This window comes from Tiliqua scincoides, chromosome 1, assembly GCF_035046505.1.
Source record: "Tiliqua scincoides isolate rTilSci1 chromosome 1, rTilSci1.hap2, whole genome shotgun sequence".
Classification (NCBI taxonomy): Eukaryota; Metazoa; Chordata; class Lepidosauria; order Squamata; family Scincidae; genus Tiliqua; species Tiliqua scincoides.
Window position 1 is genome coordinate 209,170,871 of NC_089821.1, and position 72,089 is coordinate 209,242,959.

Genomic DNA, 72,089 nt, shown 5'->3' on the forward strand with positions numbered 1-72,089 from the left:
TACATCCTGCTTCAGAAGCCAATACAGGACAGGCTACTATGGAACATTTAATGAATATAATATGCAGCAGGGAAAGAAGAACTTTCCATAACAGACTCTTTGTATGTGACTATATGGATAGCTATAATCACATGGAGAGGAAGTGGGACTGTGCTGTCTGGTCTTGCCCCTAAGAAATGTTTGCATATAGTTTCTATCCATTGCGTGTGCATTTTATTTATTTTTCAGATTTTTGTACTGCACTTTCTCCAAAGAGCTCAGGGAAGTTGTACATGGCTCCTTTTCTCCTTACCACAGGCCTGTGAGGTGACACTGATAGTGACTAGCTCAAGATCAGCCAGGAAGCTTCATGGCTGAACAGAGATTTGAATCTGGATCTTTCAGTCCTAGTCCAACACCAGAACCATTATGCCATTCTGGCTGGTTGGTCCCCAATCTGTCTTGGTTTCTGGACAAATAGAAAACTGAACCAAATAGGGCCAATTCAGTCCAATTGCCACATGCCCCAGAATGAACTCAGAAGGTAACGAATGGGAGTCTTATTCAGGATTCCAGTTTGTGCTGATTTGTTCCCGTCAGGATTAGTGGAGGGAAAGGGCTTACCTTCTTCAACAGTAACAGGTATTTATTTATTGCATTTTTTATTCTGTCCTTCCTCCAAGGAGCTCAGGACTATATGCACTGTGTAACTCCCTCTATCCTTGCATTTGATTACTTCTTTCCCCTTCTGGTTGTGAGAGAACCTGATTTGAGTGGCTACCATGACAGCTGCCATTTCATTTTTTTCCAGAATGGCCCAGAACATGATGTTATTGTGGGTATTCCAGGAAAAAGTGGTATAGTTACTATTTTTTCTTCCAGAATGCCCCAGAACGTCCAGGGATATTCTGAGAAAAACCAAAATGATGGCTGTCAGGGCTGATGTTGAAATCAACTTTCCCTTTCTCCCACCACTAGAAACAAATACCCTCTCCCTCCCATCCCCAAACCACCCGCTGCCTGGTCCACTCACTGCCCCCAACTGCTCATGATCCCTCAAACTGCCCCCACTGCCAACCTACCTGCATCTGAGGGCCGCTGTTGTACACATGGCACCAAAGCACGCGGTGACACAGTTTTCACACCACCGATCCAGGGTTTAAATAGTGGTGGATTGCAAGACAGATCACCTTCGATGCTGCTAGCAAGCATGAACTTTTGACACAACTCTCACACAGAAATAGTTCCAAGACCTGCCCTGAGGGTCCACATTTGGCTCTCAAACAAGGCTCAAGACATTTTGTTGTAGAAAACCAAAGAGTAATCTTTACTGGCTGATAAGAGTGATTTCATGGCCGTCAAAGTATAAATGCCACATGAAGTTCAGTTGCCACAGCCTGCCTAAAGTTGGAGCTTGCTCTGTTCCAATGAAGACTCTGCCTTTTTAAAAAAATTTACTGTACTTATTTACATTTACTTTTACTTTACATTTACTTGTAAGAAAATGTTAGAATAGCATTCTCTACAGAGTCTTATTTTTTCTCCTAAAGAATACAAGCGTGCCCCTGTTTCCAAGGGGAGTTCCATTCTGGAACCCCCTGAGGTTAAGTGAAACTGAAGATATGGTGGAATGTCTCCCCCCACCCTCCAGAGAGCTCCCCTTGCCTCTGGAGAGTCAAGCTCCTCTTGGCTCCAGAGGGTGGGGGAGGCATTCACTGATATCCACGGTTTCACTTAATGGAACCCCCTGAATGGAACCCCCATGGATACGGGGTATACCTGCATTCTTGAGGAGAAAAAGTAAGATTCTATGTAGAGTCTTGTAGTCTTGCGATCTGCCACTATTTAAGCCCTGAATTGATGGTGTGAAGGCTGTGACACCATCATGTGCTTTGGGGCCATGTGTCCCACTCACTGCCCCCAACTGCTCATGATCCCTCAAAAATACCCCCACTGCCAACCTACCTGCATCTGAGAGCCACTGTTGGATGCAGGTAGGTTGGCAGTGGGGGTATTTTCGAGGGATCATGAGCAGTTGGGGGCAGTGAGTGGGACAGACAGGGTATAGTTTGAGGGTGGGAGAAGGAGGGGCCAGACCCAATCCACAGATAAGTGAATTTGCGGTTACGGGATCCGTGGATACAGGGGGTGTACTCATTTTTGTTTAGAGATTTCAGCATAGCAACTCATTTCAAATATTTGCTGATTTTCTAAAATTATTCACACATGCTTGTAATTCTGAGGAAATGAAAACTAGAAACCTGGTCATTTCCCTAGAAGTTCAGTTTGCTATTTACTTGTGAAATCTCTGGATATATTTATTATGGGGGGGGGGGAACAGTGGCAAAAAGTTCACACTAGAGTAAGAATTGGGCAACTGACATGCCTCGGTATGTATTTCATCATCACCTATACCAGCTACAGCTTTTGCAATGCCAGCTTGAAGTGAATGGGCTTGGAATGCTTTCCTTCTGAGCAAGGTAAAAGGAAACCAAATGTCAAACCTTGAACATGTCTGGTAGCAAATAATGTTTTTAAGATTCGCTGAAGGGAAATAGATTGCAATTCTTTTAAGCCCACTTAAGTACGCTGGTTGCTGTAACACTACTGGAGTTCATAGAAGGACACTGTCATCTAAATAATGTAAGTGGGATCCAAAGAACCACAAATCTAGTCGCCTAAAAGGACTTTGGTTTTGTGTTTCTTGAATGGAAGTCCTTCATGCTGAATGGCCATCCATTACAATATTTTGATAGGGAAGAGATTTTCAAAAGTAATTTTTGTAATATGGGGGTGGAAATCTATTCTTCAAAGAAAAAAAGAGTTCAACATCTGAGAACAACATACATCAAAGCCACTGAGCAGCTAAGGTAACTCTCTAGATTCCATATTCTTTGGATCATAGAATCTCTTGTAACAAAAATCTGGCATCTTGATTTTAATGACTGTTATATTTAATGATAGCATTTGTGTTGCCAACTTCTGTAGGGTGCTATAAGTAGAGGTGTTTGTTTCTGGTAAGTAAGATAGGATTACAGCCTAAGGGCCCAATCCTATTCAACTTTCCAGCTCCAGTGTAGCCACAATACAGTCCCGTGGTAAGGGAACACATGTTCCTATACCTTGAGGAGGCCCAAGTGACTGCCCCTCCACTGCTGGATGCAGTGCACACCTCACTGGCACAACTGCACCAGCACTGGAAAATTGGATAGGATTGGGCCCTCTGTCCTCCTGAATCCAATGGGCTTACTTCTAAGTAAAATAAATAACACCATTTTGAACATCTCTAGCTATATGTATGGTAGTCCCATTTTATCCTCACAGCAACCCTGTGAGGTAGGTTAGGATGAGAGACAGTGGCTTGTCAGAGGCCATCCATGCTCTGATGGCAGAACACAGATTTCAACTCAGGTCTCCACAGCCCAAATCCTACACTGTAGCCAGGACAACACACTCTAATGTACCATAATGGGGGTCTCCATGTGCAGAATGGCATATGGACAATACTCGCCTCACACCTTATTTAAAATTGCCATATCTCTGGGACGAACTCATTAATCAACAGTAGGCATAATATGTAGCAGCCCCTATATATGCAGTGCACTCAGTGTGCATAGTTAAGATACCCTTGTTTTGCCAGGTAGAAATAGGGGTGAGAATTTGGAGTAAAGAAGCACCTACCTGTTATTGAGCCAAAGCATACTGTGGCCATCAAATACAGGGAATACATTTGGGATTTGCTGGTGATGTGTGATTGTACTGCTGGTACCTCAGACTACATTGTGCTAAGTCTAGCTAAGTATGCCTGGACAAGACAAGCCACTTAAAGGCAATTCCTTCCTTCAAGAGAGCAAGTTGCTCTGACAAGGATCACAGGTAGAATAGGCCTTTAAATATGCCATCACAGGCTATCCCTCCTGGATTCCACTGCCCTACTTGGAGAATGGAATTCTTAGAATTCACTTCTTGGTGATATGCTGCCTTATCCGTTCCTTGAGCACAAAGTTCCCGGCATGAGATGGGATTGTTCTTCAGGAGGTTCAGGGGCTCAGGCTCTGAGGGTGCTACATAAGAGCTCCTGTTCTGGGGTTCTTTCATTTTCTGGCTCAGTGTTAGGCTTGGTTCAGCTCTGGTTCGGCTTCCTCAAGGTCAGGCTCAGAGACTCTGTTCGGACCAGTTGTTGCCACAGAGTCCACGTTCGAGAAAATTAGTTTGATTTTAAAAATTGATGATTAAAGATTAAATTAAAAAATGAATGATGATGTATCATAGTTACGGAATGTGTCATAACTTCATGACGCCAAAGCATCTGAATGAATGGATGGAAACATTACGTATGTGCAATGTAGAAATTCAAAACCCAATTAAATTGAAATGATGGTGCTGGAAATACCAAAACTATGCTAAACGCCCCTTTGAGACAAAAATGAAATCATTATTCTTCAGATCCTTTCTTTAAAAAAAATACAAAAACTATGTGGGCTGTGTGGGGGTTGGACTGGGAGATTCAAAATGCTATCATATGAATACAGGTCCCTCTAGTCTGGAGCATTAGAAAACTGGGTCATCATATCTAAAGTCTAATTCTTGTACTAGTATTACACTATTACACTTAAATTACTATATGACATTTTCTAAAGTTTTTTACACAGGCAGCCCAACAATGTGACGTGAAAGATAACATTTAGGACAGGTTAACCAGCTGCCATTTGGGGGATTCTGTTGATCTCCTTGATCCTACCACTGAATCAGTTGTTCCATTACTAGTAAAGTATTTACCCTAACATTTCCTTTTGGTTCTAAGTCACATGATGCTGTAGCTGGATAATGAGATTATCCAATAATCTCAGGTGACTTTTCCCACTGCCCGTGACTTGGACGTTTTGGAGAAAAGTCATGCTCTAAACACTCCATAGCACCGTCAGCATTGGGTGCTACCACTGCCACCATTATTGGGAATTCAGGAGTCAGCCTGGCCAGGTGGTCCCTCTGATGGGCATGAGCCTCAACCAGTGCCCACCCTAGCCAACCTCTGATGCCACTTTTATTTTTATGGATAAAAATCAGGATAAAAAGCAAAAGACCTAAATACTAGATCCTACTTTGGGGATCTGAATTCATTATTTAGCAGGAAAAATGGGTTCCAGGGCATGGTCTCAGGGCACATGATACAGCCCTTTGTGCAAAGTTAGGACAATCTAGGTGTGGTAGTGCCTGAATAGGTGACCAATTGGGAGCCGTCACCCCCCTATTGAATTCCATGATGGACGAAAAGCAGGCTATAAATACAATTAATAAACCTTTTAAGGGGTTTTTTTCATTTGTTTAGAGGAACAAATTTCTTGCACGTCAGCCACATGCAATTTATAACCATTCCTTTTTGTGTATTTCCTGTGTAAGTAACTTGTAGCTGTCAAGGATTACTCAATCTCCTTCCTTAAGGAAGAAGAATCACATAGTTGTTTTTTGTGGTAATACATTCAGCGACAACAATCTCGGGCAATGAATTCATGTCAGTCCTTTCACATATCTTGATTACTGTACTCGAATGGAAAAGAACTGAATATCACAAATACTAGGATGGAGGTACAGTGGTTGCTACACCAGTAGTAATGTCACCAAGCTGTGGTGTTATGCACCTATGCAAACTGATTGAAGGAGTCATGCTGGCACATACAGTGCCACTGCCACACTAGCAATTATGTGTTCTGTTGTATACTTTTGAACAGCTTTTCTGTAACGCTGAGGCAAAATTGGAGATAGTTCCTCCATGGAACATCCAAAGGCACTTCAGCCATCACTTTGGGTGTTGGATGTCTTTTGCTCAATCCTATATACACAACACTTGGTGCCATGTACCACTTTTATAATGCCATTGCAACTGGCAGGCAACAGAGCTGCTTGCCAAAGGATGCTATACCAGCATAAGGCAATGCGTTTCTATAAACAAGATGTAAAGCTGAAGAATAATATAATATAGGACAGTAATAATAATAAGTAAAGGACAAAGAAGGTGTTTGGTGGTGAGCAGGGGTTGGGGGGAAAGATGGAGGAGTGAGGAGGACTGCATTGTTGAGGACTGTCAAGATTGTTGATGGGCTTGATGTGGCCCACTGGCCATAGTTTGGGGATCTCGGACTTAGGAGTACCATGTCAAATCTCAGTAGGAGGAAGGGAAGCAACATTTAACATTTAATCATCTGGATTACATTTCACAAACCAACGTTTAAAAAAATATTCCTAGTGAGTCTTTTTCATTTCTCATAATAAATATTCAGGGCAGAGGTAAGAGGTCAGAACTTGAGATTTTTGCCAAAGGTACAGGTACATCCAAGGGCCCATGGCTGATCCCTGAGTTGACCAGACCACGGAACCAGGCGCAACCCTCCGCAGCCCTGCGCCCGGGGTAAAGCTCCATGATGGCGCCCCTGGTGGACTATCGCCACCACCCCTGCACAGAAATCCGCCCCGCCCCCACTCACCAGAGGCTCACAGAGCCTTGCGCAACCTCCTCCCACACCGGGGAAACCTCTGTGGGGTTCCCCAGCACTATAAACTGTGCTTCTGGCAAACCGGAAGCACAGTTTCCGCCCCCGTTGGGAGCCTCAGAGAGGCTTCCGTGGGGTCCTAGCGGCCGGCGCCTTGGCATTTGCCCCAGGGAAGTCTATGGCAGGCACGCAACTGCACAGACCACTCTGTCGTTGTCTTCTTTCACCATACCCATCCACAAATGCCCTCTCCAACCTGAGGTACTGTAAACATGTCTATGGTGTACAAGATTACACAAAACAGGACAAAAATTAAGGGGCGTAGCAAAATGTACAGCAACTGGTGACATAATTGCACTATAGGATAAGGTCCAAGAAAGGTGTCCCGAAACACATATGGTTAAAGAAAGATTAAACGGGGGGGGGGGATGGTTGACTTTTCTTCATTAGCAAATGGAGACTTGCTGGAACAAAGACCCCTGATTTTCACCAACATTTCCCAGGAATTCAAGAAATCAATTTATAATTGGTTTTTCTCATAAGCCATCCACTAAAAATTGTACTTTTGTGCAATTCCAATTTGCATAAGAACATCTTGAGCTAATTTCAAAGGAGTCGTCTCCCCTCCACACCCCAAGTTGCTAGTGCCTTCCATTTAAGGAAACACTGAGTCACTTCTTCTGGTCTTTGTTTCTGAATTTTGGCATTCCCCTTTGTGTGTGTGTGTGTGTGTGTGTGTGTGTGTAACAAAAAAATATATTAGAAGACAGCACAGATAGGCAGGTCAACTGGTTGGTAATACATGTCAATATTTCCTTGGGAAGAAATTACTTTTGCAGGTGGAGAGTGGTTAAATTTCCAGGCCACTGGATGAATGCTTAAGATGGCCTTTTCTGTATGTGTTCTATTCCACCAAGAAGCTCCAAACACACAAAGTTCTTCCCCTCCCCCACTTTACCCTCAGAACAATCCTGCAAGCTAGTTGGTAGATAGTTAATGAGCCAGGCTCACCCACTGAACTTCATGGCTAAGTGGAACTTTGAACTGCACACGCACAATTGCACACAAAAGTAGGGGTGGCCACTTCTTTGGATATTTGTCTGGCGGCCTGACAATTTGGTTGCAACATGCATGAGTTAAGATCCTTTACAGAGATCGCATGTTCCATGGATCACCACAACATTAAACGCAAATCTTTTGTTTTGTCATCCCAGTGAAGCACACTTCCATTGCGTGCATTTGTGACGAAAGGCTACAACATCTCTTCACTTTAAATTATCAGCCCTCAAACAGACACACAAGCACATTATGCAGATAACTAATTCCTTATGTGACAACTGTCATGTGGTTAAGAGAAAGGAAAACAGCCCAACTGGTTCTTAGCACTATTTGATCCACATTCAAGTTGACATACTCAAACATCTAAAGGAAAAGATCTGGCACATTTGGGGAAAAATATGCAAACCTCTTATAATCATTCAAGGGCCCAATCTATCCAACTTTCCAGTGCCAAAGCAGCTGTAATGCAGCCTGGAGGTTAAGGGAACAATTGTTCCCTTACATTGAAGAAGCTTTAGTGACCGTCCGTCATCATCCCCCACTGCAGGATGCAGTGCATATCCCATTGGCACCACTGCATCAGTACTGGAAATTTGAATGGGATAAGATAACTGGATGGGGTTGGTTTGGGCACATTCTCAACTCCTCTCTATGGAAAAGAATTAAAATATTTAAAAAATCTTGTATCACTTAAGCAAATAAAGAAATAAGAGGACTCAACTACTTTGGAATTTCATCATTAGCAAACTTTTTACACACACAGGTATATGTGCACATGGGAATGTATGTGTGTATACACTGACAAGTATCCCATTCCATAGTAACTAGCAACAACCCTTGAAATAAGCCACTAAGTAATTCCAGCATGGTTCACCTTGTTTGATATGCAGAAGGTTCCAGATTCCATCCCTGGCACATCTGGTTCAAAGGATCTCAGGTAGCAAGGCTGTATATTACCTGTGCCCAACATTCTGATACTGTTGCTTGTCAGACCAGACAGTATAAGACAGCTCTTCATTTGTCTCACAGACTAATAGTGTGGTGGGGAGGAAGGATAGTAAAAGCACATCTATAAACACTGTCACAGACCAGCCCCTCCCTGCCAACCTTGTGTACAGTTTTTGTCTGAAGCAACAAATGGACTGTACCCAGCGAGAGATCCTCCCCATGATACACTGGGCACCCTTCACATTGGATGCCCAGTGTACCAAGTCATGAAGAGGCTTTTAGCCCTTGTGCATCATTTGTTACTGCAGTAGTGAATAGGACTATAGACTCTCATGATAAGGTGAAAACCAGAGATGTCTAATAGCAAGATATTCTGCAGGGATACGGGGGCCTGAGCAAAGTTGGAGGAAGCATTCAATTTACAAGCTTTCTGTCTGGCAAAAACTTGAATTGAATGCAGGGAAGGCAGTGCAGCATTATGTTTACTGGCCCTGTTCCCGACTGTGGGTTTAGTAGGAGGTCTGGAAGCACTTCTGAACACACACAGCTGTACACCTTGAACAGGTCAACTGGCTGAGATCCCATGTTATCGTGAGAACCCACAACCCAGAACCCAGAACCCTTGATTGTCTCCAAGTCCAAAAATCTAGACTTTCTGACTTTTTATTTTTGAATTCTTGTGATAAGCGATTCTTGAATTCACATATACTTGCATACAGAGTAACAAAAACATGGTGCCAAAATGCAATTCTGGGTTATTTTGATTTGTCTCTGAGGAAGGGAGGGTGGAAGAAGCACCTACTCAGGTACTTCCTTCTCCCTCCTTCAGCCCAGAGGCCAATACAGTCCCAAGTAATGGAACTTATGTTGCTTGGGAACATCCAGATCGTCTTGGAAAAGAGCACTTCCTCCTCACTTCCAGGAGGCCTCTGTGGCCAAAGTGGCAGCCAGTGGACCTTGCAGGAAAGTTGGGAGGGGAATGCCTGCCCACGGGATTACTGTTGCTACTACCACCACTGCTGCTGCCTATTCCTGGGCCAGGTAAGGGGGGTTCCAGCAGAACAAAAGTGGGGTGTGGCAAGGGGCAGCAAAATCCATTGGGCAGACATCCTCCTCTCAACCTTCCCACCAACTCATAAGATTGTAGTTAGCATGATCATATCCCCCCCCCTTTCACTCTGCCCAGCAGAATTGTGGGGAAGTAGGAAAAGCAGGGGGCAGCAAGTGGGTTCCAGCGTTAAGGGAGACGTTTAAAGGGTTCACTTTCCTCTTTGTATCTTCCATAGAACCACATAGAAACCTGGAGTTTGAAGGTGCCCCAGGACCCAATAGATGATTTCCTAGACTACAATAATCCCTGAAAAGTCAGAGGGAAGAAGATTGAAAAAAAATTCCCTGCTCAACCAGTTGTTTTTCCCAACTGCTTGCAATGAGGAAGATTTCCTGATTTCCACCCATGACCTGCCAAGTCCCAACTCAAACTCACTCATTACAGAAGTCAAACACCAAAACATTTCCAAAGGGAGACTTTCCAATTTGAATTCAAAAAAGGAGTGATAAAAGCACAACTTTGTGACTTTTTCCCATCCTCTGGATAGGAAGTATGTTTTTGCACCTGCATACCACAGGCGGCAACAGTACCAGGAACCTACAAAGAAAATTGCTATTTTTTCGAGACCAGCTTAGATTATACATGATTATTCATTCTGACTTGTTTGTTACTTGAATCACAGAATCCTAAATCACCACACAGAAGGAGTCTTCCTCATGTAGGTGGAAGCTTAAAAAAATTGCTTTAAACCAAGGAACAAAAAGTGGAACAAGAAAATACTAGCTCTGTTCAGACATAATTCTCTTCTGAGCTCTGCAAACACATGAAAGGGGAACAGGACCTTACAGCCCTGATGCCAGTGTGCTTGATGGCCATCATCAGCCCTGGTTCATGGTTCATTCATCCTTTGTATGGAAGGGGCAGAGTTGAATATCCTCAGTGTCCTCAGAGATGAATGTGGTTACTTTAAACACTGATCAGGCATCTGTTCAGATTCTCACCATGGTTAGCAGGGTGGTTTGAACAGGGTTACTATAATGGAATATCCCAGAGTCCTTTCCTTCTCTAAATACCACTTGAGGATGGGGGCTCAATTGGACTGAAATCACAGCACTAGAGGACCTGAGACTTCAGCCTTTCTATTCCATGCATTTTGCCTGATTTAAATCCTCCTCCCACAAAATTCCTATTAGTCCAAGGGGGGTACAGCTAGTATTTGCTTCAAAATACACAATTAACAGAGAAATGGTTTCTCCTCCAGTCATTTTTCTGCGCAAAATCATTACCAAGCTTTTTTTTTAAAAAAAAAAAACTCCTATGGAGACAAAAGCAGCTGGGAATGATTTTGAGTGAGAAAAGCAAGGGCTGAATGGAAAGGTTACACAGACCCCTGCCCCATTTAAACTGGGTCTGAAGATCACTTTTAGTTTATCAAAAAGTTGAGGAAAAGATAAAGACAACTGCCTGTAACATCTGTATTGGTCCCTAGCAGACTCAGCAATCATGTTGATTATGAGATTCTGTCCATTACAGAGCAATATTTCTAGCAGACAAACTATTTTAAATATACAGGAGGCTTAAATGTCTGCTGACAGAACTCCTCCTTTCCAACTATGTTGCTCAGTTTCATAATAAATATTCTCCCCAGTAAGGGAGGAGCAGAGGCAAGCCCAGAATGCTGATAAAAAGTGCAACAATGTGAGGCAAATAAAAGGTAGTTCGCTGAGAGCAAAATTTCACAAATGGGGACAGTGTGCAACTGGTAAGTTGTAAGAGTACTTGGGACTACAAAACTGAAGTGGGCCGAGGAAGTAACAGCAAGAAACAGGGACCCACAAAGCAGGATAAGGGGAAGAAAGATGGCCTAAAATTAGGAATCTGGTGGAATTACAGAAACATTGACTTGGCATATATCTCATAGATCATAAAGTTGAGTCCTCCTGCTGAATACAGGAAACATGCCTAAGTAATTTACGTCAAGGTACTAAGGCAGTGGTTCAAAACTGTGGTTCCCACATGGCAAACTCACAATAAAACAAAGACCTCTCCAAAATGTATTTCTTTGTCTCTAGGCACTGGAATGCTACCTTTCCATCCAGGCTGGAGCAAGGGAAGGGAAAGGCAAAATTCCTGGTGCCTGGGCATCTAGGGGCCTGGTCCATGACAAAACAAACTATACAGTACAAAACAAATTTATTACAACATTTTGGTAGAGGGGCCCAATCAGGCATCTTCCCCCAGACCCAATGCCAGCCCTTAGTGGCCCTGTTTCCACCTCCTAAGAGGTGGTTCACATTCGGCTTCCAATAAAGTACACAATACCTTCCTCTTCTCCTCCCTCTCCCACAAAAGCAGTTGGTGGTTTCCTGTGTCAAGGGAGGGGTAATGGTCAACGTTTGATGGCATAAACATATTTGTGAATGTATTGCTATACAGAAAGCAATTTTTGGAAGGTACCACCCTCAGCTATCAGTGATTCATTAATTGATCCCTGTTCACAGCAATCACTGCTAGCAAGATTCAAAGCAAGATGTCTTTGTATGGCAAGCCTAGAATTCTGAACGAATGAGTCAATAAATTAACTTGATTTAGTTCAGAGTCTAAATTACAGAAATGCTTCGCTCCTTGAACTTCCAAAAGTAATATGATTGTATTAAGCATATCCTGTACATGAGAAATAACCATACAAATAATTTATCCAAGGAAAGTTACAGGAAATTGGGACTTGGGCATTTGGGAAACTGCTGACATTCTGGAATTAGCACAAACAAAACTTTCCCAAGAAAATGCCTGCAAAATGAGTACATGGATGGAAACTAGCTATCTTTTGCACAGCGGATTTTTCCCTCTGCTAATAATCACAACCATTTTATTTGCTGATGGGAAGCAAACAACATTAGGAAAATCCAGAACTTTTGTTTTACACATATGTATACTGAGTGTTATCAGGTACAAACAAGATGGGAATTTGATCCTCACAAACTAATTTTATACTGGCTCTGCTTTTGGTTTCTGTAGAACTGCTCTTGATCTACTGTACAAGTAAACACAAGGGAAAAAATTATCCTATAAACCTAAAATAGAGAGTATATTGACACCTTTTATGTGATGTTCCCTGTCGTACCGTTGGTCTCACACTCCCAGGATTTTGGGGTGCTCAGAGTTGTTGGTTCTGAACACTAGAGCCCTCAAAGATCCCTGTTCGGTAGTACTGCCACCACCCTGTAAGAGCCAGTGCCTCAGTCCAGGGAACCCAAGACCCTCTAGGCTTAACTATATCCCTTGTAGGCACTGAGCACTTTCTTTACTTAAAGTCTCAGTCCTCAAGTTACTAGTCCACAGTGAAGATGTTTGGTAGCTTGCTGAACGGCTAGGCAGGATTCTGAACCTTTGTCCCCAACAGACAATGAACCAACATGATAAAAAGATTTTCTACTTTATTAAATACATAGGGTTACAAAAAGGTTACAAAAGGCAGCAAATGCTAGAGGCATAAAAAACTTCTAGGAAACATATCAGCATAAAACCACAAAGCTAACTGGCTAACTCCATTAATCTCTGACTCTCACCTGGGTCAGCTTCTTTTCTAGATCCTCAGTTACCTAAGAGGCCACATAGTCCTGGTGGGGCAGGATGTGCACCCACCACCTCTCTCACTCAGAGACAAGGAACAAAGACCCTGTCGTCCAGAAGTGGGGCTGGAAGCTCGCCCTCTCAGCTCTTCCCTCCCCCCTGGAGATCTGCAGCTGCAGTCCATCCTTGATGGGCGTCTTTCTGGCTGCCTAGGTGCTACATAATCACCTTCCATTGAGTTGTAAATCCTAGCAGCTAGGAAATGCAAGCCACTTCTGAGTTACTGTTTTAGCTTGGTTCAGGCCTTGCAATGCTACTAGGCCTGAACTGTACATATCCATGACATTCCCAAAGGGGAGCCATAGCGCTAGGTTTTGCAGGGTTCCTCAACATGTCCTGTAAGCTGTCCCTCACCCTTGCCATCGGAGCCATTTCAGGCAGTGAGAGCAATGTGGAGGAATCGCTTCTGCATTGCTGTTGCCGCCCAGAATGGCTCAGATGGGCGGGGCAGCAATGCCACTGGCAAAACCCCTGTTCTTTCCTTCCATATGTTGACTGGACTACTTCTGGCCATGCACACAAAGCCTAAACCAAGTAGATGTGTAGAAAACCTGAATTCTCACCTTCTGTGACTGAGTGGAGGTTGGGAGCAGGGTCAGTAGATGTGTGGAGGCCAGGAGCAGGGTAGGGACAATGGCCCTTCCCAATTATACATTCAGTAGCAATGGCATCATTCAGGGGGTGCAGGCCGCACCAGGTGACGCGCAAGGGGGGTGATGTGCTAAAATCGCGGGTTTAGGCGCAACCCCATCATGCCATACACCGTTGGATGTGGAATGTCCAGCAGAATGCAATGCAAGAAACCAGACAGAAATAGCTCCTTTCCTTCAAAAGTTATGGCCAAAACTCCGGAAGAAAAAATCCATGGAGCCCTATAGAAAGTGAAACTGAGCCATATCGCACATTTACTCATGAGTAGGCGAACTTGCCATAGTCCGTCAAAAAGGGCAGGCTGACCCGTGATTCTGGGAAGAAATAGCGTGCTTTCCAAGAGCTTTCCAGGAGTCCAGAAAAACAAGCTACTCAGCCACCTCAGGCCCTGCCCCCCTCCAAGATCCAAGGATCAGTGGTCGGGAGAGGCCTTGATCCTACAGATGGTGTATGGTTTCAGAGAAGAAGGGCCCAGCCAGGGACTGTTTTTTCTCCAAGGGAACCCAGCCATCAATGTCGGAGATGGTGAGGATTCAATGTTGAAATTAAGCCAAAGGCTCCAAGCAGGGAAGGAAGTTGAAAGAAGCAAGTGAGTGTTGTTCCACTGCATATGTCTGGCATTAACTGACTGCCTGATTAAGCTTTTGCCTGAGAGAAGGAGATGGAGGGGCAGGCTTTCCCTCTCCTGGCAGAAGAGGAAGGAGGGGGAGGCGTTCTCTGCTTATTTGTGTGTTGATGTGAGAAGAAGCTTTGGAGGAGATCTGCCAAGCTTGTTATAGAAATATGAGTGCATAACTCTAACTTTATAAATCTAAAATTTGTTGAATTACAAATTAACCGTCTTGGAATACAATTATTGTTGTGGAGTGTTCAGTTTCGTTTTCCTGTGGAGAGCTTATGGAGTGCCTGTGGAGAGCGGCAGGAGACCTGCTTTTTTTTTGTTTTGCAAAAATTGTTGATTGTTTACATTCCTTTGATTATCATCTTGAAAAGAATGCGGTTGACATAGAAACAAATATAAATAACAGAAATAAGATATAAACAACAGAAATAAGTACAACAGGGACATCTAGTGGACTAAGAAAGATACTACAAGGACAAGAACAGGACTTGACAAGGGAAGTAAAAGAAATAATAAGAAGGAAGAAAAAGGATGACAGGAAAAGGAATGAAAGTTAGGAGCTTTTCTGCCCTAGAGTCCAGCTTGGGAAAACTAGCACAATAGGAACTAAAAGGGAAAGAATGGAAGCAGATAATACAAGACAATATAGAGAAATTAGTGGCGATAAGACAGCAACAAACAAATCAATCTCTGCGGGTTCAAGCTAGTTTGGATGTGTTAACTACACAACTAAATGATCTTAGTGTACAACTTAAAGATGTCATATCTGCATCACATGAGAAAAAACAAAGGATTATGGAAAATGTACTGGGAATGGGAAAGCAACAAGCAAATCGATATTTACAAATCCAAATTAGCCTGGAAATCTTAATTCAACAGACAGATGAGTCTAATATGCAACAAACAGGAGAGGATCAACAAAAGAGCAAATAAATGGAATATAAATCCAAAACACTGGAGACAGGACAAAACAAACAATTGGAAGAGACAAGGTTAATGGAGATAGCTTGGAAGATAAAAACTCAAAATTCACCAGACCAGAAAGGAGAAGAAATACTTCGACTAATTGATGCAGATTGGATTGATCAAGTGAAGGAAGGAAGGAAGAAGAAATACTTCAACCAACTGAGATAGATTGGAATGATCAAGTGAAGGAAATGACTCATCAAGATGTTGATTTAGCAAGAACAGCAAGTACATTAAACTGTGATCTGTTAAGAGGAATTCATGTGAAATTTATTAGAAAAAAAAGATGGAAAGTTAAAGTCTAGAGAAGAGATTTGGCAGACCTATGGATATTTAGGTTGGAGACAAGGGAACTGATAAAAAGAAAGACAGTAATGTGTTAATTTTGTATGTTAGAAATTAAAGTGTATTAGATGTCAATGAGAATTTATATAAGCTTTATAGGTAATATGTAATATGTCTAAAACTTTTAGTTAGCTTGATATTAATAGATGTTAGAATTTTAGAGGATAATTTTAATGAATTAGAATTAATTTTAGGTGATATTGTTTTGGATGTTTATGTATGTGTTTATGTATTTAGTCATGAGGATATATTAATTTTGGATGTTATAGACAGAGAAATGATATATGTAATTATTAGGATATTAAAAGTTGTTAGAATTTAGTATGTTAGATATTGGATTATGATATTAATTTTTGTGAGGATTTTATAGGCTAGATATTGGAAAGACGAAGATCCCAATGAAGGATAGAGAAAAAAATAAATGTGGTGGAAATTGACAGATTTTTAGAGAGCTTGGATCAACAGTGAAACCGATATAGATTGAGTAATGAAAATTATTTTATGTTTGGTTGAAAATAAAGTTGTAGAAGTATAAGATAGGGTATTTAGATGACTGTATTATATATATGATATATTATATATGATATGCTAGATAAATGACAAATGATATTAAGAGGCTAACATAGAAGAGGAACTGGATTAGGAAATATGTAATGATTTATTAGTTATAGTGATGTATGATATCTTGTACCCTCTAATATTGTGTTTATGTATTGTATGTATTGTATTGTGTGTAATGTGTTAGTTATTTTGTTTTTGGAAAAATTTAAAAAAAATAATTTTAAAAAAAAGGAAAGGGCAGGCTGAGAGGAATCCAACGACACCAGAATGGTCCCTATCCAATGAATGCAGCCCCAAAAAAAACCCAAGAAGGAGGTCCCTCCCTCCCAGCTGTGAGTGTATTGAGCCCTATGGAAAGCGAAAAGCCTCACGGTTGTGTTTACTCACAAGTAGGTAGACGTGCCTTGGCTTGTGATGAGGCCAGGCAAAGGGGAATGTGAGGACACCAGGATGGTCCCGATCCAATGGAACTGGAGTGCAACAAATGCTCCAAAAAGCAGCCTCCCCCCCCCCACACACACACTAAAAAGGACCAAAAAAAGAGGTTTGAACTGGGAAAGGGAATGTTTTCTATTTTGCACTTGTAAAGCAAGGTGGGTCTTTATCTTGATATGCTTGAAATAGAAGAACTTTAAGCTGGGCACTGGGGAGGGCTGAAAATCTCACTGATTCTTTTTTGGGGGGTGTTATTGCAGGCAGACTACAGAGAAAATTCACTTGGTGGAACAGGATTGGCTCCCCCTTATTTAATTATTTATTTTATTTTAATTTAATTATTTATAATTATTTGTTTTAATTTGCTGGATGATGTCACTTCTGGCAATTACATCACTTCTAATGGGTCCTGGACAGATTGTCATTCTAAAAAGTGGGTCCTGGCGCTAAAAGTTTCAGAACTGCTGCAATAAGGTGTTAGTAAGTTGACACAGGGTGTGTGTGTGAGAGACTCTACAAGTTTTCAAAATCACTAAAATCAGAGTTTGTAGGAATAATACCATCATGTTATATATCAATGTGTAATTTCATGCAGAATGCAATTAAACAAACCACATTGAAATATCTGTGTTCTATCAAAAGGCACAGTCAAAAAACCAGTGGGGGCAGGGCAATGGTACATCACCACGCCCACCACCTGGGGTGTTGCCCTGCCCACTGCATGGGGTGACGGCAGGCCTTCCACACCGGGTGACGCGAATCCTAGTGATGCTACTGTTCAGTAGATGCATGATACGAAAAAGGTGTGAGAGCAAGGCTATAGTGTAAGTAAGACATAAGGATATGACAGGAGTTTGCCAGAGAACACACAATACACACACACACACACACACACACACAAAATAGCTTGGTAAAGCAGTGCATAGTTTTCATTTTCCCAGCTTCTTCCCTTTATCAAAATGCTTAATTACAAGGCATTAGCATGGAATGTTGTTTTTCATGTTTTCTGCCTGATGACATTAAAGATGCAGCCAAAGGATTGTACCATATGGCTGTAGGTATCCCTTGCTTCCTTTGAGGTCATAAAATATGACACAGAGCAGTGTGTCTTGATGCCTTCTCTTCTTAATTGATCTGCTATGTTGATCTCAGAAAAAGATTAAATGCTGCCAGCAGAGTCATTTGGCTTTTTGTGGCCTTTTGTTTAATGCAGGGGTGTCCAAACTTTTTAGCAGGAGGGACACATCATCTCTCTGACAATGTGTTGGGGGCCTGGGGGGGGGGGAAGAATTAATTTACATTTAAAATTTGAATAAATTTACATAAATGAATATATTAGACATTGAACTTGAATGAAAGAAGGTCTTGCAATAGCACAAGGGCTATAAAAGGCCTTGTACAAAGCAAGGCCGGCCTCTCCTTTGCTGCCACTGCTGCATCACAGTCGTAAAACAGCAAGCAGTGGTGGGAGCCCTCGTCCCACAGCTCGGGTGAGAGGTCAAACAGTCGTCCTCATGCTGAGAGCAGTGGTGTTGGGCCAGCGCAGGCTCCAGCAAGTCTCTGGAGGGCCAAAGCCTCATTGGAGACTCATTATCTATTGATGGCAATAGATAAGTAGCCAAAATGGGACTGCCCACAGCCAACAGCAAGGTACCTCACTATAGATAATTTGAGGTTGGCAGAGTTTGAAAACTTCCTTTAAAAAAAGAAAACACCTCTAAGGGGCAACTTTTGTGTGCCCCTTCTTGTTCACTGTTACTGCACAGGTCTGAGGAGAGAACCTTTCTCATCATAACTTGGACTTCACTGCGATTCCTTCCTCCTCAAAGTCAAGCAAAATTCTTCCTTCCTCAAAGGTCAAGTGAAATTCCTCCCTCCTCAAAGGTCAAGCAAAACAAATTTTACTGCAGCAGAAAGCTTTTCCAAGCCTGTAAATGGCTCCATGTACCAGCTTGATCCAAGTGACGATTTGACTACTAGTCTCACTCACAAAATTTCACAGAATTAGATTCCCTAGTTTTTTCAAAGAAAATAAAGACAGGAGGTATACCTGTTAAGTGATCAGGGAGCTGAAACTATATTTAAAAACTCCAGCCCTCTTGGTGAGGCAGGTTGCATAGTAATAATGATCTCTGGTAGTGATGTCTGACAAACTTATGCAACACTGCAAAGCCTTGTGAAAACTCATGAGACATGAACACAAGGTTCTGATCTATGAAATATTCCATGGAACTTTTTACTGCTGTTGGTTTATTATAGTTTCTTGCTCAAATTCCAGTATTATTTCTGCTTACACCGGTTTTTCCTGCCATTTCAGCAGAATTGGGTGTTTTTTTTCATTTGTCATTCTCACTTGTTGTCACAACTATTGGCCAAAATTGTGAAAATCTTGGTATTTTTGAATAATACCATCATATCATTTAATGTGCAATTTAATTCACATTGCATTGAATGCATTTAAATATCTATATTCTATCAACGTTATAGCCAAATAACCAGAAAAGGAAAACTCAATTGCTTTATGTAACAAAAAGTAGATTTGCTTAACTCAAAACTGACCAAGGAGATTGATTGTTCCAAGACCCAAAGAGGTGTTATTATGACACAGCAGAGAACCAATAAAATGTTAGTATGAGTCAGCTCTCATCTCCATGTATCAGAGCTATTACTAGAACTCTTAGGGACCAGTCCTATCCAGTTTTCCAGTGCTGGTACAGTTGTGCCAATGGGGTGTGCTCTGCATCCTGTGGTGGACAGCAATCACTGGGGCCTTTTCAAAGTATGGGAACATGTGTTCCCTTACCATGGGTCTGCATTGTGGCTACGCCAGAGCTGGAAAGTTGGATAGAATTGGGCTCTTCTTCGGTTGTGTGAGTGCTAGCAAGTTGGCCACTGGTTTTTTTCATTGGTTACTGATTTGTTGGGTGACCTGTACTGTTATAAATAAATAAATAAATAAATAAATAAATAAATAAATAAATAAATAAATAAAGTTAATGTGGGCTACACCAACCCTAGTGATGCTACTGCATTTAGGTTGTGTGTATGATATTGTAATTTATGAGGGAGGAGGTTTACCATGGAGGTGACACAATGAGCTCTTGCACTGGGTGACACATCTACCAACATGAGTGCTTCAGCAGCAGTCAATAGGATTCTGTTTGAGTGGCTATTGAGATTGCTATGCTGGATTTTGTTTCTACTGCTGATATTCTATGCATGTCTACTGAGAAATAAGCCCCATTATAGCCAATGGGGCTTACCCTCCAGCAAGTGTGGTTAGGATTGAAGCCTCTCAGCCCAATCCTAAGCAGGTCTACTCCAATATATGTCCCATTCTGTTCAATGGGACTTGTTCCCAGGAAAGTGTGCATAGGATTGTGAGTGATTTTACTTTGCTGCCTGAGGGAACATAGGATCTCTATTACCACTACCATTAGTCCTACCATGAGTGCTGCCAGTTTAGTGGACCTGTAGCATTTGCCTGAGAACCAACCAAAGTAAAATCCCATACTAAGCACATGTCCTCAAGCCCCTCTTCTACTATCAATGCATTATTCCTTGGTGGTTCTGGTTACAAGAGATTTCATTCCATCCCACAATCTGTAGATAAACAACTCTGACAGGCTGCCTTCTCCCACTTCTACATACACTAAAAATTAAAGAGTCAGATAGATGTTTCAGCCTAGCCCTTTCAAGAGTGACAGAATAACCATCTGAGTAGGCAGACAAAATATGTGGTTTGTCTTTTCAGTTGCAGTTTCAGCACAGTTATATTGTGGGCTCTACAGGTTTTTTTCACATTTGTTAGCCCATGCATACCTCCCTATTAAGGGCATTTAAATGGTATGACATTTGCACACAGGATTTACACACAAGAAGTTCTGAGTGTGCTTCCAATCAGTCTCTTCCCATAGCCATGATAAAATTAAATAGGAAGCAGGGAAGGAACAGGGCCGACCCAAGATCTCATGACTCCTGAGGCATGCCTAATGCTTCCTCCCCCTTAATTGATATTGTGCCAGCCAATGTTCCCTGTAAAGGATCTGCACCCTGTCCAGACCCCTTCTGCTGCTGCTGCTGAGAGGAATCAGCACTGTGTCATAACTGCATCTCCAGATACTCAACAATAATTTCACACATCATCGCCGAACCTCCAGGTTGGCGAGCTCCAAGCTGCCAGCCTCTGCTCCTCCCACTCTTAACTCAGCTTGCCCTCCCTCCACATTTCCTCTTCCTCTCTATCCCCCCTCTTCCTTTTCCTAACTAGGAAGTGGAAAGAAACAGACTAGCTGTGGAGGCAAGGTGGACAGAGATGGGAACCTCCACCAATCGAAACTGAAGCAACTGCTTCAGTTGTCATCATGGATGGCCTGGACCTGGGGAGGAAGTACCCCTTACAAGAAGTGCCAGCTGCCACATGAGATTGACACTACTGCTGCTGCTATTTTTGTACCACTGGCACCTATCCTGCTTGTCTATTTGGGCCAGCAGCAATCTGCACAGGATTGACACAGCATCTCTGTGCATTGCAGGAGTCAGATATGTTAATTTTGTGTTTAAGCAACTTGTAAAAACTGACTTGGAAGTATCCACATTCCAATTAAGTTTGATTGACTGCTGCTTGATACAACAGATCCAGCATTAAGAGTCTCATGGAACACTCATGCAGGCTCTAGTTCTATCCATGCTTTCCTGGGAACAAGCCTGATTGTACACAATTGGACTCACTTCTGACTAGACATGCCTAAGACTATGCTGTCAATCATGCAGTTTTGTTCTTGTCTTTCCCCTTTCAATTCCCTTCTACGCATGAGTTCATCACTGAATACTGGACATTGTTCACAATGGTTAGGTAATCTGAAATGTAGTTTCTTTTCCAAGGAGTTGTTCATATCCACTGCTGATTCTTTTTCTCTAGAATGTAAACTTAAGATGTATATCCATGTCTCTTCCTGTGCATAATCCATATGCAATTCCTTGTTAAGTTTTTGCTTACTGTGATTCAGTAACCACAGAGGCATTTCTAGGTCAGAAAGTCTGCACATGATCTTGGCCTCATAGGGCAATGGAACAAATACATTTCAACACTGACACAAAAGCCTGCTGATATCATACAGGAGGTGTACGTGACCTCTCTAAAAAAAAAAACTCTGTCTTTTGATTGGATGCATTGGGAAACATAAGTGTTTCATGGCCAGAGATTCTAGGATTAGTTTTAGACTATTCACAAATTTAAGTAACATAGTTGAGGCTGCCACCGAAACAACATGAATATTACTCTTCTGAACTATTCCTAATAACTGACCTAGCATGGAATATGGCAGAAACCATGTACAGGGCCCCCTCATTATCCTTGTGGTTTCCATTCCCAGAACCCCCACAGATACTGAAATCCGCAGATGTTCAAATCAGATTTGGGCACCCTGAACCCTACTGGCTTCCCTGGGCCTCCAGTTGGAGAAACTGGAAGCGATGTTTTTATGCCTTTATAAGGCATTCTAAGGGCATAAAAACATTGCTTCCAGTTTCCCCAAGAAACTGGAAGTAACTTTTCTTTTTCTTTTTGCTCAAAACAAGCATTCTTAGGATCGAGGAAGCCATGTGCAGCCTTCCCAGTCCTCAGATCACTTTCTGGACCCAACCAGAGAGCAGTTCTGATCAGGTTCGGAGGATCCAGGTGGGCCTGAATCCATGGGTTCTGAACCAGTTGATGATCAAATCCGCTGTTTTGAATCAGCGGCTTCGAGGGCCCATTGTAGTATCTGTAACCCACCACTCTCCTTTCCTTCACTTCCTCTTTTCCAGTCCAAAATGATGGCAGAGCAGACACTCATACATAACCAGGTAAGCCATGGTCTGTATTTGGCACACTGTCTCAGGCACAGGAGGTATTTTGTCTGTCCTGGATGCAGAACATACATTGCATTCAGGGCCTCTTTTCTGAGAGGCCCCCACTGTACCTGGTTATCATTATGCTGAAGGGACACAAGCGGCTATAGAAACTGGAGCCAAAAAAATGTATGCATTTCTTCCAAGAGAAAGAAAATAAAGGCATGACCTGGAGAACAATTAGGGACTGGATTAAGTGGAAGATAAGCCTGCGATGGTTGGGTCCATTCTTTTAGTTATTCAATGTTTACTACCTAATTTATATTGTATGTGAGTCCCCCAGTTCCCCTCACTTAAAATTCCCATGGCTACATATGGTTGTCACTTATTCAGTTTTAGGAAAATACGTGCAGCAAAACATCCAACAACAACAACAACTAGGTATTTATATACCGCCTTTCTGGTCATCAGATTACTCCTCTGACTTTATTCAAGGCGGTTTACATAGGCAGGCATTTCTAAATCCCTCAAGGGGATTTTTACAATCATAAAGGTTCTCTCTTTCAAGAACCAACCACATTTCAGAATGGATCTTCCTGGTTTGGCCTCACTTCTGGCCTCCAGTTCTCCCACACAGGCTGACAAGCAGCTCCATCTCTCACATGGAGGGCAACCAAGACGCTTCTTGCTCACACCAAGAGTAGGTTTAAATATCCACAAAACAGTTTAAATATTATTAAATGGTATCACAAATTGCAAAGTCATTCTTCCAATGAAAAAGGACATACCCATTTGCAAGGGGAGGAACAATTTTACTTCTACAATTCCCTGTTCCAGAGGATTTCCCAACCCTCAAAAGCAAATTTTCAAAGACTGAAGGGAAAGTTAGTGAAAATTCTCCCCATTGCACAAACAAATGTTCTCTCTATTCATGGAAGAACAACTTAGGATAGCACCTACTTTGTAAATAATATTCCAAATGTCATCCACATTAATGTCATCCAGTTCTCTGTTTGAGTTATAATTTCCTATTTAAGCAAGCATTCAGAGACTATTGATGTGTTAGCTGTATGTGGGCCCAGTTATATCCAGCTTTCAGCATTGATGTAGCCACCATGCAGCCCCAAGGTAAGGGAACAAATGTTCCCTTACTTTGAGGAGGCCTCTGTGACTGCCTTCCTAACACAGGATGCAGTGCACACCCCATTGGTACAATTGCACCAGCACTGGACAATTGGATAGGATTGGGCCCTGTGTCATTAATCTGCTCACATGAAGGAGTTGTCGTCTCACTCCCTTTTATACAAGTTCTTGCAAATTCTGATCACTGCCACCACATATGTGGACACTTAGGGCCAAGCAAGAATTTTACCAACTTCTTGGCCTCACAGTTTTAGCTAGTTCCCAGTAAATAAAAAACTCAAAACTATTCAGAATTACTTGCCGTCATTGTCAATTGATGGACTTTTTGAATTCTGTCCAATAACACAGGCCTACAAAATTGAAAGTCAGAAAAGTTTTTCCCGAAGTTTATGATGGTTTGATGTGAATTTGGGGTGCCGATTCCAAAAATGGCATCCATTTTGCCCTATCACGTCTAGTTTTGGAGATATAGTATAGCCTCTTTAGTGAATGGTTCAAGCAGCTTCCTCATGAAGAAGCCATGGTGTAGGCTTCCTAATGAGGATGGTGCTTGAACCATTCACTAAAGAGGCTATGCCGTGTCTCCAAAACTAGACGTGATAGGGCAAAACGGATGCCATTTTTTGAATCAGCACCCCAAATATACCCAGGCATTGGTGTGTTTAAGGAAGAAAATGTGTGTTGGCCTGTATATTCAGTGATGAATTCATGCATAGAAAGGGGAAAGACAAAGAACAAGACTGCATGATTGACAGCATAATCTTAGGTATGTCTAGTCAGAAGTAAGTCCATTGGAAGTCAGGGACAGCAAGACTTTCAGTCCTAGGCCTTCACAGAGTCAACTTCTTGTATAAAACCAGAATATCTGTTACTAGGGGTATATAGCAAAACAGAGTATTTAAGTGCACAAAGAACAAATTATAGTAGAGTTTCTATGATTTGTGTAAACAACTATATCTAAATTTCTCCTCCAAGGAAGAATTTTGAAATGTGTCAGTTGATGTGAACATTTTTATCTGGAATTGCTACAAATAAACATTTTTTCCAGCACTAGAGGTTTTCCCTTATTTAGACTACAACTTGCAAAGGCTTGTATCCGAAGCATAGGCACCGTATCACAGAGTTCCTTCCATTCTTGAAAGCATGTTCTGCAAAACCTTATGATACAAGTCAGGGACCGCGAGACTTAGGGTTTTGGAAAAGCTAACCCATAATGCATGTTCTGAGATGAGCTTTCCTTTCTCCATCCTGATGAAGGTTGATTTGAACAAAGCACGCCGAGAGATTCAACCATTTGTTAGTTCTCTTCCCACCACCACCCCTATATAGTTTGACAAGTCTCCTTCAGGATACTTATAGATATTTAAGGATAAGTGGATAATGGGCGAGAAGAGAGGAGAGCTAGTTTTTGTTGTCTGGACAACATATAAATGAATACACATGTATAAGGATGTGCAGTGGATGGGGAGGCAGGTGAGGCACAGCCTCCCCACCGGAATCCTTTGAAAAGCGCAGCCACATGTGAGGTGTGCAAGCACTCACAATGCACATACTGAGGAATCTCACAGGGTCAGGCAGGAAAACCATCAACATTGCCAAGAACTGCCTGGAAGATGAGACCACTGAATAGAGTTGTAAACTTGAGTTACTGCATTGCAGGCTGAAGGGATTTCCTATCTTGCTTCTCATCTTTCCTTAGAGATGAGTAATGGTTTCCCCTCTTCCGAGGGCAATTCCGTAGCTAAGTGTCTTCCAAATACTTTGGCTGATGGCAAAATAATTACGAACAGGATTTGCAAGCTTTAACCGAAAGATCAATCAACGACATCTTTCATTGTCTATTTGAGCTTGTTCTGGCTCTAGTGTGTTATTGTAAAAAGGCATGAAAAGGAAAATCTTAAAAGGTGGTCTTCCCTTTTACCAATGAGTAGTAACTGTTGTCAATTACATTTCATGTCACCTTACACTTCCTTCACTATCTCACAGTACAATCATATGCAACTCCCATTGAGTTAAATGAATTTACTACCAGGTAAATGTGTCTAGGTCTGCAGCTTGCAAATCGCATTTGTACTGAGATTTTGATGGTTTAAGAAGCATTTAATAGCCTGATCCTATGATTCCTCCCCCCCCCCCCACTGATTCAGCTTCATGCTGCATCCTGCAGGGGGGGGCAGTCTTTGAGGTCTTCTCTGTGTAAGGGAACAAACGCTTCCTTGCTCGAGGGTAAGCCTCTGTGGCATGGATGGATCTACTCAGACCTGCACCAGTGGAATCACAAGTGCAAATCCACATGGACCTGTGCCATGGGATCAGTCTGGGAAGGGGGTTAGAATTCAGTGGCCCAGAACCGGTTTGCACCCTCTCTGCCCCCATTGCTGCCATACTACCCCCACCCCATCCCACCTCCCCCATTGACTTACCTAGGTCAGTGGGTCTTCCCATTGGCATTCTAGCAGCACACAAGTTCACACACTGCCAGAAGAGTTTGTGCAATTGTTGTAAGTCTATGCTGGCAGAACATTCGTTTCACCAGCAAATTTCATCAAACCCAGTTGGATTGATTTAAGTCTCAGTTATTCCTAAATACAAACTTACTTAACTACAGCTAATATTATATTGCTATAACTGTCTTACAGCCCAATCCTATGCCAGACTGGGCTGCCGGCCGGAGTACTTTGCAACAGTGGCACAGAGTTCCACTATTGCAAAATGGCTGCCAATGGAGTGCAGATCACTCGTTCTGTGGCCAGTTTGAGAACACTGCTGCAAGGGGTAACCGCGCTCCCCACCCCTCGCCACCATGGATGCAGGAGCAAGTAAGGCAGGAGCAGGAAGGTTACAAAATGGTGTGGGGAGGTGGAGGGTGAGGAGGTTGCAGGAGGGGGTGGATTGGTGGCAAGGGCACATACTGAATCCTATCCTCTTATTTTGTAGCCTCCCCGCCCCCTTTCTCTCCTTGGACATGCGCCAGCTAAACAGATGGCACAGGTCTGAGAAAACCCAAGTGGAGCAGAAGGCTTATGGAAGAATAAGAGGATGTAAATCTCCTTTCCCCCTCTGAAGCTTCTCTATCATCCCCTCCACACCTGCAGAATACAGTGGGCTCCCAGCACAGCTGCACCAGTGGTAGGTGGGGGAGAAGGATAGGATTGAACCCAAAGTAGCTTCTATTCCATGAAAGCTTTCTCTCCTCTGACTTGTGCTAGCAAAATCGCTAACACAGGTCCAAGGATAGCCATTGCAGAGCAAGAGTTTTACACAGGAGTAAGGAGATTTAAATCCCTTTTCCCTGCTGAAGCCCCCCGATATGGCCCTCCCACTGGATACAGCGGCCTGTTTTTGGTGTGGCTGCACCAGCAAAAGGGGGATGAGGGCAGAAAACTGTCATAAGACAAAGGAACTGTCATAAATATGTACTGTAAAAACAAGCAACTAAGACAGTGTTTCTCAAACTGTGGGTTGGGGACCCACTAGGTGGGTGGGAAGCCAATTTCAGGTGGGTCCCCATTCATTTCAATATTTTATTTTTAATGTATTAGACTTGATGCCACCATGGTATGTGACTGCATTTGGGGAAATATTACAGACCTGTACTCTGAACAGACTACTATGTATATGCTTTTAACAATGACAGTCAATGGGACTTACTCCTGGGTAAATGTGGGTAGGATTGCAGCCTAGGATTGTTAAAAAAATTTCCTGTTTGATGATGTCACTTCTGGTCATGACATCACTTCCAATGGATCCTGATAGATTCTCAATTTAAAAAGTCGGTCTCAGTGCTTAAAGCTTAAGAACCACTGAAATAAGATATTGTGGGAACAGAAATATGATCAAAAATTTTAAGGCACAACTAATCGACTTCAACGAGGAATGCCAATCAATGGTTGTGGAATGCCACTTCTCTAATATCAAACCATTAGATGTGAGCATTTTTTCCCAAGTAATCCTGAATAAGCACAGCAGGAATTCGCTTTATCATGCTTTTCCTTCAAGAGCACCTGGGAAGCATGCATAGTTCTCCCCACCACCACCTTTCAAAATCTTTGCATTGGCTCCGTAAAATGGAATAGAATGGAATGTTCCTAGAAGGCCCTGTGATCAGTGTTTGTCACTGGAAACAAACTTGCATCACGGAGGAGGGTGTGCGTATACATCATTATGATGTCACTAGAAAGGATGCAGCTCAGCAGACACTCTCATGTGGAACACATGTTGGAAAACATCTGAAGAGGTCCATAATCTTAAGTCCAATGCTCTATTCAGTGCACCATACTTGCTCTCCTTAAGGGTAAAAAGCCTTCTACCTCCATGTCACCTGGGTCTGGCCCCAGCTACAGAGGTCTACGTGGAACCAGGGGTCTCCTCGGGAGTAGGGTAGCCGAGAGAGTACTTCCTGGACACAGCCCCCAGGCATGAGGTCTCCCTGGGAGTAGGACCCAGGCTGATCACAAGGCTGGAAGGGTTGGATCACTCGGGACTGACTGCTAGGCAGAGGGAGAGGTGGCTCCTCTCAGGGCTCCTTCCTGGAGGTGGGAGCTGGGGGAAGGTTTACCAGGCCCACACTCTTGCTGAGTCCTGTCTCTGGCTTGGGAGAGGCTCCCAGAGCCCCTTTGGAGAATGGAGGGTCCTACTCATCTGGGATGACTCGCCCCAGGGAGGACATAAGGGAGGACATTCCACCCCAGCTACTGGAGGCTCCTGGGTCCTTGGACCTGGGGAGACCAGGAGCTTGCTTGTGGGAAGCACTGGGAGTGACAGCGGCCCCCCAGCCACGGTGCTCCAGCCCTAAAAATGGCTGCTGTGGTATCCTGCGAGCACCAGGCCGCCCACAGCAGTTCCTCAGGGGAAAGGGACTTTTGTCCCCTTCCCCCAGGTAAGGGAAATAGCCCCACAATGGGGCCACTCTATTCTGCGGTGGCTCTTGAGCTGCTGCAAAATCAAGGAGCCCCATGTCGGGCTGCTCAGGATGCAGTGGAGCTCCGCTCTGCTCCGCTTGTCCTGCCCCCTCCCTCCCCACCATGCCTCTTCCCCGCCCTTCCCCACCTTCCCCCGCCCTGGAACGCTTCCCCCAGGCCTACCCCCCAAGCCCCCCTCCACATCTCCACCACCTGGTGGTTTGGGCAAGCTGCCAGGCAGTGGAACACAGGCCCAGCACCGGAGCTGGCCCAGCATGAGCTCATGCTGGCCTAGCTCTGGAGCTGGGCCCACAGTAAAGCCCCCAAACATGTCTTATGGCACGTTTGCAACAGTGCACACTGAAAGTAAGCCAGTGCACCAGGCTCTGAATCAGGTCCTAATTTCCTTACTGGTGGTCAAGTTGTCTTCATTCCCCCATCCTTCCAGGACTAAAAATGGAGAGGAAATGTTTTCTTGTTAATGTTTTGTGATCGTATTGCATAAGGTGTAATCACATGGTTTAATTTTTAAGAACTGGATCACTAATTTAACAGAGTAATCTGGAATGAGTTCACACAGTCTGTATCATCCATAAGAGCCAAGGTGTGCTATCAACAAAGGTCTTCCTCAACAGAAGTTCTTAATTTTTTTAGCCTTTCAGTTACCACATGATATGTGGAGCTGGAAAAAGCTCCAAATGAGAACACATTTATATACTGAATAAAACAATATTTTTGCTGCAGGTCTACAGCCCAATCCTAAGTAACTCACTGTGAGGCAATGCAGCTGTGCCAACTGGGCATGCGCTGTATCTCACACAGTGGCATTGCTAGGATGGTGCGGGGGGTGCGGGCCGCACCGGGTGATGCACATGGGGGGGTGACATGCAAAAATTGCGGTGGTTAGGAGTAATACCATCATGTTATATACTGTTGGATGCGGAATGTCCAGCAGAATGCAATGCAAAAACCCAGAGTGAAATATCTCCTTTCTATCAAAAGTTATGGCCAAAAAAACAGAGAACAAAAAATGCATGTAGCCCTATGAAAAGTGAAACTGAGCTGTATCGCACGTTTACTCGCGAGTAGGTGAACTTGCCTTAGTCCATCAGAAGGGGCAGGCTGAGAGGAATCCAACCAGAATGGTCCTGATCCAATGAATGCAGCCCCCAATCACACCTGAGAAGGAAGTCCCTCTCTCCAAGCAGACGAATGTATTGAGCCCTATGGAAAGCGAAACTAAGCCTCACGGTCGCATTTACTCACGAGTAAGAAAACATGCCTTGGCTTATGGTCAGGCCAGGCAAAGAGAAATGTGAAGCCACCAGAATGGTCCTGATCTGATGGAACTGGAGCTCAACAAATGCTCCAGAAGGCAGCCTCCCCCCCCCCCCCACTAAAAAGGATCAAAACAGAGGCTTCAGCTGATAAGGTGAATTTTTTTGAGACTTGCAAAGCCAGGTGGATCCTGACAGTGATCTGGTTTAAAGAGAAGTTCATAAATTGAACTGGGCACTGGGTAGGGCTGAAAACCTTACTGATTTTGGAGAGGGGTGTTATTGTTGGAGGAAATCTTAAAAAGTGGTTTCCTCTTTTGGAGGGGAAGCAGAGTAGCTTCAGCAGCAGATCCCCCCTCTTGCTGGGAATCAACCCCAGGGAAGCTCCCACACCCTGCTGAATGCTAATTAATAAAAGACAAACGACATGGCTGGTTGAAGTTGCAAAAGAAGTCATTTACTCACGGTTCCATAGAAGCATGTCTACAGCATCTGATTAGGATCAGAGGTTACACTAAACTTGAGATAACAAGGCCATAAAGCTGCCTCCTCCTGCATGTGCCATGTGGTCAAGATGGCAGCGCCAGCAGAGCCCTGCTGTGAGCCATCCCGTCAGGTCAGTGTTCAGTGAGAGGCCAGAGAGGAAGAGAGGGTGTGCTCGGAGAGAAGGGAAGGTTATATAGGGTCTGGGCCACACCCCCACATAGGTCACCAAAAGGGGACAGGTAAAGTGTAGGGTCACTGGGCCATGGCTTAACCCTTTCAGGACAGTATCCTGCCACCTATGGACAGCAGACGGAGTTGCTCCAAACTCCAACAGTTATTGCAGGCAGGCTACAGAGGAAATTCTCGTGGTGGACCAAGGCTGGCTTCTGCTTATTTAATTATTTGTTTTACTTTAATTATTTATACTTATTTTAATTTGCCTGATGTTGTCACCTCCACCATAACATCACGTCTGGTGGGTCTTGGACAGATTGTCATTCTAAAAAGTGGGTCCCAATGCTAAAAGTTTGAGAACTGCTGCAATAAGGTTTTAGTAAGTTGACACTCGGGGGGGGGGGGTGGCACCACTAGTGACCAAAATCACTAAAATCACAGTTTGGAGGAATAATATCAACATGTTATATATCAATCAATGCGTAATTTCATGCAGAATGTGTTCTATCTTTGTTCTATCAAAAGGTACAGCCAAAAAACCAGTGGGGGCTGAGTGATGGTACATCACCACACCCACCACCTGGGGCATTGCCCCGCCCACTGCATGGAGGGTGACGCGCTGGCATCCCACACAAGGTGACGTGAACCCTAGTGACACCACTGATCTCACAGCTCCCTCCTAGGCCCCATCTCTCCCTCTCACAAGTCAGAGGCTCCCAAGGTCCCCTATGGGTAAGCCCCCTAATGAGGGTAAGCCCTCACTACCTGAATGGGTCTGCTCAGACCTGCACCAGCTATATAGCTGGGGATCCGGGAAGGCAGATAGAGGCCAGGAAGGGGGATAGGATATTGCCAGCACTGATGCCACTGACACTGCCCCCTTCCTAGCCTCAGGGTGCCCTCCCTCTTACTGAATTACCAGTGCCGGGGGTCACAGACGGACTACTGGTGTGCTGACCTAACTGCTACTTGCAGTGGTGACCAGGCTGTGTGGAATTGTGTGTCATGTTTTGTGATGACTGTAAAAGACCAATTAGTTTTGGGGCAATAATATAAAATTTGTGTTTTAGGTAGGCCTGTATATATTAACACATATTCTGTATATATAAAAAAAAAAGCAGAACTCTTTACACTGCAGAAACTGAGCAAAAAAAACATAAATTTATAGATTATGCATACTCATGTCAAAGGCACACATTTCTTTGCTTGCTTGCTTTGTCAAAGGGGGTTGGGCATTGACTGTCCTTTTTCAGAATGGTGCTATAGGCTTTTTTAGGGAAGCAGTTGAAACTGCCTTTAATATCCACTATGTTGTGGTGTCCTCAGTAATTTGGCCTTTAACATATCAAAGAGTAGCCTTTGTAAATTTTGGATCCACCACTCAAGGACTCTTCCCACACCAAGGCAATTCATAACACTGCCTTTGCTTCTGAAAGTGTGTAGCAGCCCCCAGGGCACCCACCTCATCCCATGGGGTAACCTCCACATTGAAGAGGTTAGATATACAGTACTCATGAGACTCGCAAGTTGGAGTTTTACCACACTGATGCAGGCACCAGCATAGCTTTATTTTAACACAGCCTGAGTTCCAGTGGATTTAATCTCCTCTAAGGCCTTCAGTCCTCTTCCCAGCGCTTCCTCCCAGTCAATCACATCTTGTTAGGCAGGTCTCAACCATCCTTCAGGCACCGCTACAATGAAGGTAGGCATGGAATGCAGTCCATCAAGCAATTAGTTTAGCAAGAAACGAGAGGCCTAATGGATTACATCAGGAAAAGTCAAGAAGAAGCATTGGGTTAGAAAAGCAGGCATTCCAAAAGATAAGGGGGCAAAAGATCAATACCAGAAGGAACAATTGACAGCTTGGAGAAGAGATCACAGAGGAAGACCAATATTCAAAGAATACTGAAAGTGAAATTAAGAAAAAGATCTGGTGATGACTAAAGAAAGTAAAGGAGGAGACTGAAAGGCTATTATCAGTGGGACAAGAACAGGTACTCAGAACAAATGTGATCAAGACCTAGATTGAAAAGTCTTACAATGATAGCAAACTCCACTTGTGCAGAAGGAACAGTCCAATATTGGGTATGTGGATGTAAGAAAATCTCACAGACTGATTACCTGGAAAGCCACAACAACCAAGTAACATGCCTTGTGCACGGGGATCTTTGCAAGAAATACAATTTAGCAGAGCCCATGAAATGGTGGGACCACAAACCAGACAAAATTGTTGACATTGAAGAGATTAAAATACTCTGGATTTCTGCATCCAAACAGATAAATATCTGGCACATAATACACCAGTTTTAACTGTAGTGGAAAAGTAAATGGTCTAGTCAGTGGTTCCCAAACTTTTTAGCATTGGGACCCACCTAAAAAAAAGTATCAGTTTACCAGCCAGCCTCTCAAGCCTCTGTGAATATAATGGTGATAGGACAGCAGTGCTCCCCCCCCCCCAGTAGCAGCTTGTTTAGCCCTTGATGCATATAGCCTAATCTGCCCTGTCAATTTCACAACCCAACAAATATTGGGTCACGATCCACTGGTAGAACCTGGACCCACAGTTTGGGAACCACTGGTCTAGATTATAGATGTGGCAACACCTGAAGATGCCTGAACTGAAGCCAGAGAATATGAAAAAGTAACCAGATCCAAAGATCTAAAAATTGAACTAGAATGACTATCGCAAAGAAAGGCAAAAATTGTACTGATAGTAGTGGGTGCATTAGGCCCCACCTCAAACAAACTTGGACAAACACCTGTACACCTGAGGTGGTAATGAAATTACTATACATGAGCTGCAAAAGGCAGCTCTACTTGGAACTGCACATATTCTACTATGTAAACATCCTATCCTAAAGGTCCTTGGGAAGGACTTGCTATTTAGAAAACACCAGCCACCACAGGGTGGGTGCAGTGATGATGATCCAACAATTTAACATGTCTGGGTGGGAAGACCATGGTTGTGTCAAAGGATTAAAATCCATGTTGTTAAAAAGGTCCAAAATGGTCCAATGTTTCATTCTGTAGCTTTTTCAGAACTTTGTCAGGGAGTGAGCCTAGATAGGACACATTATTAGACAGCAAAATGGAACTCTACAGCCAAGCAATTAACTTCTCATTAAGCACCTGGAGGGTGCTGCTTCCTAACTGCGGTTTCAGACCTCCTCTCTAGAAACATGTCCTATCTAGGCTCGTTCCCTGATGAAGTTCTGAAAAAGTTACAGAACAAAATGTTGGACCTTTTTGGACCTTTTTAACAACATGAATTTTAATCCTTTGATACAACTATGGTCTTCCCATCCGGTCATGTTAAATTGTTGGATTACTGCTGGCCATGAAAACCTAGACAGTACTACTACTACTACTACTACTACTACTACTACTAATAATAATAATACTAATAATAATAATAATAATAATAATAATAATAATAATAATAATAATACCAGAGTATAGCAGAGCAGAAGAAGAACTGGAAAAAATAACAAAATACAAAGATTTACAAATAGGAATTGAGAGGCTGTGGTGGAAGAAGACCCAAGTGATCCCAGTGGTGGCTGGTGCCCTTGGTGCTATTCCAAAACACCTTGAAGAGCACCTGAACAGCATTGGGGCCTCAGAAGTTACCATCTGCCAACCGCAAAACTCAGCATTCCAGGGAACAGCTTACATTTTGCAACAGTATTTATAGGATAAAAACCAGGCATCTCAGGTCCTTTTGTAGGACTTGATGTCTGTATAAAACAAACCAGCCAAAATACCTGACTGTGGGAAAATATAATAATAATAATAATAATAATAATAATAATAATAATAATAATAATAATAATAAGTCCTTGGGAAGGACTCACTCAATTGGTGGATACAAACAAAATTTGGTCAAAAACAACATGACCGTGCAAAAATATAATAATAACAATGATGATGGTGATGATGATGATGACAGGAGAACAAAATAATAGGAGAACATCATTTATTTTAAAGACATTGAAGACGTGGATGTAGGGGAGGAAGAGGCTGGAGGTGATCCAGGCGGGCAGAGCGCCAGGCTGCCAGCCCAGAAGGTTTCTGAAGGGCGCGCAGGACTTGCGGCTGTGCGCCTGGCAGCCTGGGCTCTCGCGCAGCGCCCCCTGCAGGGTCTGCGGCCCCGAGCGGGCGGGCGGGCGGGCTGGCTGGCTGGCTTCGCAGCTGTTGTTCTGGTGTCACATGTCGGAAAGTCCCTCTCCGGGTGTGTGTGCGCGCGTCTGGCGGAGGTGGAAATCCCCAGCGCCGGGGTTTTTGCTCGCTGTGTCTGCGAGTGTGTGTGTTTTCCGCGACCTACAACAGGGAAGGAGGGGGGCCAGCGCAGCCGGAGAGTTGCTCATTCGGGCTTCCAGCCGAGGACCAGCAGGAGGACCGAGGCGGGGGGCAGCCGAGAAAGGAAAGCCAGGCTTGTCTGGCCACCGCAGTCCTGCTCCGAAAGCGGATCGCGGCAAAACACGCCTCCCCGCCCGCCCGCCCGCCCGCCTGCCTTCCATCTTCCTGGGCGAGGGAGCCATGGCTTTCCTGGGCGGCAGTGCCCCAAGCCTGGCTCGGCTGCATTGAGGGCACGACTGGCAGATCCGCGTCTCCGAAGAGCCGATCAGTAAGTCTGCGGTTGGGGAGGAGGCTGCTCTTGCGGCTGCTGGGGGGGCCGTGCCTGGAGGAGCACATGCTGGTCCCAGAGGGGGGGACGCATCCCCTCCTGTGGATTTGCACATCTAGCCGGGTCTCTTTAGCGGGGGGGACTCTTCCTGCCTCTAGATTTTCGTTCCATGCTTTGTTCTGTGTGTGTTTCCACTTCAAAAACGCTCTCCCTTCCAGCATAACCGATCCATTCTGGGTTTTTTACCAGCCATCCTCAGAACTGTGAAATAGGTCCCTGACCTTTTTTTTACAGTGCAACTGTGTTGTGTAAACAAACAACAGGGAGTTGGAGGATAGAGAACTGGGTTGACGCTGTGCAGGAACTTGCAAGAGAAGAAAACATAGTTTGGGTGCAATATTCCCTCCCCTCCATTTGCGCCAGTGTGTGCAAGTTTTTGAGTTACACCAAACAGGTGTAATGGAAGGCAGCAAACATTCAGCTAGAAGAGAACATTTGGCTGTAAATCCAGTTTATGGTTTTCCTGCTTTTGTTTCTTTAGGGAGAAAGGAAAAGAAATTTGATTTCCATTAAGAAATATGCGTTCTGCGAACCACTCTTGAAACCATGTCATTCCTGTGTTCTGGAAACTCTGCTTCTTTACCCTTGGTGTGAATGAGAAACTGTGATGGCCTTACCCACACCACTGGGCAATCTGCACATACCCAGAGGAACATTCCTTTATTATTTTACATGTACTGGGCCTGGGCTTGAACCTGGCACTAAAAACATGTTTCAGAGTTGAGCCTGGTACAAATTAAGCTCTGGTTACAAGCCCTGCTGCATACACATACCAGTAATACTTGTTTCATTGTGGCACATAGTTATATAACTTTATGACAGCTCTCTCAAATAGTTATGAAATATGCATGTTCCCACGTTTTGAAACAAAAACTTGCATAAGCTATGTGGAGAACTGTATGTTGCCCTATGTCACAGAAAATTCATTTCAGCTCTTTTAATGCTAACGATGATTCCTTGTATCACAACAAGTGCATTGGAGAAAAACAAGGACACAGTCCAGTCCTACTGATTCTCATTATGTGCCTTTTGGAATGGAAGCCCAGCTAGATTATTGCTAAAAGCTCTTCATGTGTACATGCTTTTCATCAAGATGTTTTCTAATATCTTTGGTTCTTTTTGTTTATAATATTAACCAGTCCTTCTAGAGTCAGTTGATTAGTCTTTAATTCCTTCTAATAGGGGCACATTAATGAAGGATTGGAGAGATTACAATCCAGATTACAGATTACTGGTTCCTACACCAGTGATTCCCAGCTGGTGGACTTCAGGAGATTTGTGAATGGATCCCTAATCAGGGGTTTTGATGACAATACCATTGAAATAGATAATGTTATTTCAAGTGTATCTCAGATTGGAACTAGGAGATCTTACACTTCCTTAATTTCATTAAACAGTTTATGGGCACATAGTATTTGTTTACAGCAGGCACACGCATGCATGAGAAATGTGAACTGTGGAGATATTCCTTGTAGTTTTGCAAGCCTGTAGTCATGCCTGGTCATTCCAACATTATGGATTTTTTTCACAATTATATACTTCCCTTTCTCTAACGTACCTCTGACTCTTGGCCTCCCTTTTGTTCTCACACACCTTTATGAGATGGGTTAGGCTGAGAAATAGTGACTGGTCCAGAGTCCCCCAATGAGTTTCCAGGTGGAACAGAGACTGCAACTTGGAGTTTCCTGTTCCAGATCAAAGTCTGTTATAATTTTTTGGATGCTTTGACTAGACAGGGACTATTGCTTAGTGGTAGAGCATGTGCGTTGCATGTACAAGGTTCCAGGTTCGGTTTTTGGCATTTCCAGATAGGGCAGAGAATTACCACTGTCTGAAACCCTAGAGAGCAACAGCTAGTCAGTGTTGGCAATAGTGCATTAGATGGTTCAGTGGTCTGCTTTAGTATAAGGCAGCTTCCTGTGGGCGCAATTCTAACCCACTTTCCAGCACTGACCTAAGGGCAATGCAGCTCCGAGGTAAGGGAACAAACATTCCCTTATTCTGAGGAGGCCTCCGTGAGTGCCACCCAATTGCAGGATGCAGCACACGTTTTATTGGCACAGCTATGTCAGTGCTGTGGTTAGGATTTGGGCCTCAGTTGCCTAATGTTACAAGGAAAGAAACTTTTTGCTAGAAGCACTCCCAACAGTTGGACCCAAGCAAAGACAAGTTTGCGTCCTGTAGCTCCCCTTAACCGAATGTTTGAAATGGAACAGCACCCTTAAATTGCACTGATGTCTGTGGAACTTACAAAGGATTTGGATTAAACTAGAAGGTGTAAAGTCAATTTTTGCATGATGTGAGCAGTCAGGCAGAACTGCCTCCTGCATGGTGATAAATTTGAAGGATTAATTCCTTCCTGCTGGGGCCAAGACCTTGATGCTTGATTAGAATATCTGAGGATAGATGAGTACAAGGATTGAAGGCCTAAGGCTATCTTCCAAGACCTGCCTCCTTGGTTAGCAGATAAAAGGTATAATTCTTCTGGTGATTGTGCTCCATATAAGCACTGGGAGAGAGAACCAGTGAAATAAAAGTCTCATTCCAGTTGTTTGTATTCTGTGGACCTACAGAATTGTCATCCTGCAACGGCATTGATAAATTCTCTGTATTTTGTTTTTAAAAAAATACACAACAGTACAAGAAGAGCTATCTTGCCTATTAGTTTTACATTAATTTATGGAAACCATGATACTTCAGCAAGAGGTTTGTGGATTGTCTAAGGCTACAGTGGCACATATCTTTTACATTTATATTCTTGCCTTTCTGCCATGGAACTCTAGCACACATCTAGAATTCTGAGATGGCTTCCCATCCAAGCAATGACCCTTTTCAGTTTAGCCAGGCCACCATGTGCCTTCACATCATAGCCTCAGAAGTAATCCCATTGAACTCAGAGACATTTACTTCTGAGAGGAGATGCACAGGATGAGGCTATAAGTCAAAATCAAGTCTATTTTTTTCTCTGTGTGGAGAAATACACATCAGAAGTGTGTGGGAATGCAAGGGTCTTTTGAAGGTTTAGGAAGGATGCACAATTGGGCTCCTGTTCCCTTCTGCTTCCATTCATTTTCACAGAATACATCTTGATTGTTCATTCACAAATTACATTTTTCATGTGTATTTCTCCCTGGGCATTCTTTGTGGAGAAAAGAGAAACCCACAATATATCAGAATTAGTGCTGACTACTGACCAAAAGTGGTCTGGTCTCCTTTTGTGCAATTAATAGCAGCTTTATATGAAATCAGGAGGTGAAGCTTTTTACAGCATGGTCATAAAAGTTACCACTTGCTAATCAATCTCCTGTTAAAGATACACTTCAGTGGCTGCTTGAAAAGTTGGCAACCCTTGTCAAAATTCATCTCTTTTTCACTGACTTGGCAGAAATAGCTTGGAAATGGCAGGTGCCTTATGTTTTCATATCCTTTGCAAAGTATTGCCTAGTTTTTAAAACAGTAATGAATAATATCATTGTCAGTAGCAGCAGTGATGATGTGTTTATAGCAGCAGTGATAGTGTTTCCATAGGATGAGATGTGATAGGTGAGATGTCATGAGAGTCGGTTTCATTGCTTGTAATGCCCTGAGCATCCCTCTCCAAAAGTGAGTCGGGCAGCTCAATCTTCCTCATCTCCCTGTATGGCAATGCAACTGAGCCAACATGGTGTGTACTGTATTCCATGGGAGAATTTCTGGAGGCATCTTCAGGGTAAGGAAACTTTTGTTCTCTTGCCCTGGGGTAAACCTGCACCATCCCCCAGGGTCTGTATCACTGGTGCAAGTCCACATGGACCTGGGGGATTTAGGCTGGGAAGGGAGTGTGATATCAGCATGTGCTGCTGCCATCAGTACTGCTTTGTTGTTGCCTTGTTCTTCCCTGCCCCATTCCGTCTCCTTCCTCCCACCCTCCCATGCCCTATGCTGACTTATGGGCACCTTTGGGTATCCTCTGGCCACTCGTGCCTCAAGCCAGCTGTGTGTTGCTTGCTGCAGCAGCCAGTCTGCACTGAATGATCTGTTGCATTTTGCTGTAAATCTGTAAAGGGCCTTGCTTCCAGCCCAAGAACACTCCAGCAGTGCAAGAATTGAACAGGATTATACTGCCACTGAACTCATTGGGACTCACTCATTAGTAAACATAGCCAGGATTAGGCTCACTTATGACTTTTAAATGGGCAGCATACATCAATCCTTGACATGAGTTGTAAAAGGAGGAGAACAGCTGTTGCTGGCAGAAGTGGCATGTTAATTACCATCCTAATTGAGCTTAACAAATTGGATACTCCACTATTTCTCAACTCTGGAAACAACCAGTTGAGGGCCTAAGCATGCATCTCTTATCAATGTTGAAATCCTTTATTTGTGTGATTCTTCGCACTGATCTGAACTGTCTATTCTCCTTAGAGACCTGCAGGATCAGGCATCTAGCTTGAGGTGTGAAATACACACACAAAACACATGTATAAATACACTCTTGTAGTTCAGTGGGCCTAAATTTACATAGGATTATAGATTGTATCTGAAAGAACAGTTTTGTGGAAGGCAGAGTAATTTTAGAATTGTACCTGTGCTTTTCCATATTTTGCTGTACAAGATGAAAGGTAATATATATGTGTCACATCCCATGCCCTCTTCTCAGGCCTGATCCACTGACATGAGATAACGTGGACTTATGCCAGCTATCGAGCTTGCACAGGTCCAAGTAGACCCATTGTGCAGGCTGGAACTTACCCCTGGGCAAGGGACAAATGTCCCCTTACTCAAGGAGGCTTTCTACCTGCTAAATTCCCCCATGCGATGCAGTGCTTGTGCCACTGCATTGGCACATGGGAATGTGCGCTGAATTGGACTGCCCATCATATTCCATGAGTGTTCTGGCCCAGTGTCATGGTATATTTACAACCCAGTGCTAAACATATTAATTTAGAAGCATTGATTTTAGCTAAAATGTCCTCTAGACAAGTGGTTCAGGATTGATGTTACATTTTTATTCAGAGTCTGTCAATACCTTTCCATGTTGGGGCAAACATTTTCAATGGCCTTCTGTCATGTTATTCTTCAGATCCTGTTTGGGTGGTGGTGATTTAAATAAATAAAAAAGTTGTTTCTGAACAACAAATTTGAAAACACCCTGTTAAGTTTAGCAGCTGAAATGCATATATTGGGGCTCCTTTTAGACTTTACCTATAGGAAAAAAAACTAACCCAAAGTGCAGTCCTAACTGTCGCTATGCCAATGCTAGGTATTGCAAATGTGCCATATAAAGCATGTTAATGACAACTCATGGGGAAGTAGCACCAGTGGGAAGGCCTGTACTGCCTTCCCTTCTGCTGAATCCAGAACCCTGGCCACCGGTGGAGATGAGTGCAGTGCCAAGGGACACAGAGGTGGAAAGAAGGTGGCAGGAGGGTGGAACGGATATGCGGAGAGCATGTACCAGGGGAGGAGGAGGGTAGAATGGGGGCGGCTCAGCAGAAAAGGCTTCTACTGTATCCTCCCTTCCCAGACTTGGCGGCCTTACAAGGGCCTTCTCAGACTGGTACCAGCAATATTGCTGGCTCAGATCCAAAAAGCCTGATTGGGCATCCTGGGCTTTTACACAGGGTAAGGAGACAAATGTCCCCTTACGCCAAGTAAACCTCCAGCCTGCTTGTAACCAATGCTGGATACAGCATAGACCATGCGGCCCCATTGCACCAGTGCTGAGTAGGATTGGACAGTAAACCTATAGAAATGGAAGCAGAAAGAAAACCAATGCAAATCCATTCTTTTAGATGTTTTCTTTGTCCAGTCTTGGGTGTAACTTAGTGCTGTGAAAATCAAGCATGAGACCGTTGTACCCTCAATTAAATAGTAGTTGGGTCCTAGGTTGTGTTGTTCTCCTGCCCTGTCATCCACATAGTAGAGGCCTGCCTTACAGAATTCTAGGACTGGCTGGTCCAGTTACTTTAACATTGAGAGTATCTTCCTACTCCCCAAACCGTAAGCATATTTTCCATGCCATCCAAATGTTCATGCGGGGAACTTGGGTGCTGCATATGTAATTAAGGATAGACAGGTCAAGAAACTGAAGTTGTGCCATGTGCTGTAGGAAAGGCACCAAAAAAGATATCAAAATCCCCAGGGTCACCAGTCAGTCTGATCATAAGGGGAATATAAATGGAAAACTTATATAGGGGGATTCTAAGCTAAGAGGAAATTTTTGACAGCTGAATACATTACAGCTGAGTAATCCTGAATCTCTAGTTCTGTACTACTGGGCATACCTCGGTGTAATATCTCTACAACTGTCATAAACTAAAGTATTCTCCTTAGATAAAAGATGTATTTTCCAGCAACAGGTGCTTAGAAAGTGTGACAAACCATTAGCAAATGTAAGCAGTGGCTGTAATGGTTTCAACATAGTTGTTCTGAAGAAACTGTTCATTTCTTCTAGAGCACATATTGAGAAAGGGCACTTAGGACAAATTTCCTGCTGTAAAGTCAACCATGAATAAAAAGTGTTATGTGCCATATGGGGAATGGGAGCAGGGAGAAGATTACAAGAAACCGTCTCAAACTCATGTTGTTTCTCTCCTAGGTTTCTTCTTTGAAAATGGCTGGTCCACAAATCATTCCACAAGCTTTGTACTTGAGCAACATGCTGAAGGCTGTGAAGCTAAGAGAGAGAATGCCTGAAGACCTTGTCAAGTGTACCAATGGAATAATCCACCATTTTAAGACCATGCACAGATACACCATTGAAATGTTCAGAATGTGCCAATTTTGCCCTCAATTTCAGGAGATACTTCAAAAAGCCCTTGTTGACCAAGCAACCCAGACCTCACTAGAACGTCAACGGAAGCTTAACTGGTGCCGAGAAGTTAAAAAACTTATGCCTTTGAAGACTAATGGTGAGTTGAACATATTGTATCTTTGCCTCCGCAGTCCAGATACACATTTGCTTTATGGATTTCATGAATGAAACCGGAGTAGAAGTTGCTCAGCTAGAATTGTGCTTTTCAAAAGTTAAAATAATGAAAGGTTTTTTTCTTCTTGTTGTTGAAATTATGCATAATGGCAAACAAACACATAGATGTAAATTTTGTGACTTTGTGAATCTGTATACTATACATCCGTTTGTTGCTTTCAAGAATCTGGGTGCGTTAAGTTCATGTGCAAGTTGTATATTTTGTCCCCACAAGAGTGAGGTGACTTTATGAACACTTATGTGGGGTTTGTATTGCATTAAACTGCTAAGAGAGAATATATATGTGATTTCAACATCCTCTTTTGGGGCTTCTAGCATAGTTCTTGAAATGACAGTTTATGCATTTCCTATTTGGTTGGCACTTCCTTGTACCATCCAAAGCTTCTCAGATAACCTAACCAGGAACTGGAATCAACTGACTCTTAGTGTTACATTTCATTCATGCAGCTATTAGATTTATTTCTCATGTATTTTTCCTCTCTTCCTTCAAAGACTTCAATGCTGAGTACTTGAGAATTATCTCAAGAGCTTTAAAAAATGAACTCAGGGCTTCTGATTTCAGAAAATCGGTCTTTTCAGACTAGCTTAGGAGCCAAAAGTTAATCTATACTTGAACATCACCATGTCAGCATGACCACCACTGCTTTATGTTGGTGTGAAACAAATCATCATAAGTGATGAGCCAGTCCACATGAACAGCTGACGTGGTGGCTCTGTCATACAAGAATGCCATCTTCCTTCACCTTGAAGTCTTGAAAGACAAGAGCATAAATTTCAGCATAAATAAATGTACAAACCAGTTTAAAAGTTTCATGTAGACAAGCCTTATGAATGTGGTCCTCAAGGCAGGAACTGCCTGCTGCATTGAATTGGTTGCTTGTCTGCTTCTTGCAAAATTGGGTTTTAAATGAATGCTCACGATGCCAAAGAAGTATCAGGCTGAAGACAGTAGATGTGTCTTACACCTATTCTTATAGGGCTCTTTCTCATACGAACTTCAGAACAGTTCACAAAAGTAACTTATTTTTATAGGAACATATGCATTAAATCATATTGCTCTTTCTTCTTTCCCAGTCTCTATAACTTGTGTATACTTCTGGGGTCCTGTTGCATATGGGGCCCTGTTGCATACTGCCTAGGCAGCTGTAGTTGGTAGGAATGTGTGACAGCAACTTTACAGCAGCGGTTCCCCAATTGTGGAAATCCCTCCCCCAGGAAGCCCAGCTGGCTCCCATGCTGCCCATTTTTAAATGGGCAATAAATACTTCTTTGTTCCATTTGGCCTTTTCTTGATTTGTTTTTGTCTCACTATAACCGACATTTATTTTAAATAAGATTTTATTGTTTTATGAAAGCTGTGAGCTGACTTGATGCCTTATTAAATAGTGTGGAATGGATTTATAAATGTTTCAATAAATATAAAGTCGGATTGGATCATTTTAATATAGAGAAGACAATTAAGTGCATTTCGCAAAAAGCATAATTCATAACTCCAGTTCCGAACGTGGAGTATTACTATTAGCACTGTTGTTCAACATGATGTCCATACAGTACAGATCACAAAAATGACATGTAATGACATGTACAGGCTACCTGTAATCTGAGAAAGTGATACAGGCAATTGTACAGGTAACTTGTAGCTTGCGCCATAGAATAGGGAAGCCATGATGATTCAAGAACGGCTTTACAGCACAGATGAAATAAAGTTGACCAAAGTTCTGCATGTCCATGGAACTTTGGGCTTATGTGTCTCAGCTGGCAATCCTCTATGCCTCATGGTACACCCCTTTTGAAATGGAGGGAAGTTTTAAAAGTAGTTTGCCAGCCCAATTCTGTCTAAAACACCTTTATCCCACCAATGCAGCCACATCACTAGAGCATCCTGTGGTAAGGGGGCGGAGTGCAGTCCCAAAAGTCTCCTTCTGCTAAGGGAACATTCCCTTGCCAAGATGTAAGTTTCCGCTGCTTTGATGGGTCTAATTAGACCTACACCAGCTATTTTGCAAATCTGAGTGGGCCTGGGACACTGGGAAAGGGAATAGGATATCAGTAGAGCTGCTGCTGCTGATACCATCTTCTTCCTGGCCTCAACAACCCTTCTCCAAACCAGTCTCTGCCCTGTTCCTCCCTCTCACTGTTCTGCCCACACATCACCCACTCCCCACAGTGACTTAACCAGCACTGTGGCTTCTATGGAGGCCACTTGCATACCACCACTGCTTGCAGTGGCAGCCTGGCTGTGCAGAATGGTAGGTTGTGTTTTGTGACTGCTGTAAAGCACACTGCACCACCGGAACACAAGTTCTGGCAGTTCCATGGCACATAGGATTGGGCCCATTAATTAAAATATGAGGGTCTTTTATTTTAAGTCAAAAAAAACCTTGGACAATACCTAAAGGGGGTCTTTGGATCTCAACCAGTAATGTTGAGGAAGAATGTGAAGGGAATGGAGGTGACTTGTAAAGCTGCTTTTATAACAGATTTCATTATCTAAGAGTCTAGAAGAGAATGATGCTAATATTTGGTAAGGCTTTTGACAATGCACTGTTTACAACATGGTATAAAACTCCCATTAAGCTTTATGTAAAACTAATAACCAGCAAATCCATATGCATATCAAAGGGCTTATTAATCATGTTCTTTCTTTATAATTTCCTTTTGAGCTCTAGGCAGCTAAAAACAGTACCTGCTTTTGAAATGTTATATTTGCCTAGCCAGCATTCTTCCAGACATGACAAATATCTAAATTCATCATCTTATCCCAGGACAGAGAGAGATGGTACTATTTAAGGCTTCCAATAATATGGGAAGTACCAAAAATAAGATATGCAAATAACTTGCACACAATCTTTTCTCCGTCTACACCTGTGGTAAACCATTCCTTATCGATCCCACATTGACTTGCACATTGATTCTGTGGGAAGCTACATGAGTCAAATGTTCGTCTGGAACGTACATGCAGGTTGCTGCTTCTAGCATTATCCTGCAAATGGGGAAAGAGGATGTCCATTTCCTCTTTTTGTCACTTCCCTAATGTCTGTAGCTACCCACAGATACAAGGTTTTGTATATTATTAGTTCATCAAGTTCTCTCTTAAATTTTCCTGTATCCTACACATTGTTAAATGTAACTAATATGGGGGATGAATTTTCCCAGAGCTATGACAAAATTTAGTGAACTCACATCCCTTCACAGAGGACGGGAAAGTGAATGCACATATCATTAAATTTTATTTATTTTTAAAATGTATATCCTGTGTTGTCATTTCCTGTTAGGGATGTTGCTCATGGCATCTATAGATCCCAAGCTATAGATCTACAGAAGCCTTTTGAGTAGGTCAGTTGTTATCAACTGTGGTGTGAGCTGGGCCAGCCCAAGAATTCCTAATTCAGCACGCCAGATTCTGCTCCCCTTACCTGATTATGTGCCAGCCACTGCTCCTCCCACTCTCCAGTGTTCAGTACTCACAGCAGCATTATCCTCTCCATATTTTCTCTTCTTCTCTGTCTGCCTCTTCTTTTTCCAATTCAGGGAGGAGGAGGAGGAGAAGGAGCAGTGAAGTGAAGGCAAGCAGAACAGACATGGAGTCCCCATCTGTTGCCTGAGGGCCAAATCCTATCCAACTTTCCAGCCCTGGTGTAGTTGTGCCAATGGGGTGTGCACTGCTTCTTGTGATGGGAGAGTAGTTATGGAGGCCTCCATATGGTAAGGGAACATTGGTTCCCTTGCCTTGGGGCTGTATTGCAGCTGCATCAGTGCTGGAAAGTTGGATAGGATTGGGCCCAGAGGCATCTACTTCAGTTGTTCTCATGGATGGGCTGGTCTCTTGGATGGGCTGGCCCTAGGGAGATGTAAGGGAGAATGCAGTACAAGGAATTAAAGAATCAAAGAATTTAAAAGGTTTCCTGGTCAAGGGTTAGAAATGGCAGATGGATCCCAAACAAAGGCCTTGTAATGGGCTATTGTATTTATACGTATAGAAGCTGTTGGTCCTTACCAGTGTTTCCTTGCTTTCTTTCATTGACCTCTTCATTGGAACCCTCCAAAGTTAGACAGCTAAAACGGTTCCAAGCTCCTTTCCAAAGCTGGACTATTTATATCTCTCTCTGTATTCTGGTTAGAGGCAGAAAATGTGAAAATGAACTGGCTTTTTTTCTGTCTGTTATGCATGATAGATGTGAGTGTAATATAGTGGTAACAGACTGTCTGCTCAACCTAACTTTGACGATACTGGGTGTATACAGAGAAAAGGGTGTGTTAAAAACTGGATTTTTTTAGGATAAATCGTGGAAGGCAGGAAAATGGGCTTGTAACTTCATGAGTCTCTTTTGAAACCATTTTAATTACAGATTTTACATTTTCTCAGGAGTCTTAAGAAAGTCGTCAGCAGGGGTCTTTAAGAATGAATTAATAGAATTTATAAAATAAACCACACAATACATTCCCTTCACACCTGCAGAATCCTCTGGGCATGTAGCATTATAAGCATGGAGGGGATCTCCATAGACATTCTGCTGAGTCTTCTCAGTTCCCCATTGACTTTGCCCTGCTTTTGGGTGAGGGGTGCTTCAGTAGAAAATCTAAGTGGGGGAACCCCTCGCCTCATGCAGAGCTGTACATATAGAGGGTTCTGTGCACGTGGGAGGGGGTGGTTTATAAATAAGAGAAATCATTGTAGAGAAAGCATTGTAGAAAACAATGTTGACTTAACGCTGGGGTACATACAGTCACAGATGTATTTTCAGAGGATACTTTTTTGACTGATGTTAAGAGCAAGTACAGTAAATAAAAGCTTCTATGACTGCAGTACAAAACATTTTAACAAAAGATTACATGCAATTGCAGAAATTAAAGTGATTTACGCACCACAGTAGTTTGATGCTATGAGGAGGGAATGTGTTGATTTAAAAAAACAGAAAAAAGAGGATTGAAACAATGTAATTTAAAAAAATTCCAACATCTACTGACTAGCAATTTCGCTTCTATAATGAATAGACATTCCAGCTTACTCTGACCACACCCACTTGGAAAGTCCAGTCTGTGCTTCACAGTTCAAATGTCTCCACATCAGAACAAGAAGTACAATAGCTGTTACTCAATTGCTAGTCAAATGTCTTAACACTGGGGAATTCCAAATGTTGCTTAGGGAATTTTGAACTGGTGGTTCTCAATAAAGAACTGAAAGCAAGCACACACAAGAAAAAAAAAAGACCTCTTATCTTTGCTCTAGATTTTGCAAAGGGAAAATTTTAACAGGATGTAATGATTGTCCTATTTGTATGCCATTTTTTTTTCTTCTACGAAGCTAGAAGACTGTAGATCAGCTCAGTAGTTAATGCCATGACTTTCTTTTTCTGACCCTTTCATTTCCCAACTTTTGTTTTAGATGTGATTGCTCAAAGACAGGTCAGCAAGAACATTCTTTGCAGTTCAGAGGGCTTGCACAGTGCTGGGTGTTGTTAAGTTCCAGACCCATTACAGAAAACGTTTCAGCTTTGTTACTAGAGTAGATCAAATTCTGCTTAGGGTAAAAAAGGACCCTGCTAAAACAGTTTGGCCATTTGTCAAGGGAGTATGAAAATGAGATCTTGTAAAATATTTTGTTTTGTTTTGTTTTTTTGCATTACAAATTTTTGTAGGGATTTTCTTTGCAAGCATGAGGGCTAGAAACTTATATGGTTGTATATTTTATACAGAAGGAGGAGCGGAAAAATGCACATCACCCTGAGTTCCATGGAAGAAGGGTGGTATAAAAAATGTGAAAAATAATAAAATTAATATAGGGAGAACTGAAATTGTCAAGATTAAAACAGAGGAAGCTGCTTTGTACAAGAATATTTGTTTTTCATAACCATAGCATCCAATATATGTCCAAGGGAAATTTATGACCATTTCTTATAAATAGAGTTTCAGTTTCTCCTTTGCTTTCCCATTTGCTCCAACTGCTTTGGGTAGAGAAATGCAAAGCCTATGAAACCCAGTGCTGACTGTGTGGACTCTGATCACTTTGGAAAGAACAGTGTCCTTTGGAGTGTTTTCAGTCACTACCTGCTGGACTGTAAATGGCAAGTGAAGTAAAAGGGAAATGCACCTGGCCATGTCAACTGTTAAATGGACTGTTTTGAGCTGGAGTAAAAGTAGCTAATACTGTATTTCATTTGTTTTCCTATGTGTGCCTGCATGCATGTTCCCAGGAAGCTGGGCAGCCCAATCCTAACAGAGCTGCCTGTGCTGCGGTACAGTGGTGCCGAAATTGTCTCTGCAATATCCTGCGGGACCAGGGAGACAGCTGGAGGTCTCCTTGAGGTAATGGAGCATTTGTTCCCTTACCATTTGTCAAACCCTAGCAGTCGGTAGGAGTATGCTAGGATCTGGACCAGCTCTATTGCTGGCACAAATCCACCTTGACCTGTGTAGGGCTTGCAGGTGCAGAAGAGGCGATAGGATGTGGTTGCCGGCTCTACTGCCACCCCACCCCCTCTCAGACCTGAACTGTCCTCCTGCCCTCCTTTCCCCAGCCCAGTTTCCCCCCTTCCTCCCCCCGCCCTGGAATGCCTTCCTACCACTTGGCGGGGAACTTACCACTGATGCTTCTGACGGTTCCTCCAACCAGTGTGAATGCCCAGTGCCTGTCCACGCCAGCCTTCCCACCTGACACCTCCATCATTCTGGCTGCCATGAAGTGCCTTACAGCACTTTTGTGACAGCTGTCTTCTGGGCAGCACGCGGGCAACTGGTACTTGCCCAGATTTGGATTGGGCTCTTAGTTTTTTCCCCTGAAAGCTTTGGACATGGTGCCAGTTCATCTGGACCTGGTGGGATCAAAACATAATGATAAAGCTCATATTTGGCATGAGAAGGTCCTTGGCTCACCAAGTAGGGTTGGGAATGGAAATCCTGGAATCCTGGAGAGACACAGCCAATCAGTTCAGACAATATTAGGCCAAACAGACCAGTGGGAAGATTCGGAATAAGGCAGCTTCATATGAAGATTTGCTTTCTGAAATACCCAACTTACAATATGTATGTCATGATTTATGGAACTGACTGACTTTTGACCTTTTACATTTATTTTTTTACAAACCTAATCTGTTCACTTTCGGTAGGTGATGGAAACTGTCTCATGCATGCTGCATCCCAGTACATGTGGGGTGTCCAAGATGTCGACCTTGTCCTGAGAAAAACCCTTTTTAGCACACTTAAGGAAGTGGATACATGGAACTTTAAACTGCGCTGGCAACGAGAGACACTTAAATCACAGGAGTTTGTGGCAACGGGACTCTGCTATGACACCAGGGTAAGTCATTCTGATTTATGCAGTGAAGCACGTTTCAAACCCTGGTATGGTTGGGTTCATCATGATTTCCTGTGCATAATTACAGGATGAGAAGCAATTATGGAAACAAGCTTAAGAAAGTAAAATTGCAGTGTTGTCAACCAAGTAAAACATTTTAGTCCATTAACTGTACTGCATTGCCCAATTTATTAACAAAGAGTTTCACTACTATGGAGTTTCCAAATTAAGTAAGTTCCACAGAGATGGGTTATTTCCCGGGACCACCCACATCTCTAAAAGTTGGCAACCCTCTGTTCTTGTTATGGAGAGACGCTCTTGGGAAATCTGCTATCGCACAAGTGAAAAAAAACCCATCCTCTCTTTTAGGAACATTTAGATAGGCATAGACAGAAAAATCACCCCATGTGAAGCGTTTTCCTTGTTTTGACTTCTCTGTTCAAGGCAGCATAGGGAAAATACTTCAAAGGAAAGTTTTGGCACAGTGGCCTCCAGCTTTGCATAATGATTGATATGGTTTTCATATGTTTTTTATTTTCCTCCTTTAGAACTGGGAGGATGAATGGGAGAACCTCATCAAAATGGCATCTGCAGAAACATCAGTTGCTCATAGGGGGCTTCAGTACAACTCATTGGAAGAAATCCATATCTTTGTCCTTGTTAACATCCTAAGACGACCAATCATAGTTGTTGCAGGTAGGTACTTTTATAGATTTAGTGATAAGCATTGAGGCTGCTCTTGGAAAAGGCACTGAAATACTTTTTTGTTTTTGTTTCCTGTGTCTGTGTGGTGATCACATGGACTTGCCTGAATTATGCATGTTACTAAAACATGAACATTTTTGTACTGCAAAAGTACCATGTTCAAAGGAAGATACATTCTAGTGTGATAGAGGCCACGCCTCCACAAAGAGAGTTCAGATGTTTTCAATAAACAATAGTAGAAGTTACTCACCTCCATCTATTTTGTCAGATTTCAGGGTGCTGAAGGGCAGTTTGGGACAAAACAGAACAATTTAATGAGGGGCTGCAAAAGGAGGTGGAGACAGCAACAGCAGCTGTCTTCCCAATGGCTGACTTTAGTTGCCCACTCTTTTTTCCCCAGAATGCATTGGGGAATGATATTAAGTCATGGAATAGCATCATTCCCGGTGCATTCTTGAAGAGAAAGTTGCCTGGGTGTGCACATAACCATCCTGCAGAAATGGAAGGTGGGGACATTCAGATCATTACTAGTAGAAATTGACATGGACACTTGACAACTTGTAGAGTTCTGCTGTTCACAAAAACAGGGAAACACCCATCCACCAGATCATTTGGTTTAAATGGACACATTTCCAAAATACCGTGTGGTTTAGTGGTTAGAGTGAAAGATGAAAATTGGAGAAGAACTAGCTTTGAATTCCAACTTGGGGGTGAAGTTCGTGGGCTGTTCACTACCTCTCTGCCTAATTTACTGAACAGGATTGTTGTGAGGATAAATTGGTGGGACATACCATGTATGCCACCTTGAGCTTCTTAAAGGAAAGATGGGCTAAGAAAGGGAAAAAAAGAATGTTTTGATTATCTTTGCAATTGATGAAGATGATTACCTGTTGTATTATCTTGATTTTACCATTTTTAAAAAGAAAACTGAATCAACATACTTGTGAAGTTAAAAATTATTTTTTGTAAAAGCAGATTTGGTTTTTATATCAACTGTTACAAGCTTTAATACTTTCTCATAATAATTTGTTGATTCTTTGTCTTGAACAGACAAAATGCTTCGAAGCTTGCAGTCAGGTTCCAGCTTTTCACCACTGAACATTGGTGGGATTTACTTGCCTCTCCACTGGCCAGCAGAAGAGTGTTACCGGTTCCCCATCGTCCTTGCCTATGACAGTATGCACTTCACTCCACTGGTTGTTCTGAAGGACAGTGGCCCAGGTATATCTCAGAATATTATCCATGTGTTCTGTAGTCTTTCAGTAATAATTTTGTGCCCCCTCTCCAGAGGTTCACAGCTATCTGATGTTGTGTATGAAATATTGAGGGAGTGGGGAGGCATTATTCACCTACTTTTGAATGGGCCGTAGGTAATTCCAGTCCCATTTTGAAGTTCCCTCATACGGAGTGAGAACACCTGGCCCCATATTGTCTACTTTGTTAGTACGTTGCTCCTCAAGACATGAGGCAGGTCTTTTAAATCACTAACATCTAGGGGTGAGAGACTGAGCAGTGAATCAGGACTTCCCTGATTCAAATCTCACTTCTGCCATGAATCCTCACTAGGTGGCTTTAGGCAAATTGTTCCTTCTCAGCTTCTGAGATGCATATGAGAATCATGATATTTATTCATGTGATAGGTTTGTAAACATTTTTATTGGGTAACCATATATATTCTTAATAATAACAAAGTGGTTTACATAGCAAACTAAACTGTAAGGATAGCATCAGGAAAATACATGTGAAGTACTTTGTATACTCAAAAAGCATATACAAATGTTAAGTACTACTACTACTGCTGCTGCTACTACTGATCATTTAACTAGAGATGGCTGTAAATTAACCTATGACCTTCTGGATGCAAAGCACACACTCAACCACTGAGCTGTGGCCCCTCCCCTTCTTTCTGCTATTTTGTTATTAGTCCTAATAACAGCTTGTTAATTCTGAAGGCTGTTAAACATAGACTGTTCGTATTTCTCACTGTTGTATCATGTCCACCGCTATATTTGATTCCACAGCAGCAATCTGTTTCCCTTTCCACAGAGATCCGGGCAGTCCCACTGGTCAGTTATGAAAGAGGCAGGTTTGAAGACTTCAGGGTGCACTTTCTAACAGATTCTGAAGAAAGGGAGAAAGAAAAGCTGCTAAGAGACTATCTAATGCTAATAGAAATTCCTGTGCAAGGCTGGGATCCTGGGACAACTCATCTCATTAATGCTGCAAAGTGAGTCTGGCTCTCCTCTTCCTCCACCTCTATAACTTGGTGAAAACCTTGCTGAATGATGTATTCCATCTCTCACTTTCAGGAATCCTTTTCAGGCTGTGAATTATCTGTGTGTAGTCCTAGAGAATTCAAAGATGTCCAGTACCAAATAAGTACATTCTGATGGTTCTGAAAGTACAAAATAAGGTTATACTCTCCTTAAGGATCTCAATACAGATGGTTTTTTAGGCAGTTCATGTTTATTCATCACATTTATATCCTCCTTTTCCTGCAAAGAGGTAATGACAGGAGACAGCAATGTCATTGTACCCTCGAGTAACACTCAGTTATGATGCCTCACCCAAATCCAACATTATCCACTACAGTATATCCAACAAGCCACACTCGTCCTCAGTATTCCTAGGACTGGATCATCCCTTTTGCCTTTACTGTCCTTTGTTTTTTATTGCTTTTCTAATACTGTATGGAATAGTTTCCCACCATTCGCAGTAGTTTGAGAACAACAAAAGGAAATTCAGGGCTAGATTCTGGTCTGGATTGATTAGCATTGAGCCTGTATAGATCAGGTCCCAAAAATAAAAACTACAATCTAGCACACTGTTATGGTGGTAGATACAAGACTATTGGTGGTAGATGCTAGACTAAACTAGTCATTGTACAACATTTAAGGTGTTTTCTTTATGTGGAGCATTCACAAACGTGACACCTTTCTACCTACAGGCTGAAATAGTCACATCCAGGATTTTGCCACTTTGTTTGTGTAGTGTGGCTCAGTCAAAATTGTGTTGTGATGAAAACAGAAGTGCTTTGCCATGTAATGGAGAAGATATCCAACAACTGAGGGAGGAGAATAGGAATGCCTCCTTTATAGAGATCACAGCCTACTTGTCTCCTTGCAACCTAGCCCAGTTCTATAAGTCGTGCTGAGACAGTGTGAAGCTAACCTGCTCAAAGAGACACTGATGGTAGCTGCTTTCTGTTGCCACAGCATGGAGACATGTACCCCCTTTTCCGATCATGCCCTTTTCTATTCTGCCTTCATATGTTGTGTACCATTTTTAATGGTGCACTTTTGATAATGTAAGAAAGCAGCCATTCCAGCGCTTTAAGTTCATTACCTTTACCAGTTCCTTGTTTCTTTGTCCTGAAGGTTGGATGAAGGCAACTTGCCCAAAGAAATTAACCTGGTGGAAGATTACTTTCAGTTGGTACAGCATGAGTACAAGAAGTGGCAAGAAAATGCTGAGCCTGCTGGGAGGGAAATGAGTGTCAGAAACCGACTGGAGTTGTCTTTGTCTCAACTGTCGCTGGTGGAGGCAAAATGTGAAACCCCCAACTGCCCCTTCTATATGTCAGTGAGCACCCAGCCCTACTGCCATGAATGCTTTGAACAGAGGCAGCAGGGAATGAAAGCCAGGAGGCAGAACTTCCGAACAGGGTCTGAGAAATCCAGGACAAGTGGATCCAGCTCACCAAAGGGTGAGCACTCTAAGCTTCCTGTACGGACATCCAAAGACCTGGTACCAGGGCCTCGCTCTGCACCTCCCACAGCCCCAAGCCTTTTTCTGTACAGCGAAACCAACGCAATGAAGTGCAGGACCCCAGGTTGTCCTTTTACATTAAACGTGCAATATAATGGACTCTGTGAACGCTGCTACAATTCCAGAGAGCTCAGCTCTGGTGATAACCCAAATGACCCAGGACATTCAGACTGTGTGACATGTTCGTTTTGCCTCAAGGAGACCAACAGGACCTTCAATGGCATGTGCAGTACTTGCTTCAGAAGGACTACGGACCGTTTGTCAAATGCCAGTTCAGGTATTGTGCCTTCGGGCCACCAGAGATCCTCGTCTGATCCTTCCCACCTGTCACAGAGCCTCCTTCAACAGTCCTTCCAGGCAACCACGAGCAACCATGCGGTGGAGCCATCCCATGCAGTGGGGCACATTCTACCCCAGAGGTTGGAAGACCGGAAGGGAAGCAGTAAATGCAGGAAAGCTGGCTGCAGCTTTTTTGGAACTCTGCAGAACAAAGGCTTTTGCACACTCTGTTACTTTGAGTACCGGGAGAATAAAGGTGAGCAAGCAAATGTACTTTTTGTTCTGTGCCACATTACCATGGGAAAGGTGCTTCTGTTCACGCTGAAATGGCAAAGGAAGGGCAAATGCAAATAGAACGAAACAGGGAGATGAAACATACTTCTCAATGTTTTGTGATTCTGTGTCATAATGTGGAACATAAAGCTGCTGCAGAAATGCCCAGCATACTTTAAGCGGCATTAGTCATTTAACAGAATGTCAAAAATTCCAGTGCCCTTTTCAGATTTTGCTGAGCTACGCAAGAGAGAGATAGAAAGCGAGTACCAAGCTGCATATGCTTGCAACTGCAACACATGAGGTAGATGCGGGCTTTCTAAAACCTTGCTACAGATCCAGTTTGGGTTCAAAGGAGAGGGAGTCACCGTAGTATCTCATGATACTGAGCACAACCACCATTTAAACTGCTCAGAAAACATTGTCCTGCTCTGATAGATCAATGCACAGGGAGGAGAAAATTTGTTTAGATGCTAAGAGCCTAATATACGAAGCCTGACAATCAAGTGTGTGAAGCAAATTTTGCACTGCTAATGTGAATAGTAATTAGATGAAGGAAAGTTTGATTTGTGTTTGTGGAGTGACTGAGGCAGGGAAGAGCTTAAGAAGGTCAAGGCATGGGTCAGGGATAGAGAGCTTTCCTGTACAAGAAAGCGACTGTTAATAAACAGTTCCAGTTACTAAGGCTGCAATTCTATCCACACTTACATGGGAGTAAGCCACAGTTTGCTTTGATCATGGAAGTTACAATTTTCTTCCTGTTCTGTCATAACAGATGCTTCACTGCTTCATAACAGAAAATCTCAGCGAAATTCTCCTGCCTCAGGACATTCAGGAGCTTCTGCTGCCATGTACCAGAACACTGTTTCCTGCCTAGGTAGAGAGTGCGACACCATTGGTAGCACAATGCTTGAGGGATACTGCCAGAAATGTTTTATTGAAGCCCAAAGCAAGCGACTCCGTGAAGCCAGAAGGACTGAAGATCAACTAGTGAGACAATCAGAGGTCAGTAGATTGAAGGAAATAAGTTGTCTGAATGTATATTGTGCACTGATCAAGGAGGAATGTAATTACCTCTTAGAAAGTCTTCATAAATCCATTTAAGACATTGTACATTTCAGTTCCAACCCTTTAAGTCACTAACGTCACTAACATATTGTCTGAAATTCAGGAGGACAATGTAATGAACATTACCACCAGTTTCTCTCACTCCATCCTGCTTTTGTTATCTAGCCAAATTAATGCAAATACTCCAAACAACCAGGAAATTGTTTCTGTGACCATATATGTGGCTTGGGCTGCAATCCTTTCCACACTTACCTGGGAGTAAACCCCACTGACTACAATGGAACTTACTTGTGAGAAGACATGTCTAGGATTGGGCTCTTAGTTGTAATTCTGTTCATACTGTATCACAGTAGTTAGCAAAGTTACTAGAGTGCCACAGTATGATGTGATGGAAAATATATGTAAGTTTTATGGGGGGGGAACCCCGTGGAGCACATCTGGAAAACTTGCCTTTTGTTAACCTCATGCTGAACACTTTTGGAAACTTAGCCCATGTGATTGGGCAATTATTCATTTGATTTTTTCCATTTTGCAACCTGCAGGATTTTAAAGAAAATCAAGCATGTTTGCAAATTCATACAGGTGGAACCTCGGGATCCACTGATTTGACTTACCATTGATACCGAGGTCCACTATTAAATGTCTTGTAACAAGGGAAAAAAAGCATCAAAATCCAATTTCCTACCTTCGCGTTGTTAAATAATTATAATTTCATTCCACTATATTCCATTATTCACTCCATCTAGTGGCTGAATGTGGTATGGCGTCTATGCCAATGTATTCTGAGGTGACAATGGAGGAGCAAGAAACTTGGAAGCGGGTCTTTAAAGCTATTTTTCCACTGATTTGGTATCCACTAATTTTTTTTTAATCTACTGGGGGTTCTGCAACAGAACCCCAGTGGATAACAAGACATGACCTCTATTTCTTTTTTTCCTTATATCTTGTGGATCTAAATAGAAGAGAACATATATTTATATGCAACTTGATTTGTTTTTGCAAGGCAAAACTGTTCTTTCTATGCTCTTGCTACTAACCAGACATCTATTTGAACTGGTGGCATTCATTATACATGCATTATAATGGGAAGACAACAACCTCTTAACTATGTCCAAGCTTTGTAAAGATTAGGCCTTACCTAGATAGCTGCATGATGTTCACATAGCATGATCAAAAGCAGCATGCGTTTTTCAGCTTACAGAACCAGTGAGTCCAGTTAAATTCCTTCCCTTGCTTTATTTTAGAAATCTCCCTGTCAATAATGCGGCTTTAATAACAGGAGCAAAAGCACAGTCAGAAGTAAATAGAGATGAGACCTCTTGCGGCACTGAAGATTGACAATGTGTTTTAATGTTTTCAGCAAACAGGACAACGCAGAGACCTACGGCAGATGCCTCCAAGCTCTCCAAGGCGGAAATGTGACACAGTCGCTTGTAGGAACAACTTAGCTTCCAGAAATGGGGAACTTTGTCAAGAATGTCTCCACACCAGTCAGCGGGCACAGACTGGGGGACCTCGGAGAGAACCCTCAACTGATGAACTTCCTAAACAGCGTTGCCGAGCCCCTGCCTGTGATCACTATGGCAATAACAAGTGTAATGGATATTGCAATGAATGCTACCAGTTCAAACAGATGTATGGTTAACACCAGGAGTGGAGAAATACTTAAAGCTGAGTTTTGCCTTGCAAAAGAAAATGGTGCTATGTTCAAAACACTCAGTTGTCCCATCATGGCATGGTCAATTCACATTGTATGAAAAAGATGTGTGACTTTATGGGGCAAATAATAAGCTGAATTTTATTCATTTGTACGTGTGTGTGTGTGTGTGTGTGTGTGTGTGTGTGTGTGTGTGTGTGTGTGTATACATATACACAGAGAGAGAGAGAGAGATTGTGGCACACAGATTGATCAAAGTGCATGCTCCAACATTATGTATCCTGGGAGAAAAAGCAATTTGCTCTCAGTACAGGTGAATTTTGCAGGACATTTATACCAAATACTTGACTACAGGTCTACAGACTCCTTTTCCCACTCTTCTTCAGGCTTTGTTCAATGCAAATATGCAGTCTGAAGTGATGTGCTTCTTGCATTCCCTTTTTACTGTTACCTCTCTTGCATCCTTTCCAGATACTGAGTTTTAGTTATTCTGAATACAAGGAAACTGACTGGAGGTCTGGGATGAACAATTTGTTGCAGGACAATGGTTATGCAGTGTGAGGCTGCAGTGTAATCTGAAAATGCTCATTTTTCTTCAATGCAGAGTTTAGTAGAATCCAAAAATGAAACTGGGTTATTATCCATTATGAGAGACAATTTGACTTTTGCTTGCTTGCCTTTTTTGAAGTAGCCAGTTGGTTTTTTAACTCCCAAACCGGAGATCTCCTTATGTGTATCTAGAACAGCAATAACCTTTTACACCTTGGCCAATGTCCTTGTTTAAAATACAGTATGTGTTTTTAACAAGAATGCCTCTACTAACCTAATTACTATCATGTCGAAATGGGGAAAGAACTTGCGTATGCTCCTATTCCTTCTAAGTATCCAAAGATAGAAAATAATCAAAATGAAGATCATGTTGGCAGCCTTCAGTCTCGAGAGACTATGGTATCGCGCTCTGAAAGGTGGTTCTGGCACAGCGTCTAGTGTGGCTGAAAAGGCCAATTCGGGAGTGACAATCCCTTCCACACTGGGAGCAAGTGCAGTCTGTCCCTGGTCTGTCTCCCTGGCTATGGGCATTCCTTCTTTGCCTCTTTGCCTCAGTCTGTTGGCCAATTGTCTCTTCAAACTAGGAAAGGCCATGCTGCACAGCGTGCCTCCAAGCAGAAGATAGCGTCTCCCCATGTAGTTAGTCATGCACACAGATTGGCACAGAACAAAGATAAGAAAGGCCTGGTCCAAGCCTCTGCACATGAGATTCTTTTATGCCAGATACAGAGAAGTGCATGTCCTGTGGTTTGTTTCTTTTTTGCCAGAGAAAATCATATCAAGGTTCACACACAAGCTGCTTTTTCCTTTCTGCTGGCTAGTGAAAGTTGGATCCGGGGGGAGCCACACTGTCCCAAACATCACAGAATTCAGTGGAAAATGTTGAACTGCTATGTTGCTTTCATAGTTACATTTTGATCTCCTGCTCTGAGCCTCTCACTGTCACAGTGAAATCTCAGGTATGGGAAAGGTCTGGCAAAAGGAAGCCAGCCTCAGGCCTGCACCCTTTTTTATGCCCTACGCTATATCTCATTACTACTGCGGAAGACTTCTGAGTGAATCCTGAAATGATACAGGAAGTAATATACTGAGTGCAAAGCACTACTCCTGTCCAAACCTCTTGTATTTCAATAGTATTAGGAATCGGCTTTCAGCAGATGTCCCTTGCCTCACCATTAACTCTAGCTGTGTTATCTACCAGACCCATATGTGTACCAGAAGAAGCCCTGCAGTCTTGATTGTGTCTATCCATGAGCCTTTTCCTTCTGCTCTGAATAAGACTTGTAGAAATGAGCAGGCATACAAATTGGTGCATGTTCTTCTTTGCTTCTTGTATATAATCCTTTGCTAGTTCTCCTCACCTTAGCTGGAAATAGTTTTAAACGTCATCCCTTTTGCTACTGAACTTTCTATACATAACTTTGTGAACTTTGTTAAATGTGAAGAAATGAAAATATTTATAATATTTCAAAAGTGTAATTTTAAATTTGCACAATTTTAGTATAATAATTTACTTTTATTTCTTTTTTTTTTCAAAAACTCTGTGCCGATGTATAACTGGGAAAAGAAAACCATAGTAAAAATAAATTATTTAAGAATTTCTTTTATTTTATTCTTGCACCTGTTGGGAAAGTTGAATACATCCATACATATTGAGCAAGAGTGAGCCACAAGTAGGTGTCTCGGCATCTGCGCTACTGGGAGGAGGGGACAGCTCCAGCATGACCTTTGCCTAAGAGATAATCAGTGATGATGGGTCCAAAAGCACTGTTAACGTCTCTGGCCAGGGAGAGATTGAGTTGACTTCATTGATCATATTTTAGATGGAGATACCGGTTGACTCTCAGTATCCGGTACAGGTAGCTGTTCCCAGAAACCCCCACAGATGCCAAAAATTGCATTAAAGGAAATCAATTTAAAAAACAATGTCCCCTTGAACAGTGATTTAAAGATAGCCTTACTTACCTTTGTAACGCACAACAAGTGGCAACAGGCAAACAATCTCTCTCAAGGTGCTTAGAAAGGCTTCATTCTGAGGCAAGGGATTCCTCCCTTCACTTCACAGGGAACTGGGGAAAGAATGCAAAGCGGAGGTTATAATCACTTCTGCTTTGCATTTTCATGTGCTCCAGGGGGGAGGGAAAAGTTGCTTGCCTAAGAGTGAAGCCTTTCTAAGTGCTTGAAGAGAGAAAGATTAAGAGAAAGAGAAAGCTGTCCCCCATTACAATGGTAGGCGGGGCTGTTTATAAAAGGGATGTTTTTCCTTTAATTTCTCATCATCTTGAGATAAAACCTTGGGTGAAGAATTGTGGATGAATAGGTTATACCTGTATAGGTTTGTTCTAAGCATGTACATGGATCCTTCTTCTGTGCTCCTAGTTCCTTGGATCCAGGTTGATGTAGATGCAATTAAGAATTTATTCTTTGTTCCCTTGTTTGGGCTTGTCAGGGAAAGGGGACTTCCACAGGGAAGACAGACTGACCAACGGGAATAGTGGTTAGTGCACACACACCTCTTCTTGTTCCCTGCTTTCCCTTTACTTAGACTAGTAGCTACATGTGAAGAGGAAAAAAAAACCTGTGTAGTTTGCATCTGCTGCAACCACCCTAGGCTACAGAGACCAGGCTAGAGGAGGGCCACCTTGAAAACTCCCCCTCTCAGCAGACCACAGAATCCCAGCAGGTTCTTGCTGAAAATCCAAACCCACGGTAGCACCTGCAGGGTGAAGAGATGTGACAGTCCCTTGAGTTATCCATGAACATAGACCAGGCAGACAAAGGGTCTCGATGTAAACTAGTTTATTAGAAGTCTAAACAAAAAGGAGATTAAACACTATGGATGGAAAAGGGAGAGTGGTAAATATACAAGTAGGCTAATGAAAAATACCAGAGCTTGACTGCAAAGCATAAAGAAAAGTTTTCCTCAAATGAATGCAATCACCATAAACACCCAGCAGACCAGAACTGGGGTGCTACTCAATCTCTCAGCCCACAGCCCTCCCCCAAGGAAAGGAAGTTTGCATGCTAGCAGACAAAGCAACAACAAATCCCTGATCTAGCTGATGGTTGCTAATTTAAGCTACTGACTTGGCTCAAGGAATCACCAGTCACTGCACTCACAAGTGACATTGCATTCATTGGGGATTTTCTTCTCTAAGTCCCCAATGAATGAGTCATACAAGCCACTAGCAAAGAACAACCCTCACTTCTTGTGGGCTGGGAAATATATAACTTTGGTGATGTCAAGTCACCTGATTGAAGGAGTGGAACCCACCTAGTCATTCCATCCCATCCCATCCCTTTGGATATTCCAGATAGACAGATTTGGCTGCCCAGTTGCTGAGTGCCTGCCAGGTCTGGAATGGGGTGGAAGTTGGCATTCCAGGAAGGAGAAGCCCAATCCACAAACCTACATATTCTTCCTCTATTAAGAGAATCTCTCATAGACAAAGACTGCCAGCAAAATAATGCCTGAGCAACTTTTTTGATTGTTGAACATACCTAGGGCTTTCTAGGAGGTTAAAAGTATCCACACTGGGAAAGGGGGACAGACAGGGGATTCATCTCAGGGCTCTAAAATAAACATTAGCAATTGAAAGTCCAGGCCCAAATTTGACCTAAAGAATGCCAGCTTTCCCGCCACCACCAGCCCCCCCACCTCAGCTAGCAATCGGAATCATGAGAGCACAGGACTCAACAAAGGTCTACTTTCAAAGTTGGGAGTGGGATCCTGCCTTTCAGCCTCCTGCCTCTCCTCACAATGGCCTTGTGCAGTTAGTTGTTGACCAATGTGGAAAGCAATCTTGCCTCAGCATTCAGGTTTTTCTTGCATTACCATTTTGTTTTGTTTTTAAGGAAATGCTCTTAGGTTTTGAATATTTACTGTATTGTAAGCACTTAAACAACAAGGCACTGTACAATATGTCAGGAAAAAAATGAATTATTTTTCTCATCTATTCCCGAATATATTTGTCCCCATCCTAAAACATTGTTTTAGGGCATCTTTTTATCTTAAAAGTTCCTATTGACTCTAGAGAGTTGGCACTTGCACCCCTTTTCATTTTTGAATCTGAGGAGCAGGAAGAGATCAGCCAGTTGGGTGAGGTAGTAGACAGGGCAGGTGGGCCCCTGCCAATCTGCCTCTTGAGGTAATAAGCTGGTCTTTAGAAGAGCACATCAGAGTATAGCAGCAGAGTTCAGGCTTCAAACCTAAGAGCCAGAACAGTTTGTTGGGGGGGGGGGGCTTATGGGGTCTTATCACCCCAATACTCACTCACATATACATACACACAAGAGGAGACAGAGGGTTGGGCAATTTCCTCTTTAGGAAAAAAAAAAGCTTTAGATAAAGGACAAACTACACAGACCTAAATAGAAGGGAAGTATGACTGTTTTACTGTTCCCCCAGAGGCTTGATCATGGCTACACCAACCAGGCCATGTGAGGAGGGAGGGCAATAATATTTTAACAGAGTCCACAACAGGATGGATACAAGCTACACATCATACATACGCTACTAGGTAGTCACTTCTGAATACAAGGTATCAATGAAGATCAATGATCGAGAGCTGCTCAATACTCTCTTTGATTCTTATCCGAACACCCTTGCAAAGCTATTACTCATATCTCTCATATCTCAGTCACAAGAGAGATTCCAGATCATACTGAAGTACCTCATGCAAATGACAAGTCTTCTCAGTGAACCGAAAATCAAGCCTTTTAAATACTTGGGTATTTCCCTGATGTCTTTGGGGGAGGGGGCACGCTGGATTTTGGCAAGATAAGTTAATCACCTTTCATATGCCCAATTGAATGCAGATGCTTTCCTAAGCTGATAAACCAGTTCCAAGGGGGAAGTGAGGAGACAGGGAACTTATATTAATATTATAATTACCTCCAAAAAAGGAGATACATTTGCACAATTTGGCCCAACACAGATACAAGTGGGGCAGCCCAATCCTATGTGGGTCTTACACTGCCAGAAGGAGGGTTCCGGTGGCATACAGCTGTCACCAAATGCAACACATAATTTGAAGTAGCCAGGCAGCAGTGGGCCACCAGCAATCCCTGGATGCCCCCCTCCAGGGGCTGGTAAGTCAGCATGGGGGGGAGGGCTGGAGGGAGGCAGAGATGGTCAGAACAGGGCAGCGAGAGAAAGGACTGCGGAGTACATGGGGTGGAGGAGTGGATCATGGCCTGAAAGGGGGTGGTATTCACAGCAGAAGTGCCACCAATATTCTATACCTCTTCCTGGGTCCACTTGGACTTGCAAAATTGCTGGTGCAGGTCTGAGTAGAACCATTCCAGCACCAGAGACTTACCCCCAACTAAGGAACAAAGGTTCCTTTATTTGGAGGAGACCTCTGGGACGCCCCCCCCCCCAGCATGCAGCACGTGTTATGATGGCACAGCTGCATTGGTGGGGGAGGGAAAGGACAGAATTGGGATCTTAGTGTGATATACCTGCCCACATATCATGGCAACAGGTTGTTTGACCTGAGTAATGTCTGGATGTGACCTTCATTCACATTGTTCAGTGCTGCAGCAGGAAGAACTGCAATACATGTAAAGTATATTTTTGTGCTTCTTTGTGACAGGATCTGCTTGGAAATCTCAGGACCTAGCCTCACCAAATCTTCCAATGCTTTGGAGCTATTTATTTTTTTCCAGACAGCAATACTAACAGCACTCAAAGATGATTGTGGATTTTGCTGCTGTATATTGACCTTGGTCAGTGCAATTTCCTTTCAGCATTCCAGCACTCAAAAAGGTGTGCTGTATTTGCAACAGCATGCAAAAAAAAGCCAGTCTGCCTTCAGGGACTAGTGTGGGACTTACTTGATCAATTACTCAGCAATGTACCTAGAAGTCAAGACAGACAGACAAAAGATATTGCCATGTGCTGAGTGGCTTAACTTCAAACCAGCATGTCCCTAGTTCAAATGTAACTTCCACCAGGAATTCATTAGGTGGCCTTAGGCAAGCCCCAATTCTGCAGGCTGTTTTCTGTAATACAGAGCTAATGCCGATTTCTCAAGGGTTACCACAAAGTGTTCTGGATATTCTCTACAAGTGCAACATAAATGCTAAGCACTGAAGACAAAACACATTCCCAAGCTGTCTTCAGTCTCATCATGCTGCAATGATTAAGGCCAGAGGACCCTATTGGACTACTGGAGGCACCTCCATAGTGTTGCAACCCCTGTGGCCATATTCTTCCCCTCAAAAAAAGCCATGGATGCCTTATCTCAGTGTTTCTCAAACTGTGGGTTGGGACCCACTAGGTGGATCATGAGTCAGTTGGCTCCCCACTCATTTTAATGTGTGTTTTATTTTTAACTAATTAGATTTGATGCTACCATGGTATCTGCATTTGGGGAAATGTTACAAATACGGTCTTTTATCAGGCTCTTATGTATATGCTTTTAACTGAGTCTATAGGGCTTACTCCCCGATAAGTGTGGATAGGATTGCAGCCTTTTTGACTTTGGGGAAATTTTTAAAAAACCAATCAGCAATTGCTTGGTGGGCTAGGAGGGTTGTTCTTTATTTCAAATACATTTTCAAGCTTGCTTAATTAATTAAATTAATTTGATTTTGTTATATATGGGATGTTAAAAATTTTCCTACTTGATGATGGTCACTTCCAGCAGTGATATCTGTTCCATGTTAATGACATAACTTCCGGTGGGTCCTGACAGATTGTTTGAGAACCACTCTCATTCCTTCCATGTAGGCCTTTAAACAAAGCAAGAAGTCCAGAGCATGCTGGGAACACTCCCAGTGTGTTTGGCACTTCCTTTTTTGTTTGAAGACCCCCATGGGAGGCAGGGGCAAGGTAAGGCAGTGGTGAGCCAGATCACTATTCCAATTGTTGGATTGACTCCATCAGTGGTGGACAGGAGGAAGGCAGTAGGCAGAAGTGCGGTGAAAGGTACCCCTCGTCTGTTTGCCACTCCCTGCTTGCCACTGAGTGTCATCCCTCATTTCATGGACTGACCAACAATGGTTAAAAAACATCATTTGCTATAATTTATGGTCATGGTGGTTCAAAACAAACAAAGTCCTAAATTCTTTGTTTGATACCCACAGCACTTAAAGAAAACAACTACTTTTTTCTAATCAGTGGTACTAAAAAGAACAAGGACAATTCATAACTATTCATAGTGATGTCACAGACATGGTTTGTGGAAGTCTCATTGCCTCACCAATTCTGAAATTTCCTTTAAACCAGGGGTCTGCAAACCCCTACCCGGGGCCAGATGTGGCCCACAGCAAGCCTCTTTCCGGCCCACGGCCAACCTCTTGTCCCCTGAAAGCCTCTGACCCACTCAACTGAACATGACCAGAACTGTGCTCTGATTGTGTCTGGAGGGTGTCTGAGGGCCAGAGAGGTTAAATGAATGAGCCCATCCATTCATTTGTATTGGCAACCTTCAGTCTCGAAAGACTATGGTATCGCGCTCTGAAAGGTGGTTCTGGCACAGCGTCTAGTGTGGCTGAAAAGGCCAATCCGGGAGTGACAATCCCTTCCACACCGGGAGCAAGTGCAGTCTGTCCCTGGTCTGTCTCCCTGGCTATGGGCCTTCCTTCTTTGCCTCTTAGCCTCAGACTGTTGGCAAAGTGTCTCTTCAAACTGGGAAAGGCCATGCTGCACAGCCTGCCTCCAAGCGGGCCGCTCAGAGGCCAGGGTTTCCCACTTGTTGAGGTCCATCCCTAAGGCCTTCAGATCCCTCTTGCAGATGTCCTTGTATCGCAGCTGTGGTCTACCTGTAGGGCGCTTTCCTTGCACGAGTTCTCCATAGAGGAGATCCATTCATTTATTCACTTATCTAAGTTCCATCTCTATTTATTTAAATTTTATATTTAAATTTTTTTTTTCCAGCCCTCCACACCATGCCAGATATTTGATGCAGCCCTCTGGCCAAAAAGTTTGGAGACCCCTGCTTTAAACTATGGCTGGATTGGTGATTCATAACACTTTATGTAGACTGAAGATATGGATCTGACAGAAAGTCCTGACCTATGGGGACATTGTTAGAGAACAATTGTTAGCCCATGTTACAAGTGGCTACATTGGAGTGACTCAAAGTGAAATCTGAGTGCTCAGTCTGTGAACAAATTGTTTTTAGATAATTTCTTACATATTCTTTTTTTTGAGGGAGGATACCTCATTCATAAGAACATAAGAACAGCCTGCCTTATCCCTGCCTTTTCTTTGTTAAAAAAACACATTCTGATTTCCTTCCCTGTCATAAGGGCAAGGGAAGAGGTTTGCTTACCATCTGTAAGGCATTTGAAAAATTGTTTCACAAGATTTGACTTCATGAGGAGATGAGTTGTGTCCTACTGTCAGGAATGTGACCCTTGCAGTGGTTCATGTGAGCCTCTGTGTCAATGCAGCAGCTCATGGAGTCAGGTGATAAGCCTTATTCTTTGCTTACTCAGCTTGATAGGAGAAAAGCCTTTGTGAGCATGTTGAAGCAGCTGGGTAGAAAAACACTTTTGGAGTTTTGTTTTTATTTTTGCATTGCTTTGTTAAAAATAAATCTTATTGGGGGAGCACAGTACCACCAGAATGGTACCATCTGATCCGATGAATGCAGGCCCCTTTCTTTTTCTAGAGAAGAAAGTTCCTGTTAAGAGAAAAATGTACTGAAAGCGAAATTCAGCCACATGTGTGCATTTACTCGTGAGTAGGTGACCGAACCTCATATATTATTGAAGGCCTGGGTAAAGAGAACACAAGGCCACCAGAACAGTTCCGAACCAATGAATGTGGAGCTCAACAAACGCTTCAGAAGTTGGTTTCCCTACCATAGTAAAAAGGATAAAACAGAGGCTTCAGCAGCTGGTGAGATGAAACTGTATTTTTGGTTTAGTTTCATAAAGCTAGGAGGGTCCCGATAGAGTGTTGTTTTTTTTAAAGTGAGTTCCAGCGCTAAGGAGTGGGATTGGACTGTAAGATTCTGAAAATGGAAAAATAATATGCTGTCATTAAAATTACATACAGGTCCAGCCTATTTATACACGGATTTTTTATACATGGATTTGACTCAACACAAATGGCCCCTGCAAATGAGAAGGAATGTGCTGATCCCTGGAGAAGGGGAAAAATGCACCCCTTTAAAATCAGTTTAAAAAACTGAACAGTCCTTTAACAATAGCCTCCTTAATGAGAGAAATGGCAGCTAGCTGACAACTCATTAATCCTTCTCTCTACAGGCGACTCCTCCCTTCCCCCTGAGCAGTGAAAGAAAGGAGATCACTTTGCATTGGTGAAGGGAGGAGCTGAGTGAAGCTCCTTTCTAAGCTCTTGGAGGAGGACTGATTGATGAATTGTCTTCTTAATGATTCTTATCTTAACATCACAAAGGTCAGCAAGGCTGTTTTTAAATCACCAGAGCAAAGAGACTTTGTTTTTTAAATTGATTAGCTATAGTTCGTTTTTTGCCATCCATGTGAGTGCTTGGAAGCGAACCCACGGGAATAATGAGGCTCAACCTGTACATACCTATGCCTTAACAATGTTTTGTGCCACCTGCTGGAAAAGAAATATTTGTTTTGCCCATTTTCTTGTTCTCTCAGATGCACACAACATTCCACAATTATGTGGTCACCTTTAATATTTCTTATCTTTAATATAATATATTAAACTTACAAAATAGGTATACTACCTAATCATAGGATTATGGTGATGGGGCAAAAGAGGCCAGGACTGTGCCTTGAAGAGTTGTGTAGAAGAGAGAAATTCAGCAGGCACAAGTTGTCACCCAAGGTCAAATCTGAATCTGAAATCTCCTCTTCTACAGACAAGAGCCTTTGCGCTGGGCTGCACTGGTTACCAATATGTTTCCAGTGGGCTCCAATTCAAAGTGCTGTCTTTGGCATTTAGAGCCCTCAATAGCTTGGGATCTGATTCCCTTAGGACTGCCTGTTTCCATACAGGCTTGAGATTGGCCACAGAGGCCCTGCTGACTGGTTCATCACTGACAGATGTAAGGTTGGTGACCAGGAGTAGAACCACAGATAGGGCCCAGTGGGGCATGAGCAGGGGCCCATGCCCATGAAAGGGCCTACATTGGGATGTCCTGTTTTCCAATTGATGGGGAGCATCCAGGATTTGATAAAAAGGACAGGTAAAGAGAAAAGGTTCAGTAGGCTTAGCTGAGGGGGAACGGATATCTGGGCCAGGTGATGCAATGCTGCTCCCCCGCATCATTGTATCATCCCCGCATCTTCACTGGCACCTCACCTGCACATGCGCAGCCCTGATCCAGGAAACATCTCCATTTGGAGCCATACAGGAACAAGAGTGGGCTGGAGTGCTGCCTCCAGTAAATACTGTCATCCCCCCCCCCCCACGGTGACAGAGGAAAAACATCACTCTTCCACAGGGGGGCAATGTACCCCCCTGCCCCAGCTTAGCTACACCACTGAGAAGATGCTCCATTTTATAAATATGGCTGCTACTGCTACTGCTCCTCACCATCACCTGGTAAACCAGGCAGGGTTCAGGCCTAATAAAGAGACTTATAAGGAGATCAGGGTAACAGGTGGCAGCAACAGTCACAAGTCCTCCTTTACACCACAACCTGTAACCATAGTAGCAGTAGTGGGAGAGGATGGTCACCCATCCACTGCTTGGTTTCTGGGCATCTTGTGGGAGGGTAATTGGAGTGTGCACATGCTTTCCAAAGAATGGGAGAGAGCGTTATTAAGGAGGGGGGCTTACCCTGACGTTTTGGGAGAATCTCAGGAGTCTCAAAGGAAAAAAAGTCCTTTCCGACTTCAAAAGTCAAGTGAGGAAACAAACTGAAAATAATAAAATATATTTCATGAATGCTTTCGCTGACATCTCAGATTCATGATGCACACATTGCTTAAGCCATTTCTGCCCAACACTGCATGTACGCAACAAGGATCAAAATGTGTATACCTGCAGGCTGGGTAGAAATGGGTTGAGCACATTATTCAGAATTACCACAGTCATAGGCACTATAATGCCATAAATGAGGTAAAGAAAGTCTAGGGGAATTCAAAGCAGCTTACAGAACAGTTAAAAAAATGAAAGCACACATGAAAATGCAGAGTTTAACTAAAAATAATATTTAAAAGTGAGGGTAAAACAGAATACAGGCTGCAACTAATCATAACTTAATACAACCGAGGGGAAGAGAGAACATTTCTCAAGATACAGTGGAAGTGAGGCAAGTCTGGCCCTGAGCACGGCTTTGATGGCAGGCGCCTGAGAATCTCATGTGAACTGGTGCTGAGCTCTTTGGCAAAAGAGTGGGATCTAAGTGTAAGAAGCAAATATAAAACAAGTACCCAGATATATCACCAGTATTCGTGACCTGTGACAGGTGGCCATTCATTGCACAGCTGTCCTGCACGGTCTTCTATATACACTTACACTTGTCCTCAAGCTGTGCTGTGATTCCTTCCTGTTCTCATGCTGCAGTAATTTACAGCATGGCAAAAGTACATAGCAATAGAGTGAGTGAGGAGGCAGAGCACTTTCCAGGTTTCACACATCAAACATTACCTGAAAATGTCCTTCTATGTGCTAGGCCCCATAGAAATGGATATCTCACACACAGGGATGGTGTCAGGGGTTGGCCAGGTTATTCCTTTTTTGAACTTTGCCCTATTCTGCCTTGCAGTCATGTGTCTTGGGAAACCCACTGGTGCCCCCATTCCAGTGTCCAAGTTACCCCCATTTCAAGGACCACCAGGCCAGTTGGCACCAAGGATCAAAAACATTCCACTCCTCCTTTCCTTTCCGGCCTTTGTTGCCCCTTGCATCCATGCCTCGCCTTTCCCTTTCCATGCCAAAGAACATAGCTGTGGCATCACACAGGAACCCTGCACACAAAGTTGTCCCCCCTCCCCACATACACATATTCCTTATGTTTTTTAAAAAGCACTTCTGGTAACATTTGGCTCAGGTAAGATAAATTTGGGAATTTAAAAAAAAAATGCGTATGTCTCATTTGTAAAACATTTGCCTCTGAATCTACTTTGCCATTAGTCCCTAACTTACTCTGGTACCGGAAGAAAAACTGGTGATTACCCTTGAATAATGTGAGCTCTTGAGATGTAGGGAGAGAGCTGACCAGGCTTCCAGAAAGGCACATGATTGCCTCTTCAGGATAGAGCAATGCAGTAAATGTATATGAAGTACCCATAGAGATTCATTGCTGCTCTTCCTCACCACTAACACTGAACAGAAATATTTGCATAGGGCCACTTTCCTTATTAGCAACTGAACAGCGCCTTGGCGTCCATATTCATTTCTAGTCCTGGCCTTCACTGGCATTTACTGGCAGACAGCAATAAAGAACAAAATGCTATTAAGAACAAAATCACTAAATGCTTGGGAAAATTCCCGAGAATATTCTAACTTCCAGTTCACATCACCTTTAACGTACTGATCTGACTCGTTTATCAAACAACAAACGTATTCACATCACCCCAGCCCCAGCCTGCTTATTTGTGAAGCCTGAAGTCTGTTCAAGGTCACAAATTTCTCATACTGTACTGTGGAGGGAGTGTCTTGTCTTCATTCGAAAAAGATGACAAAAGAGCAAATTTAGGTGGTTGGCCAGTTTGGTGAGATGGATTATCTTCTCATTAGTAGACTCATTTCAAGTCAGTACACTGACATTCAAATATAATGTTTGATGCTGCAGAAAGTGAATTAAATGAGTTCCCCTTATCTGGAAAACAGAAAAATCCACCTGAAAGCTCTCTTGCACAAACCCCATGGAAGTGAATGGGAGATGTTATTGCACTCTCAATGTAGTTCAAACCCTGCATGTCCAAGACTTCTCTTTCCTTTCCAAGCTTTCCTTGATATCACTTCATATGCACTGATGCATGTGCAACATCCACTAAAATTGAGTGTTGGGAGGGTTAGGACAGACAAAAGAAAATATTTCTTTACTCAGCGTGTGGTCGGTCTGTGGAACTCCTTGCCGCAGGATGTGGTGATGGCATCTGGCCTGGATGCCTTTAAAAGGGGATTGGACAAGTTTCTGGAGGAAAAATCCATTATAGGTTACAAGCCATGATGTGCAACCTCCTGATTTTAGAAATGGGCTATGTCAGAATGCCAGATGCAAGGGAGGGCACCAGGATGCAGGTCTCTTGTTATCTGGTGTGCTTCCTGGGGCATTTGGTGGGCCGTTGTGAGATACAGGAAGCTGGACTAGATGGGCCTATGGCCTGATCCAGTGGGGCTATTCTTACGATGCCTGTATTCACCGTGTTGATAAGGCATGTAACTTTCCTCTTTTATTCTTCCCTATCCATTTTTCCTTACACTCAATTGCTTAGGGTCAAAGTACACATTCTCTTACAGCGCAGTCCTATGCATGTGTCACTTCCACCTCCTCGTCCCATGTGGGAGCTCCACCTCCAGGGGATTTGCTGTCCCAAGTGACATACCAGCCTGTACACCAGACATGTCTTTAGAGTAGACCAACCATAAAGTAGACCACTGTGCTGTGGCACACTAGTGTGCCGCGAGTGGTCCACAGGTGTGCCACAGGAATTTGGGGGAAGTTCATTTATTAGTAGGGCCAATGGGCATGAGAGCCTTCCACTGGCAGCATGGTGTGTCTTGTCAATCGTCAAAAACCTGATGTGTGCCTTGACAATTTTAGTGCCTTGTCACATGATGAAAACTGTTGAAAATTGCTGCTTTAGACCTTCTTTTTTCATTTTACCCATTAAATTGCTTAAAGGGGGGGTGACATTATCTCTTCCCTCCCCTCTAGTTCACTTCAGCTAGCTGGACACTGTGGCTAGGAGTAATGCACCACTACCACAAAACTCCTGAGTTTCTAGCCCCAGTTCCCCAGAGTAACCCTCCTAATGTCCTTATGCCCGCCTCACTCTTTTTTCCTCTCCTTGCTTGCACCATGACACGCCTCTTCTCCCTTGTAAGGATTTCCTCTTTCTTTCACATAAAAACCACATAGGATTGAGTTGTTAGTCACTTAAAGGCAACTAAGTCTTTAATGTAAGTGGATTTTGACTAACAACCCAATTCTATTGGTCAATTCCACTGGCGGAACAAGCATTCCACCACTGCTTTACAGCACTGTTTTTCAGCAGTTGTAAACATATCTCCGACAGTACGAGAAGCTAGCTTTGCACAAACAGTAGATTTCCCCCACATGTATACATTACACATACTCAGAAAAGAATTTCTTGGTCAATTGTCCTCAAAGCAAGCAGAGGGAATTCCTTTGCAGAGTCCTCTTGGTGGAGTCCTGGGC

At 43.0% G+C, this 72,089-nt stretch overlaps 1 protein-coding gene across 1 annotated transcript; it reads left to right on the forward strand.

The window, feature by feature from the left end:
- Nucleotides 1-34,942: 34,942 nt before the first annotated feature.
- TNFAIP3 (TNF alpha induced protein 3) lies at nt 34,943-59,239 on the forward strand. Its single transcript, XM_066611232.1, has 9 exons — nt 34,943-35,178; nt 41,819-42,131; nt 49,315-49,505; nt 50,051-50,198; nt 51,258-51,428; nt 52,254-52,434; nt 53,585-54,510; nt 55,303-55,532; nt 56,956-59,239. The coding sequence occupies exons 2-9, from the start codon at nt 41,834-41,836 to the stop codon at nt 57,238-57,240; spliced, it is 2,430 nt and encodes an 809-aa protein (XP_066467329.1). The 5' UTR covers nt 34,943-35,178; nt 41,819-41,833; the 3' UTR covers nt 57,241-59,239.
- The last annotated feature ends 12,850 nt before the right edge of the window (nt 59,240-72,089 follow it).

Bases quoted from the DNA above. Each gene is read 5' to 3' on its own strand.
- TNFAIP3 (XM_066611232.1), top strand. From the start codon at position 41,834: ATGGCTGGTCCACAAATCATTCCACAAGCTTTGTACTTGAGCAACATG. The intron at 42,132-49,314 runs GTGAGTTGAACA...CACTTTCGGTAG, and splicing joins TATGCCTTTGAAGACTAATG to GTGATGGAAACTGTCTCATG. The intron at 55,533-56,955 runs GTCAGTAGATTG...TAATGTTTTCAG, and splicing joins AACTAGTGAGACAATCAGAG to CAAACAGGACAACGCAGAGA.